This window comes from Chrysemys picta, chromosome 1 (genome assembly GCF_011386835.1).
Source record: "Chrysemys picta bellii isolate R12L10 chromosome 1, ASM1138683v2, whole genome shotgun sequence".
Classification (NCBI taxonomy): domain Eukaryota; kingdom Metazoa; phylum Chordata; order Testudines; family Emydidae; genus Chrysemys; species Chrysemys picta.
The window spans coordinates 179,454,985-179,527,073 of NC_088791.1; the positions used below are offsets into that span (position 1 = coordinate 179,454,985).

Sequence of the window (72,089 nt, forward strand, 5' to 3'; positions counted from 1 at the left end):
CATGCAAAAAAACATAAGCCTCACACCTGGGCATTGACGGCTGTCTTAGATGGGAGGGAGGAGACTCCACAGATAGGAATCAAAAAAGGGATGATTAGGGTGTGGATTAAAAGTAGTTGCAGGCACAGAGAGGAAAAGACTTTTAGAACACTAGAGATGTTATGAAAAAAGAATGGACAGGATTCAGTGATGGAGGTGTTTCCTTTCATGATGTGCAATGAAGGTAGAAAAAGAGAGTTTAGGAGGAAAGCTTAGTAGCTCAGTTTTAGTTGTGTTGAGTTTGATATGAGACATCCAGGAGAAGCCATCCAGGAGATGACATCAGAGGGGCAAGGAGACATGCAAAACTGAACAGAAAGAAATAGACCAGGTATGGAGAGGAAAAGTTGAGACTCCTTGGTATATGCATGTGAGAATAAGAGATTTTCAAGGGATGAGGTGCAGAGGAAGGAAAACATCATGCATATGCTAGTCATAGTAGTATGCAGCTGCCTAGCATGATTGAGACCCAGGAATTTTTATAAGGAATTCAGCAAAAAATAAATATCTTCTATTCACATGAGCAGCTCAGGAAATGGTTGATCATAGAACACAGCTGGAGAATTGGCTATTCACAATCCATCCTGTATTGCCGCTGCTGCTGTTTCTCAACCCTTTAAATCTGCTGCCTTCATGTCCTCTCCTGTTGGGACCACAGCTCCCTATTTCATCAGGCCAAGGCAAATAGGTCAGCCATTTGTATGCCAGTATAAAAAGGAATCAGTTTTAATCCACCAAATAAGACCTTACCACTACCAGAGATCATTAAATCTTGCCAGACTCCTATCCTTCTTCATGTATTCCCCTGTCCTTAGTTACTGATACTTGTCTATTTAAAACAAACACATAGTAAGGAGAGAGAGAGAGAGAAAGACAATGTGAAAATTAAAAAAAGTTTCTGTGTAATGCACTGAAGAAGTTGTTCAAGTACAGATCAATCATAAGTAAACTAGGCAGTTAGGGTCAGGGAAATTTTAGATCAGAAAATTTTAATTTTGGTTTTATTCACATTTTTAGTTTTTTCAGTTTTCTAAATTTTGCCTATATGTAAATTAGTATAATTTCCTCCTTTGGGAAAGATCATCTTTATTTTCAACAGTTCTTTTTGGACTTACCCATATAGAAGCCTACTCTTTTTTGCATTTTATTAAATGGCCTCAAAATATTTGTGGCAGAATATGGATTTCAGAGAAACCATGCTTCAACTGGAAAAAAAAATATGCCTCAATTTTTTTTTTAAACTTACCTACTTTTCAACTGGCAACAATGAGAAGTGGGTGTATGAAATAACTAGCTACACCCGCTCAATTCAAGATCTGCATTTAAGCTAAAGCAGCCAAGAATTCTTGTTTGTACTTAGCCTGTTAATAATGGGCCATATCTATACCTGGTGTATAACTCCGCTGAAGTCAACAGGGTACTCTAGCGATGAATTTGGCCCATTTTTACAGATAGGTAACCTGCTTCTCCTTCTTCAAATAAAATATCTTCTAGTAATAGCATTCACTTTGAGAGTTCACACACTTCATATGGTTTGTAAGTATCTCTTGTTATTTAGATCATAAACAATGACAAAGAAAGAAATCTGACAATTATGTTCAGTTTCATGTAGGATTTACATTCTGACTCAATAACAAAGGAAAAAGGTAATGATATTGGAATGCTCTCTCTATACAAGCAACCTTTAAAGAAGGATTCAGATTTAATTTTTAGGAAAGTACATTAGGTATAAGCATAAGATATGTAAAAAAAAAAAAGTGCAAAAGGTAAATAAAAAAAATCAAAGCTGACCTAAAAAGAATCACATCACTTTATATTTTGTTCCACTTTATGTGGCAGTTTTTCCCTATCTTTTCCCCCACACCATCATTAGCCACCTATCTGGATATCCTTGTTGAAGCTATTGTCATTTGTAAAGATCTGATTTAATAGCAAAATTATAGTTTGAGATCTTTCAGCAAACACACAACTATTGGCTCCCACGAAATCACAAACAAAATATTCATTTTTGTTTCTTTACTACACACATAAATGGTCCCATTACAGACATAGAGGAGCATTGCAAACCAACTTGTAATAAGTTTGCCCCATTTGGTGGCTAGTCAGAAATGCTAGGAATCCCTCCCTTGCATTCTCTTTTGTTCTTACCTTCCACCTTCTCCTTCCCCTCCCACCCTTATTATTTTTTGTAACTTTATTTACTGCTTCTCTGTTTGCCTCTTCACCTTGTTGACCTATCTTTCTCCAGGTCTCCACAGGTTAGACACTTCCCTTCTCAAACCTTTCCCTCCTAGCTTTCCTCTTCCCTTTATCCAACTCTCTTGTTTTCTCTCACCTTGTTCTTTGCTACTTAGCCTCCTCTTGCCCTCACTGGTTTTCTCTTCTCTGGGTAGCTCCCTCCACCCTTCACTTTTCTTCTGCTCCTCTCTTTGCTTTCCTCCCTGCTATCTATTACTTTTCAGAGCTGCCCCATCATTTGAAGTTCATGCACAGCACATTTGTATTTATTTTTTTTTCAGCCACCAGGACAGTCTCCAAATCAGTATCCTCCTGGAGCCAGGACTGTTACAGTGCTTAAAGCCACCTGTGACCTGACATATTAGTTCCCACCCGCCCCCTGGGAACAAAAGGACATGCAGCATGAATGTGGCAGGAAAACCTTCTTAGCCCTACACATCTAGTATTTGTCAAAAGGGTTTTTTATTCCTTCCATTTTTCAAAAGGTTCCCTTGCAGAATACTGTCAATTTCAGACTTCTGATTCCTCCTTGCTATTAAGCATCTCTCGGCAATGGTCTAGATCTATATTATTGTGTCAAGGGAAAGGGGGTGATTTTCAAATGATAAATAAGAACAGCAGCAGGCATTGTGTAAATCTGAGTGTGCTGCATTTCTCCAACTGTACTGAGCACTTTAATGCCAGCTTGCCAGTGAAGAGATGACTTTTGTTATTTTTCACGCAGGCTTTTTAAGAAAAAAACAAGGATTCAAAGGTCTTCTGAACTCTTCCCCTAATAATACCTTGATGGAGGCAATCAGCTCTGTTTCTTTCTCTTCAGTGCCAACGAAATTGAAAATCATACAAAAATGTCACAACTTAAATTTGTACGATTTTCTTCCTTTTAGAGCTCGACATATTCAAAGAAAAGGAAACCTATTTCACAAATTGTTAGAAGAAATACTGAATACAAAGTTTCAGCATCATTACAGCAAATATTAAGTGTTGTTCTTTAGTTCTTCCAAACAGACTTAGCGCTTGACCTCAAATGTGAGCACACTCACTCACTCACTCTCTCTCTCTGACACACACACACACACACACACACACACACACACACACACACACACACACACACGACAGCTGGAAAAATACTTTCTTCCCTAAGGATGCTGAAATTTATCATCCTGTAAACATTACATTCAGCTTTCATCCTTTTATATACATAACAATATTCCTACAGCCCTGTAAAGGTGTGGCCTGCCCCTTTAAGGGCCAGAGGCTTAAAGCTGGCCAGCCCTGTCTAATTAGTCCTGCCTGCCACACCTCAGAGGAGTGTGGATAATTAGTTGGCTGAGGAGGGGCTGACTCATAAAAACAGCAGCAGGAAGCTAAAAGGGAAGGGAGGAAATACAAAGGTTTCTAGGCAGAAAGACCTAGGATAGACCCTGAACAAGCAAACATTGCCACTAGACAGTGAAGAAGCGTGGGGCCTTACAGGAGAAGAAGCTGCTGGCAGAGGAAACTGAGAGCTAGTAAGATAGCCAGGGTGGGCTAGCAAAAAGCTGTGGAAATTAACTTCTAAAGAAGCTGCATAGCTGGTAACTAAGTGATCCTGGCTCCAGCTCCTTCAGGACCAGACTCCTGAGAGAACTTGTTTTGAACTTCCAAATTTTGCTTGGGCTCTCAGGTAAGAGCCATTGGTCCAAGGGCTCCTTTCAGAGTCTTTACTAAGTGTCCATAGAGTGAAGTTGGAGAGTTTAGCTTGTCCGTGACTGGGCTATTAAAATAACCTCATTGTTATCTCACTAAAGGGGAAACTGAGGCAGACTGCAGCAGAGCCTTATTTGGTCAAAAGGGAATAATGCAGAATAGGCGTTGCCATTTACATGCCCCAAATCTTGCAAAGCTGCTTCCATTGGACAGACCACTGGCATAGAGCCCCAATGACTTTAGTGTGGCTATGCCCAGGCTTAGGGGGTCAACCCGTATGGAGCAGCTTACAGGTTGTGGGCCATGAATGCTAATGTGTGTGGGTGGAGGGATTTGTGCTGAAGTGTCTGAATTCTAGTGCTACATGGTCAATAGGCCATTAAATGACCTCTGTCATCCACATATTACATGCTAGCACCCAGCTATTCAATTGAATTCCTGTCAACCCCTGATAATTTTGCATCTTGCTTAGAGACAAGCTGTATCTTACCTTGGGGAAATAGGCAGAGAAGCTGAAGTACAGACCACTGCTCTCTGGTGAAATAATACATATACTAGTTTTGCCCAGGAATAAAGTATCTTGAGCCCTACATTTGGCAGAAAACTGAGTAAACACTCTGGCATTTTATGAATGCAGGCACAATGTACCATCTATCATACATAGCCTGAAGTTAGGCAGCATACAGATTTTTATGTGTTGACCCAAAGGAGCATCCTCATTAAGGGGTTAAGTTAAAACCCACTGAAATAAATGAAAACCTTTCCATTGATTCTGCTGATTTTGGACTTGAGCGAAAGCACACCTTTGTGTCCATTTATGTTATTTCCAAGGTACCTATCATCAGAGACAGAGGGGAAAGGATACATACTGCAGCAGGTTACACCTGAGAGCATGTAAGACACATAACTACATTCCTGTATGTCACATCCTTCTTTGGCTGCTACTAGCAAGACCTATTGTCTACATGAAAATATTACAATGCAAAAAATATTACCGTACTTCATCTATAGTCCTAGATTTCAAAAATCTTTAGTTTCCATTAACTGAAAAGGAAACATAAAAGAATGCAAGAAAGTGGTTAAGAGAAGTTTAGAAAATATAAAAAGAAACTAAAATTAAAAATCAAAAACTCATTTCAGAAACCTGACCCAGGAGTGTAGTTAACCAAGGAAGTGTCCTGAGGAATCAAATTCAAGTGGATAAAGCTTAAGACAGATTACTGTGGAGCATTGCTTGAGACATTGCAGATATGAAAGGCCTGATTCTGATCTCACTAAAACTAGTTTTACACAATGAAGTAACTCTTGATTTACACTGAGGTGAGATCAGGCCCCAGATTTCCACCTGCAGGGAAGAGCTTGAAGTCTGAGGAGAGGCAGAATTGTTCTGATGTTTCCTGGCGCTGTGCTTCTAACTGGCTTATAAATTTGTGCCTTTTGCTTCATTTGTATGCTGCTATTGGATCATCAGTAGGGTGTTAAATGCAAGTTATTATTATTTAAACTTTGGTCCGGTGTATCTAAAGACTGTCTTCATCCTAGAGTTTTAGACTATGGTTGAAAACTGCGCTCCTCTGACACAATGGTACTCTTAATGGTAAGAGTAAAGCTTGTCTCTGTGGGAGTCAGAACTTTCTCTGGGCTGGTCTGAACCAATCGACTGAACTCCCACAGGAACTAAGGACCATCACCAACCCCACCACTTTCTGCTCCAAGTACAAGGTGCAAACAAGGGCGGCCCTATGTTTTTTGCCACCCCAAGCACAACATTCAGGCAGCCTTCGGTGGCATGCCTGCGGGCGGTCCACTGGTCCCGCCGATTCGGCAGCGTTTCTGTGGGTTACCTGCCGCTGAATTGCTGCCGAAGCTGCAGGACTGGCGGACCTCCCGCAGGCAGGCCACCGAAGGCTGCCTGAATGCCGCCCTCACGGCGACCAGCGCGCCGTGCCCCGCGGCTTGCCGCCCCAGGCATGCGCTTGCTGCGCTGGTGCCTGAAGCCACCCCTGGGTGCAAAGTCTTTGAACTTGCCTTTTCTTACATAGCAACAAATATATTTATATTAAAACATCCTCACATGCATCCTATCAAAGCAAGACACTCCACTGCACATGCTTTTCCTTCTAGGGAGAGGATGAGAGAACTAACAATAAGTGACAGATGTGTAGCCATGTTGCTTAATGAACTACTGGAATTTCTGGAAAGCTCTCAGATACTATGGGAATGAGTGCAGTATAAAACTTCTATAGAATAGAATATAACAGCTGGCCTTTGGAACAAACACTGTGGCTCCTGCTTCATATATGAAAGGTTTGGTACGTAGGGAAGCTAATGATGATAATGAGCTGTTTTTACTAGAAAACAGTGACCATAGAAAAGAAAAATTGTAAGATACTGTGATCTGTCTCCTAGCTGGGCATCCACAGGAAATGGGCTAAAAGACAGATAAGGTATCCTTTAAGTCATGTGTAACAGTGAGAATTTTAAAGGAATGTCAATAGGAAATATCTCTGCTAATAGCATGTTTATTTCAGAACTTGCAAGGGGTGGTTCAGTTTCAGGGTCTAAAGTCAAAGAGCTGCTATGGGTCTAGCATACTTCTCTTTCTTGACTAGAATAGTTGACTATCAATCTCTGCCCCATGTAGTTAAACTCTTAGATACAATCTTGAGATGTTCTAGCCCTAACTAATGCTTGTTTCTGAGTGTCCTACAAAAAGAGAGGGATTACTTGGTAGACTAATCAGACATGGTTTACTCTTCTATAGCTCATGGAGGAAAAGATTAAGGCCAAGATTTAAGTGGGCGCCTACATCTGTATTTAAGCAGCTAAATAAATGACCTGATATCCAAAAGTGCTGAGCTTCCATGCACTTCAGTGGAGTGACACCAGAGGATAATCTGGCCCTTTATGTCTCAGAATAAAAGCAATTCTGAAAATTAAAGGTGTATTATTTTTGTAAGCACATTATCACAAAGAAGAATTAGAAGCTTGGAAACAGTTAAGATTATATAAAAATACTTCCAAGGAACCAGCTGAATCAACCCTTCAAGCAAAGGGAAAGAGGAAGAACAGTAAAAAATTAAATGCAAATTTCTCTCCTATTTGCAGATTAATAATTCAAGAACTATATTTATTTATTCATACTAATTGACTGACAAAGTTATGTAGTGGAATAATTGAAGAGAAACTAATTGTTGTCTCATTTTATTTTAATAGTATATCCAAACCTTGGCTATACTGGAGACCTCTTCTTTAACGTGTCCTGATGGCAATTTGCACTGAGACATCATCAGGCTTTCAGGGACTTCAGCAGTTTGCTTCAGGTCAGTGGGTGAGCCTTCCTTCAGCTGTAGTGGGCCATAAAGTGTGGAGCTCCATCCCCTTGTATCAGTCACTTCTCTTCCTGCTAGCTTCTTCTGTTAAGCACCAGATTGTCATCTATACAAAGGCCCCTTTATACTACTCTGGCAGTATACAAGGTCCTTAATGTAACTTACATATCTGCTGAAGGATGCTTGAGCAAACTCAGGGCAAACTCTGTAATGCAATTGCAGCTTGGGTAGACAAATCTAGCCCAGATATAATCTAGCTAGCTCAGGTCCTGGAGCAGCAGCACATTCTGTAGTGTGGGTGGTGTAGAGCTAGGTAATTTCTCACCCGGTTAGTTCATGCAGAAGCAGGAGCTGCCCTGACTTCACTGCTCCAATATAGTTTAAAGCTAGCTTGGGTATATCTACACAAGCTGCAGTCACACCCTGAGATTGCAGTATAGACATATCCCGTGTGTCAATGACAACAAGGCCCTCAGTCTTTATTAAAGATTTTGTCAGCAAAAAATATACAACTGTGCTGCTGTAGCATTTTAAGTGTATACAAGCCCCTAGTCTTGAGACTGATAAGCACACCTCACTATATCCTGTCTTCCCCAGGAAATGCTAAAAGGTGTAACACCGACTCCGTGGGTGCTCCAGCCCCACTGGCAGCCAGCTCCTTCCCCTCCCAACCCAGCACCTCCTGCCTGCCAGCGGCCCCACCAATCAACTCCACCCCATCCCTTCCAGCACCTCCCGCCTGCCATGATCAGCTGTTCCACAGCATGCAGGAGGCACTGGGGGGAGGGGTGGAGATGGGATGCACTTGGAGGAGGGGGCAGAACTGGGCAGGAAGAGGTAGGGTGGGGGCAGGAAGAGGCAGGACAGAGGTAGGGGCTTGGGTGAAGTGGGGGCAGGGCCTGGGGCAGAGCGGAGGTTGAGCACCCCCAGGGCAAGGAGAAAGCTGGCACCTGTGCCTGATTCCCTGTACGCCTGCCCCATGTGTCATCATATACACCTGTGCAAAATTTGTTTAAAAAGCTACTGCATCAGAACTCTGCCATTTTATATGCACTTTGCACAGATGTAAATGACATTTCAAAATTCTGGGCGACAGACAATCGTGCAGAGCCTATTAGGGGGAGGGATAGCTCAGTGGTTTGAGCATTGGCCTGCTAAACCCAGGGTTATGAGTTCAATCCTTGAGGAGGCCATTTAGGTATCTGGGGAAAAATCAGTACTTGGTCCTGCTAGTGAAGGCAGGGGGCTGGACTCGATGACCTTTCAAGGTCCCTTCCAGTTCTAGGAGATGGGATATCTCCATTAATTTCTTTCATCCTCTATGCTGTTCAGTACTGAGACCTATGGGATCCAGGCAGTGTCTATTCCTCCTGAGAAGCAATACCTTTCGCTCAGCCCAAACTCTTCCTTTTAAAAGCCTTGTTCTTTAGTAAGGCAAACCCTCCCTCCAGGACTGAAAGCTAGTTCAGTCCCTTTGGGGAGTAGCAGCCACTTGCCCTCCCTTTCAAGAAATCTTATTAACCCTTTCCTCCCCTTGCTCATGGGGGTACAAACATGCTGTGATATGGCCTAATACTCATAATTTTCCTCTAATAATTTTAAATTATACTTTAATAGGCATCGCCCCATTCAACAGAACTCTGCTGATTTACAACAGTTGTGGGCTTAGTCCTTCCTTTTAATGGATACTGTTAAATGGGAAATATGTTAGTACATTTTGTCAATTGAGGGTAGAATAATTTTGGGGAAGTATTTATTGGTTTTGACACTAATACTTTAAATGCAATTTAAGAGGAAAAATGTATAACATTATTAGTTTATGATAATGTCACTTCTCAACTTGAACTCTGTCTTGAAACAGGGGCATTTGGGTCTCATGGAACAATAGGTACAGGATGTTGGATGCAGGGATGAGTGGTAGCTATTCAAAACTGACATTGCAAAAAACACCAAGATCAGAGGAAGTGGTAAAATACTACCCAGAGGGATCTGGGGCCTGATGCTGTGAATCTTACTTATGTAAGTAGCCCTTCCTCATTGGAATAATCCCACTGAAGGAAGTGGCGCTGTTCACATGAGTAAGGGTTTGGCTCACAGTTAATTGGTTTTCCAAAAGTCCTAGCACTGCTGTGGTTCACTGTAATGCACACGGCTCTAAAAGGTGAATGGAAAAATTTAAATAATACAGGCCAGATTTGCATCCCATTTACAATTCCAACCCAGAGGAACACCACAGGCTTCAGTGGTATTGCCCCAAAGATGCCAGCAGTATAAATGTGGGTAGAATGTGGCCTTGTACATGTTGACAAACATTAATAAAACACTTTAATACAAAGTATTATGTCCCCTGAGATGACAAGAACCAGTTCCTGCTTTTGCTGTGAATTAAATTAATACTTATCTGGTTTATGAGCAGGACTCTTTCTTCTCTCCCTTTCTCCCCCCCCCCCCCCCCCCCCCCCAGTGTAATTCTCCTGTCAGAAAATAAGGGAAATCATGCTGAACAGACAGTTCAAGGAAAAGTTTGTGGCAGTTGGTTGGTAATGGTGAAGGAGAACTAACCATGATAAAAAAAAAATTAAGTTGATAAGATAATACAACCCCAGACTCCAACATCTGAAACTTATTTGAACTTTATGAAAAATTTAGGGGCAAAGCAGCCAGCTGTGAAATTGGAATCCTGATACAGGTTTTACCATCTCTCTTGATGTAGGAATGGAGAATAATAAGGAACTGGTTCTTACATCAGTAGATAGTTCTTTTTTCTATGGGCTCATCCACAAGGGGACATTCAGAAAAGTGGAGGCAAATCAACCAATGGTATCAAGTAAATGCACATAAATTAAAGCACATTGAACCTCCATGTGGGTGCTTTCACTCTGGAATAAAATGGCATTAGGCCTTGTCTACACTACCATTTCGGTATAACTTATGTCAATCAGGGTGTGAATAAGCCACCCTCCTGAGCAATGTAAGTTACACTGATGTAAGTGCCGGTGTGCACAGTACTGCACAGACATTGTGTCATGGTAACTACATTGACCTAATCACTATGCCTCTCTTGGAGGTGGAGTTATTAGGTCAGTGTTGTGGGAGACTTACATTGGTGGGAGCAATGTTGTAGCATAGACACTTACAAGGTTAGGTTGATGCAGGGCCGGTGCTACCATTAAGGCAAACTAGGCAGTTGCCTAGGGCACCAAGATTTGGGGGCGCCAAAAAGCAGTGCCCCCAATTTTTTTTTACAGCGTTCCTGGGCTGGGCTGCCGGCGGCATGCTGACACATGCGGCTCAGACTCCCTCTTCCAGCACAGCGGCTGCTCCATTTCGCAAGCCTGGGAGGCGGGAGGCACCAATCAGCTGTTTGGCGCGCAAGCCTGGGAGGGGAGGAGAATTAGAGTGGGGGCGGCGTGCTCGGGGAAGAGGTGGAGCAGAGGTGAGCTGGGGTGGGGAGCTGCCGCACGGCTTCCCAGGCCAGGGGGGTGGGGAGTTGCTGCAGGGGTGTGTGCCTCAGGGCGGGGGGGGGGGGAGCTGCCACAAGGGGGGGTGCCTCAGGGCAGAGGGGAGGCGGGGAGCTGCTGCGGGGGGTGCAAGGTGGAAGTTTCGCCTAGGGCGCGAAACTTCCTTGCACTGGCCCTGGGTTGATGTAAGCTACCTTACGTTGACTTAACTCTGTAATGTAGACCAAGCCTTAGTTTGCTGTAACTGAATCCTCAGGATTAATGCAGGCCAAATCCTGAGGATTAAATTACAGCAAAATGAATCCATTTTTCTCCTGAATGAGAGCATCAATATGAGGGTTTAACATGCTTCAATTTATGTGCCTTGACTTGACATCTTTAGTTGATTTGCCTTAATTTTCCTGAAGGTCCCCATGTAGATATGGTCTAAGTGTACAGTTCCAAAGATCATCTGTGTAGGAGGGTCACTCACACATTCCTGAAATACCAGACATTCAAGTGCTTCTGGGAATGGCATGACCCTGCCCCCCTCAGTGTGACCCCACATGCACTGTGAGCATGAGGTCACGCCAGCAGGGGCAGAGCAGCACGCTTTTCATTAAGGTGTCCCCAGTCTCCTACCAGACAAAACAGGCAAAACCATGTCTGGTTTTGTCTCAGTACTGGATGGGGGACAAACATTAGTAAAGCAGGCCAGTCCAGTTTAAAACCAGATGAATGGCCTGCCTATCTATGTGCAAAATTCCCCCCGAAGTCCATGTGCGTCCCATGTACAGAACAAATGCAGAAGTTGGGCATAGATTAGGAAGCAATACCTGAAGTTTACTTTCATGAAACCCCATAGGGGTAAACGTTAAATTTTACAAGACAGAAATTTGAGCTGAAGGCATGATCTACCAGAGACAGATAGAAGGCACAATAGGAGGCATATTAAATGTATATCTACTCTGCAGTCAGAGGTAGGACTGCAGCTTGTGCAGACAAGCCTGAGCTAGTCTACATAGCATGAGTACCAATAGCAGTGAAGCCACGGCAGCAGTAGATTTTAGCACAGGCGAGTCACCCAAGTAAATAGCCAGAATCCCTGGAGGCATTGAACAAGTCCATACTCAAATCTATGATGCTGGGGCTGCACTGCACTTGTTAGATTAAAGCTAGTATGGAGAGCCATCTCCAGCAGCTGTCTATCAATCAACATCTGTTATGTTGTTTTATGGTAGCCTTCCCCACGTAACCTACCACCCACTCGAGAACACAGAAAGTCCATCCAGTCCTAAAGAAACCATTCCTTGATGGCAGCAGCCTCACCAGCTACTGCTCATTTTCCAATCTCCCTTTGTAAAGTGAGCTAATAGAGAAGCTAACTAAAAATAACTGCTGCCAGCTTCATGGATTCCCTTCCAGCTAGGTTTCAGACTGAAGGGAGATAATGATACCGCTCTTCCCTTGTGAGATGTTTTGAGATCTATGCATAGAAAGTGCTATATTAACGCCTGACTATTATTCCTCACAGTTACCTACATTCAAGAAGGCTTTGTGCTGAATGCCCATGTTACCTGCAGCTATTTGAAGCATTCAGCACATAACTGTGGGGTTATTTCATTTCAAACAGAACAAACAGACATCAACTTTAAATTCTATGGGAATGTGGTTAAGATGCCTCAGACATGTTATAAGATGTATGAAATAGAAGACAAATCTCCATGAGTGTCATATTTCATTATGGATTTATTCCTGGTGTTTTGTATTAAACTTGTTTTTTATCACTGCTTTCTTGTTTTCACCGGTGGCATCATTTGTCAGAGACTGCAATGGTTGCTGCTTTATTATAGAACTGTGTTACAGGAGAATGCTAATAAGGAGTTAAAAGCAGAACAAGAAGAATGACTCCTGAGGTCAAGAAATACTGAATTTGTTTAAAAATGTTAAACTCCACTCACGTTCAAAATTTTGAGCTGAGTACTAGTTGCACGACTTGTTTAGCAATTGTTTCTGGGTATTCTTTAAATATACCATGTAATAAAATGACCATTGCCACATTAACAGTTCCTTTTTTAAAATTTAATGACAAAATTTGTTTTCTACATTTCAGATGTTAGTATATATTTTACAGGACCATTACATTACTTATCTATCTTCCTGCCATACTCTGCATGCAGCTGTGAAAATTTGTCACTATTGATGGCTGGTAACTCAGAACTGTTCAGGAATTTTCTGACAGAAAATATCAAAACTGAAACTGTTCATGGGAAAAGGTTGTTTTAGACAAATCTCCTGATTAGAAATTTTTTTGGAAAAAAGTTTTGAAATTGTCACAGTGCCCCATTTTGACACTTCTAGGCTAAACCAACTTTACATTGACCTGATTCACTCCTCCCCTCCTTTCCTCATGATTGGTTAAAATTTGAGAGTGACTTTTCATCCCAATTCAGGACAGGGAAAAAAATTGAAATTCTCAGAGAATGAGAACCATTTCTTGCCCAGCACTATTATTAAAACGTTAGAAAAGTAAAGATACAAGAACCATAAAAACAACTGCCAGTGCCTTCAGTGTTTCCGTTTGATCAATGAGAACTCTCATTTTCTTGGTTTCATTATAGTGTCGATGTGGCTTGTTTAATAATTTTGAATAATCCTTAATTAGATATTTGTCAAATACTACCCCATGTAGTATTATGGAGGTGCCACATTGTCTCCCTGGTTCAATTTGTTTTGAGAAACTGCTTTTTTGTGCATCATCTGGTGATTGCTCTCCAAATTCATAGTGCTTACTCTCTTGAATACACAATGAATTTTCTAAGACAGAACAGTTAATCCTTTGAGTAGTTTATGGGTTCTTAAATAATGCTAAATTGGCTCTTTTTGGAACTATATGAGACTTGTCAGGGCAGAGCTCCTCTCTGCTTCACTTCTTTAATTCCAGTTCCATTGCTTGATCCATACTTTTCTCCAATAGTAGTCATGTGACATGTACTACACCTGTCCCCTCATATGTCAGGGGCTGACCTCACAGCTGCAGCTCACTAGAGATCAGACATGCAGTGGCCCTGCCATCTTTTCTCTGGTAACACCCTTATGTCAGCATTCAGGTACAGGGCTGACATAGGTGGTTATGCAAGTCTACTCCACCCCTGGAAAATTCACAGATAAGAAGATCAGTTTGAATTTCCAGCTGTTTGTTTTACAAGCAGTACAAAACAAGTGGAATGGGGCCAAGGAGCTGCCCCAACCTGTGTATCATCTAATCCAATTTTGCATGTACTATGTAGGACTCTTTTGACAATATATAACTTAGCCATATACCTAATAAACAGTGTGTGTTTCAGAGATGTCAGTATCTTGGCATAACTACGGCTCTGAAAAGGGACTGGTGCTATTAGACACCCGGGGTATACTACATGGCAGCTGGGAACAAGTCTCCCAGCCTAAGTAAACCATCACAGGCTAGCTGTTCTGGAGTTAACATGCTAAAAATGACAGTATGGACACTGCAGCATAGGCAACAGCTCAGACTAGCTACACCAATACAAATCTGTCTGATCCCCTGGGTCCAAGCTCAGGTGGCTAGCCTGTGCCACCACCTGTGCTGCAACATCCACATTGCTATTTTTAGCACTCCCGGTTGAGTGGTGCCAGCATGTGCCTGCACCTGTCTATCTGGGCTGGGAGGCATGTTCCCAACTGCAGTGTAGACATACCCTCATATATCCAGTGTTTCACATTAGTGCTCCAGATATGTGGATCTGAGATCAGAAGCGAGACCTTACTGCTGAATCTGGAAAGGGAGGTGAAGGAGAAGCAGCCCTCCCAGCTGTATGCTGAGTTCCATATCAGGAGGTCCAGTCATGGCTCTTGTGGTAAGCCTGTCTCCCATTGGACCATTATGCTGTGTTACAAAGCTGGCTCCTCACACACTTCAGAGAAAGCCAGAGTCATCTTGGAATAATGACACCTCCTTCTGAGATGCATTAATTCTATCCTTGAAGTGGGATTATCCTGCAAAAATTAGACTATCTAGCATGCCTGTTACTGAAAAATTCAGCAGAGTTTAACCTCCAGCAAAGGAACCGTTTTGATATTTTTAAACTTATTTTGTTCATGCCACAATTTATAAATCTAGTTTAAAACAAAAAAAAATCTACTATAAAGAATATTTTTCAAGCTATCCACTGAACTGATAATGTGAGACTATTCGCCACTGTTTAATATTTATATCTTTCCATCACATAGACAAAGCCAAAATAGAAATTTTGGAAAAGTAAGGGAAGTTTCTGTCCTGTGGAGAGAATCTTCTCTCCTTAATGTTGGTTGGTACCTTCATTCCTCTGCAGACAATAAAAGCATGTTTACAAAGAAATACCCACCATAAAACATGTTACCTTTTGGGGGAGGACAATGCATATTTTAGAACTTTGTTTTGTAGAATTTTCAACCCAGGTATCAGAGTGTCTTAAAGGCTTGTTAATAGTATTTCAGTTCCTACCTGAAATAGTGAAAGTATTTTTGACATATTTCTGGGAGTAGCCGACCCCGTTAACTTCCACTTAAGGTGCAATTATTCAAGAATATTATAGATCATTATGTGGCTTTGGAGAAAAATCAGTATGATATAAGTGGCCATTAATGAAAGTGAAAATGGTAGTAGAACCTCTACAAAAGCACATGCGATATTCCCATGAATACCAAATTAATTCATTATGATAGCAGTGTTAAACTATTTCCTACCTTATGACAAGAAATGTATTTTTCATTGATGAAATATAAATACTTGCTTGTCATAGTTTACAGAAGGGTTATTTTAGAGATGGGCTTGGGTGACAACGTTACAACAAATGAGCCATTGTCACAATTGTATCTCATCTTTCCAGAGAGAAAACCTCCCTTCCTTTTCTGTTGGACTGATACCTTGTAGTAACAGAAAACTTTACCCTTTCCCAGTTCCTGTTGTGACAGACCCAAGCTACACTAGCAATACAAATCTTGCTCTGATTCTAAGAGTGAGAGGTGAATACACTAAGAATATGCCAACCTCAGGTTGTATATTGCTTAGGAGGCAAGAAACCAGCTCCCTCTGTTGCAAAGATACACAAAGGAGCAGGCAACAGATCAGCCCCCACCTATACAAAAGCCTGGTAAACCAGCTCTCAGCCTTAGCAAAATAGTGCAGTCGGTGCTGATGTCTGTGCACTTACACTGCAAAATTGCAGAATGTGCAGGTAACTGGCCCCAGCATAATAATAAATAAAAATACCTAGCTCTTATGTAGTGCCTGTACTTTTCATCAGTAGATCTCAACATGCCTTATGAAGTATCATTAACCTCAGTTGAGATGGGGAAAAATGAGGCACTGAGAGATGAAGTGACTTACCCAGGGTCTTCCAGCAGGCCAATGGCTAAGCCAGCCATAGAACCCAGGTCTCCTGTGGCCCACTCAGATGTGCTATCCACTAGGCTACACTCCATATAATTTCTAGTGACAAAGGAACTTTAAAAGCGTTGGAATCCTTTGCTGGGGCTGTTATCAGCATTTACTGGGCCAAAGCATTGTTGCCAACTTTTGTGAGCTTGTCACAAGTCTTACAGTATTTGTAACTGCTCTTCAGTAGGCTTGGCAGAATTCAATTTTTATTTTTTTTTATAATTTTGACAAGTAATATTGATATTTATTTTTAAACATTTTTACCTATTTAAATTTTCACAGTTGTGCAAAATTAAGGGTTTTAAGAATTTTTCTATTTTTATTTAAATTTCACAGGAAATTATTGGGGGAATCAGACAATGGCGGGGCCAATTATTTAATGACAGTAGACAGATGGAAAAAGTTAAAGCTTTATAGCCACTAAAACACAAATTGTCAACTTCCCATGTCAAAATATAGAAAATAAATATCATTAAGTCAAACTCTACAGTTATCAAGCAGCACTTTTCTTGCTTTACCTATCTGTAAATTTCTATCAATAGAAAGTTTTCTTGTTTCTGTGTATATGGCAAAATTAACATTTACCAACACTTACCAATAAAAACCTAATCCTTCGAAGCCTATCTTAAATCATGCTATTACATCAGAGCTTCACTTTTCATTAAAAAAAACAACACATTACGTTTCAAGTTTCTCATAGCTGCAGAGAAAAGCTTGAAAATGCAAACACTCAAGGGTCAAAAAATCAGAAGGTTTGGTTTCAAAAGAAACCAAATACTTATGTTTAAATTTGATATATTTAATCCAATTTCATGGATTTAGAGGGCCTGTTTAATGATATTTTGAACACTTAATGTTGGTAGTATTGCAGAATGTAAGATTGATTTCCACCACCTTTCACTACCTGTTTCACTGGCTCTTCCTTCCATCCCCTTGCACGCGCGTGCGCGCACACAGCTGTTTCCCACTAACTATTATTCCACCCCTCTGAGTGGGCACGTTGCAATGACAAGGCCATAGCAGGTCTCACTTCTCCAATGTTATCTCACTCCCTTGCCTACTGTCAAGGCTTCTCTCAGCTTCTAGTTCAGGGGTTGGCAACGTTCGGCACATGGCTCGCCAGGGTAAGCACCCTGGCGGGCCGGGCCAGTTTATTTACCTGCTGACGCGGCAGGTTCGGCCGATCGCGGCCCCCACTGGCCGCGGTTCGCCGTCCCGGGCCAATGGGGGCGGCAAGAAGCTGCGGCCAGCACATCGCTCGCCCGCGCTGCTTCGCGCCGCCCCCATTGGCCCGGGACGGCGAACCGCGGCCAGTGGGGGCCGCGATCGGCCGAACCTGCCGCGTCAGCAGGTAAATAAACTGGCCCGGCCCGCCAGGGTGCTTACCCTGGCGAGCCGCGTGCCGAACGTTGCCGACCCCTGTTCTAGTTCCTGAGTGAGCCAGGAGTGCTCTAAGCAGTTGCCTTGTCAGTCCCTTCACCAGCTGCTCTCAGTGCCTGTTAGCCACCTGCCACATCAAGGCAATTGAAGGAAGTTGGTTTTACTGCTTTCCTTCTGGTTTCCTACCTAGCCGCAATGCCTGGAAGACTATAGGGCAGCAGGAGAAGCCCTCTGCGGCCTGTGACTAAGCCCAGGTGGAAAGCATGTAGCCCAGGATTGCTCCCCTTCCTTCACAAAGTAATTGAGTGTAACCACAATGTGGGTAAGGAATAAGGGAGCTGCTGGGACCATCATCTTCCCCTACAGTTTGAAAAGAAGCCTGCGATAAACTGGAGACACCAAAGGATCAACAAGGTAGGATAAGATAGGCCTGGTGCGGGGAGCAGGAGAGCATCATGGAGCAGGGGAGAGGATGGGGGGGAAAAGGAGAGGAACACTTGTCTGGGTTTCTGGGTGTGCACCACATGGAGCAGTGTGAAGGATTTTACAGTGTCTGATTCCTCTGCACTGCCACTTGCTTCCAGACAAGTGCAATGGACACTTCCAGTTCTCTCCACGGTCCTCTTCCAGACTGAAGGGTGGGGTTCATTTTGGTTACTTCCACTACTATCTGATACAGACATGACATACAGGAGTGCTGGTTTAAAAAGGCTATTTATTTCCTGGCCTCTGTCAAATGATTTTGGATAGCATTACGGATGGTTACACATCATCAGGTGGCAGAGGTAAGTATCCACACTGACTCCACTTGCTTCTGTTACAGGTAGAGGTGGTCAAAAAACAATTAAATGATTTTGTAAAAAATTTTAAAATTTCAAAGTTGTTTGCATTACACACGGCTCAAAATGAACCCCTTTTATAATCTTTTCTCCATATTTTTAACCCAAGTTTTCACCAAAATCTTTAAAGTTTTTCATTTCTCAGAAACCCCAAAAAATGGTTTTCAGTGAACAAAATTATCAATGGTGATTTTGAAAATGATTTTGGTAAAAATCATGATTACAGACTTTACAGAAAATTTCTCAAAAAAGGGAAAATGATTATAATGTAGACAGTTTTTTCCTGCAAAAAGCTCATTTTTAAAAAAAAAGGACATTTTTCAGCAAATAGCCTTTGTGCAGAATTTCAACCAGCTCTCATTATATGCAAATGAGCGACTGAGTCAGTTGCAGCAGCCCTCAGGGGTACAATACGCTTAAGACTAATTCTAGCGATGACATTGTCATAGCTTGTGTCTGATTTTAAGAAAATGGTATGCAGCACATTCTTTACTCTCTGTTACCCATGCAATCATAAGCAAGACAACCCCCAGCTCAGTCATCACTTCTGTTGTTTCCCCACCCACTTCTCCACCCCTTGTTGTTGCCCCACCTGACTGACTCAATCACTGGACAGTCCCCACCTGACATCCCCCAAATCACATCTTCCATTCTTCTGTTAGTGAAAGAGACAAGCTTTCAAGCTTACACAGTGTTAAGGATTGGACCTTGGGCGATCTTATCTAACAATCACGGCAGGAAACTGGCCTAATAGTTGGAGCAGAAGTGACCAGGCCTAGTGGCCACAGCTCAAATCAGGAGCCAAGTTACCAATTATAGGGAATGAGCTGGAGCTGAGAACCAGGAATCAGGAGACGAGGGTCAAAGACATGGTCAGAAGCTCCACATCCACAGAATGAGCCAGAAGCAGGGAGAAGGACCAGAAACACAGTTGTAGGCATGGAACACTACTGAGCAGCCTGAGACCTAGCCTGCTACAGAGTTAAGAATCTGCCTGCTGACGTCTTCAGCCAGTCGGGGGGTCAGGTTCATTAGATGAATCAGCTGAGGGCAACAAGCTGCATCCGGGTTCCACTGTGGGTCCCTGAAACACACAGCTCTTCCTCAGGTCCAACCCCTTTCCCCCCCAACCCCCAAAAAAAAAACACGGAGTGCCACCCCTTGGAAAGTGCTGCCCTCAAAGGGCCGGAATGCCTAGAGCCGGCCCTGAGTCCAAAGCTTCACTAACAGAAGTTGGTCCAATAAAAGTTATTACCTTACCTACCTCGTCTCTCTAATATCCTAGGACCAACATAGTTACAACACTGCAAACAATCCTCCATTCTGTCACTGAAATGGGTTCAGCAGAATTCACCCTACAGAACTGCTAGGCTTTCAAATGACAATGGTCTGTAAGTCTGATCTCTTTCCAGTGGAGATCATTCTGTACTGTGAGAATAAATGTCAGAAACATGATGTTTTTTTTTTAATTTGGGATTTTTCCACTGGGAAAAATTAGGAAGTAAAACTCACTAGAATTATCATGGAATATGCTTAAGAATGCCTCCTTACAGTCACAGTATATCCAAGTCCAAAAGAAAGAAAGAGGCAAGAAGGTGAGGGGAAACTAGCTCTAGCTTAATAGCAAGGAGCAAGAAGTAAGGTACCCACAGGAGAGTCTTTGGTTTTATTAGTTTACCAGGGTAAGAAGAGTCCAATCAAAGAGGAGAAAGAAATTGCATACATGCTAAATAATTTTAAAGAGGATATTGCAGAAATACCCATACTACAGTTGTGAAGGTAAACTGTTGTCAGAGGGTATAAAAAGTGCTGAAGCATCTTGACAAATTAAATTGCAGTAAATCCCTGTGATTGGATGCTTTTGATCTGAAAGTTCTGAAGAAACTAAACAAAATAACTGAGCTATTAAACATATGTAATTTTTCATTCAAAACAGCTACTACATGAGAGATTTGGAGGGGAGCCAACAGTATATTGTATCTATAATTTAAATAAGTATTGGGGTGATCCTGAGAATTATAGACTGATAAACCTGACTGCAGTACCCAGAAAATTTGCTGAGAAAATTATTACATTATTAATTATTATTGTTTAATATATGTATTTCCAAAAGGCTTATCACTATTGGTGTTTCATATGAGCTAAGACATAAAGCAAAAAAGTGTTTCTATCCAGTCAGTGTCTTTGTTAATATAAAGTTGAACAAGTGTATTTCCTCGCAACGCAAAAACTAAAAAGGAAAGAAATCACACCCATGTGAACAGCTACCTCCAAGTGTTAACCCATGCCACATCATGTTATTCAACACCAACAGTCTAAGGCCACAATTTTGTAAAGATTTGATGTGTTAACTTCTCTCATTGACTTCAATTAGCCTAGTCACTGTGCATAAGATTAAGCACGTGCATTATTATTTATATTACTGTAACTCCTAGGAGGGCTAGTCATGAACCAGGACCCCATTATGCTAAACGCTGTTACAAACACAAAACAACACTATGGTCTCTGCTCTAAAGAGCTTAAAATCTAAGTGTAAGACAAGAGACAGACAATCAGATAGTGGAATACAAGCGTGGTCAGCATGACAGGCAGTGGTCTCAGCACAACAGTGGCTTAACTGGTATCAAGTTTTGTAGGCATCACGGCAAAGGAGCATTTTAAGGAAGAATTAGAAAGAGGATAATGAGGTAGCTTTTTTGATGTTTATGGGGAGCTCATCCCAAGCATGAGGGGCAACATGGGAAAAAGCATGCAGGTGCTTGTTTGAAAATTTAACAAGTGAGTGATGGAGACTGGCAATGTGATGATTGAAGGCAGAAGTTTTTGCAGGAGAAGAGCCTAATACTCTCACACAATCACTCTCAGTTCAGTAGTATTATCATCCTAAACACACACATCAAAGGACTGCAAAAAATTCACACGGTAACAGATAACCTTAACTCTGACCTGTTAATATATTATAAAACATGTTATGCATATACCCATGAAAATACGGTCAACTAATATTAGGACCAGATTATGAACCCCTTATATGCACTTGGGAATTTACTTACACAAAAGTAGTCCCACTGACTTCAGTCCATGTTTTATATCTTAATTCTTTTATTCTGGTCAACCTCACTTCTGTAGATGGTATTCAGAACAATTCTAATGCTATGAGGTTAGACCTCATGGGTAGCTTTAAATAATATTGTACAGAGCTTTAGAGAGTAGCATATAGTGCACTGTGGAATGTTTATTTTAAAGTCATAATTAAATATATTTTAGAAGTTTGTGCTTTTGATAAGGTAAGAACTCTTGAATAATTTTTCTTTTTTTTTCTGACTGACATGGCATGTAAAGCTGCTAAAACTATAATGTTAAGCTTGTAGTTGTCATTAAGTTATTAATGAATGTCACATTGGAAAGCTGATGTTAATGTTGTGCATTGCAAGGTGATTTCTGTATTTGACTGCTTAAGTTTGCTTCCCTTGTAAATCCACTGAAGCCCAAATCATTTGATTTTTAGGAAGGCCCATCTGATCGCTTATATTTTCGAAAGAGATAAGGATGAGTAGATGTATTGGATTGGGGGCGGGAAAGGGAAAGCTTTATTTTTCAGTATTGGCCCTTTTTTTATAAAGATTAAGGATCTGATTGTGATCTTCCTTATATTGGTATCATACTGGTGTACTTCCATATGTATATCATGACATTGTGTTTATAATTAAAGACTACTCACTTTGGTGGAGTTACTCCAACTTGACTGGTGTGATGGAGATTAGAATTAGGTCCTATAACCCAGTATATCGAATGAATCCATTTTTATTAACTCCAGCAGTATCATAGGGCTATAGTACAGGATGTACAATAATCAGTTTAAGATCTGAAAAAGCTAGAAAGGATGCTTCATATCATCAGAAAGAGGAGTTTCCCAGCTTTCTGGCAAAACAAATGCTTATGACCATGGAAGATCTTGAACTACTGGACCTTAAAATTGAAAAAAATATAGATTTATATAGTTATTTTGGATTATTCTTACAGATTTCCAAAATATTAGCAGTTATACTTATTTGCCTACCAGGCTAATACAGTTGGATTCATGATATTAGGCAGCCTGGCTTAACCACAAAGATATATGAAAAATAGCACCAATGAACATATTAAGGTTCTAAAACCCTTCTGAAATATTTTGATATTTTGGCATATATAGTACACAGTGCTGTGGTACAGTATAAAAGTTAATATTGGCAATCATTTTAGATAGACAAGATGGGTAACGTAATATCTTTTATTGGATCAGCTTCTGTTAGTGAAAGAGACAAGCTTTGAAGTTTACACAGAGCTCTTCTTGACCAGCATAACTCATTAATAGAACTCCACAACATTTGTAGGGCACAATAGCAACGGAGACACTGCAAGGTTTAGTGGTTAGGACATTGAGCTAGAAGTCAGGAGCTCCATTCCTGCTGTATGACTGTGGATAAATCACTTCATTTCTCTGTGCCTTTGTTTCCATTTTCACCCAGTCTGTCTTATTTATATAGACTGAAACCTCTTTGGATCAGGAATTGCCTTCTGCTATATGTTTTTATGGCATTTAGCACAATGGGGTGTCTCTGAGGGCCTCCAGGCATACATGTAATATAAATAACTAATGAGAAATCTAAAAGAAGGAAAAAACTGTTACTATGCACATGCAGTTTCTCATTTTCAAATAGGATTAACTCAGTTACACCTCATTTTGTAATATTTTAAATATCAAAAAAGGCACCAAGCGAAAATAAGGAATAAGGGCTACATTTTCAGCTTGGTGGGCAGTGGATCAGATGTACCAACCTATTTAACTCTAGCAGGATAGTACACCTAATTTTGTGTACATTGTGCTGAAAATGTAGTATCACTTTATGCCAGCACAATGTCAAAAGAAAAATATATTTTATTACAATTAAAGAAATCCAAACAAACAATCTAGAAACCTAAAGCATGATAGTTTCGATATAATATAACGAAGTATAATGCAATACTACAGTGATTTTAATTAAGTTTTACTTGGAAAATAATACACTCCCAGACTGTAGCTCTGTTGCAATTGTAGCATAGATAGCTCCTGATTTGTGAGATTAACTGACCTATTTAAATGCATTTCCCTATTAAGAGACTTGATTATCCAGGACTGGCTAATCTTATCCAACTCAGTATCTAAGGATCACATCTTAACTGAGATGATAACATCCAGTTTGGGAGGGGTGATTATTGCAACATGATAAGGATGCCAGGAAGCAGCAAACATACAAACAGGGTTGGGGGAGGAGCGGGTGAAGGAAGGAAGGAAGGAAGGAAGGAAAGAAAGCAAGCAAGCAGGTGTGAAACAGTGTTTGGAAATATGGCATTCAAAACCTTGTTTGGGGAAGGTCTCGCGTATGTTAGTGAACAGTAAATTTAGACCATTTCCTGCATATCCTAATAAGGAAAGAGCTTAATTGGGAATTACTGTAGCTTAAAACCAAAACACTTCCAAGGTTTTTAGAATTGCTCAGGAACATACCTAAGATCCCAGCTACCCTAAAAGATAAAGAAACGTTTTGTAACCAGGTCAAGAGACAACTCTGTAACTGACTCAGTTATAATTATAGTATAGCTCAGGCCCTGACTCCATTCTAATTGTACAGTCTGACGGGTTCTTGCATGAACTAAGTGTAGAAGTGCTTGGCTAGAGCAAGACCAATTCTAATATTATAAACATAACATTAAGACCTGGGAATGTAACCGGCACAGGCTGATTTCTGATGACCTAGGAGTAATTGACTCAGCTCTAGGGTGTTTAATGAAGCAGCTGGACTATGATTTTTGTGTTTTGCAAAAACCAAAAATGTAGCTAATGGGTTGTGTGTTCCTTGTAGATGGTGGACAGATTTTTTCAGGATTAAGGAAATAAAGAATAGTACAGAAGAGAGCTTCACAGAATGGTAAACAGGCTAAGTTTGGAATCTCAGCCAGAGTGCACCTTTCGGGTTTCTGCGGTTTATATCCCTCTGAAATAGGCATCTGCTCACTGCATCAAAAGGAACAGTGTTTCTTCATATCCAAAACAGCTGTTTTTTTTAAAATCTGTTTGCCAATACAATAGATTATCTTTAGTTAAACACTTACTTCAAAGAGCCAAGTAGTCCAATTATCACCCCAATTATAGCCCCCTACCCCCCATTTCCTCTGTTTATCCTTCCCCTATGTAACTTACAACTATGACCAGAGTTACTAATAATGCTGGGGCATTTACTACATGCCTACAGCAGAACTTTGTCACTGTAGGCTTTTAATTCAGTGTCTACTGAGGATTAATTTAGTAGTTCAATTATTCTTTCCATTTGATTTCCCTTTCTATTTGTGGTTAGAATGCAATCCTTACCTGAAGCTTTGAAATACAGACATCCTTTTCCTGGTTACTGTAGCTGTGTACTTGCTCGCACTTGCCCAGTAGTACTATTTAATGATAGATGTGATTCCCTTTGGCTACCTGTAATATGTTTGCATACGAGAAATAATTACATGAAATCTCTAACTAATGTTATAATATTCTGAGATTGTGAAACTAGCAGCTTTATTTTTCATCAGTCCCTGCCCCCAAAGAAACTTAATTACGAACCTAATTCAGTCCTGTTTTATAATGAAGGTTAAATGAATAATTTTTGTCTTTAAATTTCCTTAAACTTATTTATTACTTGAATTTATTAGGAAAAAAAACATTTTGTTTAGGTCTTTAGCTCATTCACAAATATTTTAAATTTTAGCTTTGGGCTTAATCAGGATTGGTCAGACAAGCACAAAGCTGTGTTTCTATTCCTTGTCTGGATGAGTGAACAAGCACATCCCCACATAAATACGTGTGAGAATTTAAAATTCAGTTTCCAAGAACACTTGTGCATGTGTCTTTGAAATTTGTTTTCTCTGAACATTTATACCAGTAAAACTTGGTCACTCAAATATTCACAGACGATAACCTTAAAGGGTTGTGAGAATGGCCAAAGTAGGATTCATTTTAAAATTCAAATTTGTGCAATTGTTTTGCATTAGTTACCCATCTCTAGCTATGACAAATTTACTGCTACTTAAACCCTCTCCCCATCTCCTGTTGTGGTATTGGGGACAGTGCCTTTAATGGGCAAAGCATGGTGAAGGTCTTGTTATAAACAGCCAGTGGAAGCAGAGCTCTTGCAAGCAATTTAAGCACTAAGACCCTGATCCTCAGTGCTGTTTAGATGCCTAATTCCCATTGATTTCAGTGGGAGTTAGTGGTCTTTGAGGATCACTGAACACTACCCCTGTCATTTCCCTGTATCTTTAAAAAGAAAATTGATACAAGCTCATGTGAGCATTTATTTTAATCTTCCCATTTATTTCCCCCAAGAGCCCTCTTTTCTTTCTTCAGAGTCAGAGAGTGGGGCATATTTCTCCCAATGTTATCCACTAACTCCTCTGTCCTCTCCTCTCCCAACTCCTAATTTCTCTTAGAACTTGTTTACATGGAAGAAATTGATCTCAATAGCTATTCCAAGTAGGCTAGTCTGCAACAGCTGTTCTGGAAGAGCTCCCCATGTGGGCACTCCATTCTAGAATAAGTCACTTTTACTTCAGAATAATTAGTGCACTTCCAAGGCAAAGTATTTATTCTGGAATAAAGTGACTTTCATTTGAGAATAAGGTGTCCAGATAGAAAGCTAATCTGGTCAATTTCCCTGTGTAAACAAGCCCTGAGGCCCAAATACTCAAGAGATATTTAAGTTCCTAACTCCCATTGAAATATACCTTACAACCTCCCCCTCCATCATCTTCAACTACTCTCTCTCTCTCTCTCTCTCTCTCTCGTCAGGGCCAGATTAACCTTTTGTGGGCCCAGCGCCAAACATATGTGTGGGCCCCCATGTAGGCAATGGAGCATAGCACAGGAAGTCAGTCCCCGGAGCGAAGAGCCAGCCAGAGGCAATGGGGCTTGGCATGGCAGGGGCAGCCCTGCTCCACCCAGTGCAAGGGCACTATTTACAAACTGGCAGTTGCCAGATGCACAGTGGCCTGCCTGGCCCTGTGCTGCCAGCGTGCCCCTTCCCCTCAGGGGGTGGACCTATGCCACCCCACACAGCCCCCCCAGCCAATCCCCCCCCTGACTCCTTATGGCCAGAGGCCCCCCAGACCCACTATTCCCAGTGCCCCCCAAGACCCACCCACAAATGCACAGCACCCTGCACACCACCCCTGCCCACAGCTGCCCAGCACCCCCTGCACAGAACTCCGACTCTCTAGTGCCCCAATACACAGAGATCTTCCCTGCCCTTTCACAGCCCAGCACCCTCCACAGACCCACTCCCCCAAGCCCTGCCTCCCAGCTGCACTCACCAGTCCTGCTGGGAAGCAACTGTGCCTGCTGGGCTGATTTGGCAGTGCAGCCAGGACTGGTCCCAGGGCCAGGAATCACTTCAGCCCCTCGGGAGTGGCGTGATCAGCCAGGCCAGGACCTGCCCCGGCTGGGGTCCCTCAAGACGCACTTGCCTGGAGGGGCCCAGCCAAGCCCTCCACACTGTTTCCCCCCCCACACACACAGCTGGCTGAGACTGGCCAGGCTTCTGCACCAGTCCCAGGCAGCTCAGCTCTGGGGAGACAGGCAGGGCCCCACAGGTGGTGGGAAGCAACTGCCCAGAGCCGGAGGTGCACTGAGGTCTGGCCAGGGGGCTGAGAGGAGCATGAGGTGGAGCCAGGGGGTGGAGAGGAGTCCTTGGCCAGCCGGCAGGCAGGCCAAGAGGAACAAGTGGTGGGTGGGGGAGTCAGCGGGGTCTCGGGGAGCACTGCAAGCGGAGCAGGCCGGGCCCCTTCTGAGCATGGGCCCTGCTCCATGGAGCCACTGGAGCCATTGTAAACCTGGCACTGCTCTCTCCACTGCTTTAGAAACACACTATCATTTACCCTATCATCCAAAAACTCTCATTTGACCCCAACTCTGTCTTCAGTTGCCAACTCATATGTTTCCTTCTCCTTGCCACCAAATGTATTGAATATAAAATCTGCTCCCACTTTTCCAACTCTCTCCTTGATTCCCTTACATTCTACTTTCTGCCCCCTCCATTGCACTGATGGCTCATTCCAAAGTCAACAATGATGTCACCTTGGCCAATTCTGAAAGCTTCCTTTCCATCTTTCTCAGTCTGACAGCACACTTTTTCCTCCTGCAAGCCTTTTCTTCTCTAGTCTTCAGAAAGTCTGTACTTTTCTGGTATTTATTCATGTCCATTCCTCTGGGGACTCCTCCTGCTCCTCACTCTCCATAAGTATCTCTCTGAGCGTCTTCTTTTTGGCCTTCTCCTTTTCGCTGTCTATACTGAGGCCAGGGCCGGCTCCAGGCACCAGCTTCTCAAGCAGGTGCTTGGGGCGGCCGTTCGGGACAGGGGCGGCAGTTCCAGGTATTCGGCGGCAATTCGGCAGATGGTCCCTCACTCCACCTGGGAGTGAAGGACCTCCCGCCGAATTGCTGCCACAGATCGCGATCGCGATCGCGGCTTTTTTTAGATCGCGATCGCGGCTTTTTTTTTTTTGGTTTTGGTTTTGGCTGCTTGGGGCGGCCAAAACCCTGGAGCCGGCCCTGACTGAGGCAACCTCATCTTGTTTCAGAGCTTTAACTGCAACTTCTAAAGTGATGACTTATGAGTGTACTTCTCCATCTTCACTTCTCCCCTCCTGTTCAGACTAACAACTTGGATCTCCAACTGCCTCTCTGACATAGCTTCCTGAATGGCCTTCTGCCAGTACTAACTTAACCTAACAAATAGTGAAAATCTTCTCTTCAACCCCCTTCCCTTCTCCTTTTCCCATTACATTGATACTACCACTAAGTCTTGACAGTTCTTCCTCTACAACGTCTGTCTGCCCTTCTCCATTGTCCCTGTCTAACAACTGTTGAGATCCTAATCACTTTTACCTCAGTCCACCCAAAGTATCACCTATTTCACCTGCTGCTTGGGTCATACCCAGTCCCTCTTCAAGTCTCTTCTCTGACCCTTTGTATCAAATTTAAGTTCTTCATCATTGCCTTCAAGGCCTGGACTACTTAGTTCTTGCCTATACTGTCACCTATTTTATTTCATCTCCCCATTGCTGTGCCCAAACCACTTGACTAACCATCCCCTTTGCGACAGGGTTCAGAGGGGTAGCCGTGTTAGTCTGTACCAGTAAAAACAACGAGGAGTCCTTGTGGCACCTTAGAGACTAAAAAATTTATTTGGGAATAAGCTATAACCCACTTCATTAGATGCATGGAGTGAAAAATACAGTAAGCAGGTATAAATATACAGCACATGAAAAGATGGGAGTTGCCTTACCAAGTGAGGGGAGGGGATCAGTGTTAATGAGGCCAATTAAATTAGGTGAAAGGGTGAATAGCAACAGAGGGAAAATTATTTTTTGTAATTCAATTGGGGTGGATGTGGCCCATTCCCAACAGTTGACAAGAAGGAGCGAGTATCAACAGAAAATATATTTTGTAGTGACCCAGCCACTCCCAGTCTTTATTCAGGCCTAATTGGATGGTGTCAAGTTTGCAAATTAATTCCAGTTCTGCAGTTTTTGAAGGTTTTTTGTTGAAGAATGGCCACTTGTAAGTCTGCTTTTGAGTATCCAGGGAGATTGAAGTGCTCTCCAACTGGTTTTTGAATGTTAGAATGTCTGATTTGTGTCCATTTATTCTTTTGTATAGAGACCGTCCAGTTTGGCCAATGTACATGGCAGAGGGGCATTGCTGGCACATGATGGCATATGTCACATTGGTAGATCTGCAGGAGAACGAACCCCTAATGGTGTGGCTGATGTGGTTAGGTCCTATGATGGTGTCCCTTGACTAGATATGCGGACAGAGTTGGCAACGGGGTTTGTTGGAGGGATTGGTTCCTGTTTCTGTTGTGTGGTATGTAGTTGCTGGTGAGTATTTGCTTCAGGCTGGGGGGCTGTCTGTAAGCGAGGACTGGCCTATCTCCCAAGGTCTGTGAGAGTGAGGGATCATCCTTTGGGATAGGTTGTAGATCTTTGATGATGTGCTGGAGAGGTTTTGTGTCCTTTTGTGTCTTTCTCCCACTTTCATCTCCTTATATTCTATGAGGTGCTATAAACCTAGAACTTCTTCCTTGGCCAAGTCAAGCAAGCTTTCACTTACGCCTCCTTGAAACAATACTTTGAAGTGACCTACGTAATCTAATTCCCACTCTTTTAACGTTAGAAATTAACTTGTGGCACTAACCACATTTAAGCTAAACTTATTCACTTGTCTTTTTGTTGCATTACTTCTTCCATTGCTTATTTATCTGTTTAATTTTTGATTAGAAGCTCCTGGGATAAGGCCCTTGTCTCTTCTGTGTGTCTGTAAAGCACCTAGCATACTTTGGGATATATATAAATAACCATCAAAATGTCATGAAATTGAACTAATATTTAAAGCTTTGTGAAATTCACTTCCTCTGACTTCAATGTTCCAAATGAAATCTGGCATGCAATATAGTTACAGGGAAAGCTGAAATAAATAAGACCATTCCACATATCTGCTTTTGACTATCTGTTTATAGCTCTGACAAAATGGTACAGACTGCCTCTCTTTGTAGAGGAGGTCTTTGACTTGATAGGGAAGTAGAATAGCATTTTTTATTGCAGTGCTACAGAATTACTTTTGATTCTGCTTTTATTTCTTAGGAAGTATGGTATAAAACAAACATTCTTTTAGATGGATTTATATGATACCAGTGAAATAATGTAGATGCAGGGTAGATGAGGTGCTGCCAAACTCAAGCATCCAAAAATCAGGAGTCAATCCTCCTCTCTCGCTCAATAATTATGAATGACTTAAAAATAATGAATTTAAAAATAATAAGTTTGGGATTTATTTTATTTGCTTCTGGTTTTCAAGCCTTTATGGTTCACATTTTCAAGCTTATCTCTCTGAATCCATGAGGGCTAGAAACTTACTTTAAAAAAACAAAACAAAACTGAGATTCTCACATAATCAGGAGTTGGGGCTTTAAGAAAAACACTAAACATTGAGAGATTTGTGATTTCGCAAAAACATGGGCGGCAAGGAGACCCGGGTCTTTTAAATCACTCAATGGCTCCCTTGCCCAAGTATCATATGAAATTGTGCTTCATGATGGAATATTTTCTTTCAACTTAAAATGTGCATCTCATATTCATACTTTTCTCAACATGAAAGTGTAAAATGGCTTCAATTTTAATATTCTATTTTGTTTTTAAAATGCTGTTATATTTGTTATGTCGCCTGCATTCTTGTTTCAAACTTTCACCTGGAAGTGATTGTGTGACTTATGAGCCAAAATTGAAGGGAAAAGATATGTTGCTACTTACAATGTAGACAGTTTGCTGCTTTCTGTTCAGCACTGGCCTCCGAATAAACATACACAGTAGTGCTGTAAGCACCTTAAAGAGTGGCATAAAAAGGGTTAACTTTAGACCCAGACAGTCCCCTGCTGATCTGGTAATGAGTAAGCAATGCAGCTGAATGTCAATAGCTTGTTGTGAACTTGGGTAACCCAGCTGAGCTCTGAGCTTGCCAAAGCTAGAGGCGGTAATCAGCTTGACCTCTGTGACCTTCCTGAGGCTGTTCTGTGTCCAGCATCTACAAGCCTGTTTACATAGACTACTACGTGCTGCTTTCTGGAACGTGAAACCCTTTTATAACAACTATGTCTGAGTCAGTTGTAGGAAGTAATCTAATATATTTTAGTCAATAGATATATGTTGTACAATATAGTATATGGAAGTTTCTTTTGAACTTGTAGAACCATCCCCTGGAAATCTTTTTAGGATTTCCAGGAACGGCTATGGTATCTGACCTTCAAATGTTATTAAAAGAAATCAAAGGCAGTCTGTCAGAGCTTTGCATTTCTTAGTGGAGTTATATTTCATGAAGTGCATACATATTTCTGAGCTTCACAGGTTCTTTATTCCTTTACTTGTTTATCCTCTGGTAAGTCTCTATTAAGAGGGACTTATTCCTTTTACCGTTACTTGTTTATCCTCAAGGTTGTTTTTTTCCCTTCAGTTTAGAAGCACAGAGTATCCCACTTACTTCATATGTGTAGCTTCTTGGAGCTACAGAATATATTGTTTGGATAACAATCTTCCAGTTGTTCATTTTCAGTTCCTTAGCTGATTTTGTGCCTTATTGCCATAGTTTTTGACTAGGTCTAAAAATCTACTTTGTCCCTCTATGAAATATCTAAATTGGTTCATGCAAAAAACGCAAAGGATGGTGTGAATGGTGAATCTGTTATTAATCCTATTACTAAAGGATTAAACTGAAGTTCTGCATGGGCAGGAAAGGCTGATTTGACTGTTTAGAACTATAACTTGCCGCTTCCTTATGATTGCAACGTTTATTGCAGATCTCATTTGGTGATTTACATATTGGGTCTCTGAGGAAATCAAGGTTAAATATAGAGAGAAGATCCTGCTGGCTTGAACTGGTAACATTATTATACTAATTCAGCTCTGCTGTAACTTATACACGATAATGACTGATTTTCGTTTTTTGCCCAGCAATAACTACTACCTGTAATACCTATACTGTTAGCATGTGCTTTATACATGATCTTTACATGAACTGCACTGGTGAACCAAATAGATAAACATACCTTGTTTTTGTAGGCTAAAAAGACAATGGAGGAACAATAGCAATGTTAGCCATTTGCATTGCTTTTTCAGTGAAGGCTTTAAAAAAAACAACAAAACCACTTATTATTACCCTTTCCTAGGCTATCCCATATGGTTGTATAAGCTTCTTCTTTTTTTTAAACTCTTCTTGTCTCTATATTAGGGTTTAGCATTCTGCTTCCTCTGTGATATTAAGAGAAGACCTATACATTATTAATATTAACATTAGTGTGAGACAACAGATGGCAAAGATTACTTGGAAAAAGTCTTCACATTAACATATTATGGCCCTAATCCCATAGCAGGTTGGGGTGGTTTTATGCTGCTCACAACTGATCAGACCTCCCTGCATAGGGGAACCCTTAGGTAGCATAAAGCTACTATAGTGGTTCCAATGCTGCCTTTTCCTCCCCCGCCCCCCCCCAGCACTGCTGTAGGGGGTGTATTGGGATAAAGAGGGAATGGCCAGTGTCCTATTCTCACAGCAATCCCTCATTACTGGAATGGCTCTTGAGGGGCTTGGCAGTTGTTTCAGATTAGACCAGCTAACTTGCACCAGAGACAAATCAAACACCAGAATGGCCTGGGGTTTGCGTGAGCATATAGATGGCTTAAATCCACCATTCCACCACCTCCTGAGATGCACTGAACATTCCTTAGCCAAAGCTGAGGATCAGGGGCAGTATTCACAGCATCGTGTGTACACACACTCACAGACTCACACTCAAATACATAGAAATATCAATTTTGCACTCTCCTTGAGCCTACGTTAAACTAATAAAACCAAAAATACTTACTGACCGTTGAGTAATGGCACATACTGTATGTTTCCTACTTATTTTGATAAAATCTAGAACTAATGAATTCAGGATCTTAAAGTTTATAAGTCCATTAAAATTTGTATTAAGCAAGTAAACAGAACATTTCTATTTAAGAGTGTAAGTGTGGCATACTGCTGTAGCTAGGTAACATCTATAACAGCAGCATATGACTTTTACTCTTGGTTTGGAGTTCTCTCTCTTTGTTTATCCTACACACCACTATACCCAGGGCCGGCTCCAGGCACCAGCTTCTCAAGCAGGTGCTTGGGGCGCGGCTGTTCCGGACAGGGGCGGCAGTTACAGGTATTCGGCAGCAATTCGGCGGATGGTCCCTCACTCCGCCTGGGAGTGAAGGACCTCCCGCCGAATTGCCGCCGCAGATCGCGATCGCGGCTTTTTTTTTTTTTTTTTTTTTGGTTTTGGCTGCTTGGGGCGGCCAAAACCCTGGAGCCGGCCCTGACTATACCCACATGTTTCTTGAAGGGAAAGAACTTTGTGTCAAAACCTCTGACTCGGAAAAAATGTATGTAGTCCTTCAGAGATTTATACTGAGGGCATTTTCACATGTACTGTTATTTCTGACAATGGGTGCCACTGGTGCACTTCAAGGAAATATGTCATGGTGACTAAATATTATGACCTGTAACATGATTAGTTCTCCAGTGATCCTAAAATCTCCCCCTACAATTAAGTAGTGAAAATTTAAGCACACAATAGCATTGTCAAAATTTCTACAGCTTTGGTTCCAAGCTTGGCCAGACTGAAGTCTTTTGTAAAACTCTTGTTGGTTAACCAAAGAGCACAGTCCTGCTCATATTATTGAAACTCTGTATTTACTGAAAAAAGAACCTTAATTTTAGTTGCATTGTTTTCAGAATTGAAACCTGTATTCCTACAACCTCACAGTACATGCAGGCTCATATGCAAACAACCATGGTCAAGTTAAAGCCTGTGTTCTTAAATGAAGGAGGCTAGGTCTGATGGTAGTAAAGTGAACAGGTAAATGACTGCATAATTGTCATAATTAATATTGTTACGCTGGATCAGCTATCAGAAATCAGTCTATGGGTACCAACTGCTGCCTCCTAATAGCAGGATTTGATTGGATGCCCCAATATATTACACTCATAAACCAAGCTCAAAAGCTTGTCTCCTATTTGTTGGTCCTATTTATTACCTCAGTCACCTTGTCATTCATAAACCAGTAAAATCTATTTTTATTGGCTGATGGACTAATCTATCCCTGATATCATTATATTGCCTGGCACAGCTTTGGTCTCTTCCCCATCCCAGCCTACACTTCTTCCTAGGAGAATTGTTAATCCCTTTGTATGTTGGTAACCTAAAAAAGCCCAAATGGTTAAAAATTTTGTCCAGAAACAAAATTTCACAGAGTACTAGTGCAATGAGATCTGTGAAGATTTTTGGGTTCAGATTCAGGTTTCCAGTAGCTCATGAGTTGAAATAAATTTAGTGATATTGTCGTAGTCCCTAGAGAACATCTGATCACATAAAAGAATCATCACACAATTCAACAGAGCCCTAAAATTCTGCCCACGAGTCAATCAGTACCAGGCTGGAAATGTACCAGGCTGGGAATGAGTGTGTTGTCAGGACTGCATTGGGAAGCCTGACACTACCAACTCACAATATGTCCGCCTTTTAGCCATTGTTTTAACCCTTCCGTTTCATAGGCATCAAATTTTCACACCAGAATAGGTGCCTAAAACAGAATTTAAAAACAAAAAAAAAACAAAAAACAAATTACTTTCTGAAATATAAAGCCTGCCTAAGATTCCAGTTAGCCCTTGTACTTGCCAACCCAGTTTATAAAAGTATTATTTGAGGGGTCAATCTTTTTCTGATTGAAAATAAAAACCAGACTCCTGTCAACATGAGCAGGACCAGGCCTGGAGGAAACAGAAACAGCAGCACAGAGGGATTCAGATGCCAACTGTTGACAATTTTGTAGCATGTTAGGCCAAAATAAAAGAGATGTACTCTGACACGTTTATATTTGCCTGTGGACTACAAACAAGAGCTCACAGGCTGTGGATTACGATAGCTGTAATCTGCAATGTCACAAATAATCTTGTATCCAAGTGCTGAATGTGGACAGTTCGTAATCTGCGTTCTGTAGACAAATGTCTCCATAATTAAGCTTTTGTTGGCTGGTTTTATGGGGACTCAACACACAGGTATCAAGGTCCGGTTTGGCAGTTATGGCTCTGGAGTGCACAGCACAGCTCAGACAGGGAAATACAAAGGCAGTCTTTGTAGTCCCCTGACCTGGGCCAGCTTTGCACGGGGCATAATTTAGTTGCGCACACTGCCAGTAGTCCCAAATGGCCAGTATGGTAGATAAGAATCAGTGGTACAAAGGGATGGCCTGCAAATGTCCCCTTTCTTCCCCACAGCTATTACCCCTACACCAACAGCAGGGAGCTGGGTATCAGAGAAGCCCCTTTGGCCCCCAGCTGGGCCCACCAGCAGGGGCTGGAAAGATGACATGAAGCCACCTTGGCCTTCCCATCTCGATGCAGAGAGTGTAACTCAAGCATCCCCAATGGAGAAGCCCATTAACATCAGTGGAGTTACATAGGTGTAAAATTGGTTGAGTTTAGTCAGGCCCTCTGTCAAACACCACACTCTGTGTGTGTAACTCTACAGGTTACTATCCATGTAAAGGTGCATGGGGGGAGTCTGAAACTCAAGCATAACTGAATTATGTAATTTTGTGTGAAGGGTATTTTATCCCAGCAGAAGTTCTGGCCCAAAATATTTAGATATAGCCCAAGGTCCAGTGTGCTTTAAAAGCAGCCCTGGGAACTACAAGTTGTGGACTACAAACATGCTGCATATTGGGAGAACTTCCTGGTTCCTGCCAGGATGTACCCTCTACCCCTCCACCCCGTCCCCCAGCAGGAGATCTCAGTACTAACTGAGCTGGGAGCACGTAGTGGGCAAGCAGAGAGGAAGCTGATAGATTGTAATTCTGTTCTATGTTCTTTACAGAATAAAGCCTTGTTCCTGGTGGTTTGTCTGAGTGGGTCTGGTCTGAGTTGCACAAACATTGACACACAATGCAGAACACACAAAGGTGCCTCAGGCCAAGTTTCCCAAAGTTGTGTACACAGTCACAAGGCAGGCTTCCTCTATCTTTAACAACCTCATACTGGGGCAGTGAACAGGAGAGGGGGTTAAATTTTTTTAGTTATTGGTGCCATGATTCAGATAGGGGAAGTTTAATTTTTTTGCACACAGTAGGGAAACTGCCACACAAGAGAACCAGGACAGCATGGATTCACAGTTTGGAGCTCAGGGGGGTTGGCCTGACTCTGGTTTGGTGTCAGTTAAAGTAGAGACCCTGAATGGGTGTTGTAGCCAGGAGACTCCTGCTACTTGAGGTGAAGGTATTGGGGGCGGGGAATCTTGGGTAGGAACATGATAATGCCATACCTCCCTGTACAGCACCAAATCCATGGGGTTCCTGTGTTCAGTGGTGGTACGGATTGCAGGGTAGACATTGAGGACTGGATAAAAGATATACAGTATCTGCTAGCAGCCACGGATGAGGATTTTGTGGAGGAGGAGGAGGAGGAGAATGCACAGCAGGCAAGGAAAGCATTCAGTGAGCATGATTGGAAGACGCAGGAGGAGATGCTGAGGCTAATGGGGGAGCAAACGGACATGATGAGGCATCTGGTGGAGCTGCAGGAAAGGCAACTAGAGTACAGACCCCCATTGCAGCCATTGTGTAACTGCCTGCCCTCCTCGCCATGTTCCATATCCTCCTTACCCAGATGTCCAAGAACGCGCGTGGGGCGGGGGGGGGGGGAGGATAGGGGGAAGGCTCCAGGCACCCTGCCACTCAACTCCAGGGGATGGCCCAAGCAAAAGAAGGCTGTCATTCAAACAGCTTTGATTTGTAGTGTGGCTACAATAAGCAATGTGGCCTTGTCCTTCCCTCCTCCCTCACCCCACCCCATTATCAAACCCTTTGTACACCCAGGCTTCCTTTTACTAGTCAGCATTGTCAGTGATCTCAAGTTTTTTTTAATAAATAAAGAATGAATGGATTCAGAACAATAGGGACTTTATTTCCTGTGCCAGCTGTGATCGAAGGGGGGAGGGGGATTGGCTTACAGGGAAGTACATTCATCAAGGGGGGTGGCTTTGCATCAAGGACAAACACACACAACTGTCACACCGTAGCCTGGTCCGTCATGAAACTGTTTTTCAAAGCCTCTCTCATGTGCAGCATGCCTCGGTGTGCTCTTCTAATTGGCCTGGTGTCTGGCTGCTCAAAATTGGCCGCCAGGCGATCGGCCTCAACCTCCCACCCCACCATAAACATCTCCCCCCTACTCTCACAGATATTGTGGAGCACACAGCAAGCAGCAATAACAATGGGAATATTGCTTTCACTGAGGTCTAACCTACTCAGCAAACTGTGCCAGCGCTCCTTTAAACATCCAAGGGCACAGTGAAATGGCCCTTATGATCCATCAGTTCTTGCAACACCATTGAGAAGTATCCCTTGCAGTTTATGTACTCTTTGGCAAGGTGGCCCGGTGCCAAGATAGCGATATGCATTCTGTCTATCTCCCCACCACAGTTAGGGAACCCCACTGGAGCAAAGCCATCCACTATGCCCTGTACATTTCCCAGAGTCACTACCATTCTTAGCAGAAGGGTATTGATTACCCTGGCTACTTGGATCACAGCAGACCCCATGGTAGATTTGCCCACACTGAACTGATTCCCGACTGACAGTCAGGTGTTGCAAGCTTCCACAGGGCTATTACCACTCGCTTCTCAACTATCAGGGCAGGTCTCATCTTGGTATTCCTGTGCTTCAGGGCGGGGGAAAGCAACTCACAAAGTTCCATGAAAGTGACATTACACATGCAAAAGTTTTGCAGCCACTGGGAATCATCCCATACCTGCAACACTATGCGGTCCCACTATGTCAGGCCCAGAATTGGCGTTTCACTGTATCAACATGCCCCAATTGCCACATCCCGTGCTTTCAGGAATGTCTGTGTCCATGTCCTCCTCACAATCTTCTTCATGCTGGTGGCTCCTAGCTAGGCTCTGCACATACTTCAGGATAATGCACGAGGTGTTTGCAATGCTCACAAAAGCAATGTGCAGCTAAGTGGGCTCCATGCTTGCTATGCTATGGAATCTGCACGGTCCTTGTAGACCGCAGGATGACTATGAGTCGACAATGTGACGTGGTGGTGAAAAAAGCCAATGCGGTCTTGGGATGCATTAGGCGAGGTATATCTAGTAGGGATAAGGAGGTGCTGCTTCCGTTGTATAAGGCGCTGGTGAGACCTCATTTGGAGTACTGTGTGCAGTTCTGGTCTCCCATGTTTAAAAAAGATGAACTCAAACTGGAACGGGTGCAGAGAAGGGCGACTAGGATGATTAGAGGAATGGAAAACCTGTCGTATGAAAGGAGACTAGAGGAGCTTGGGTTGTTTAGTCTGACAAAACGAAGGCTGAGGGGGGGTATGATTGCTATCTTTAAATATATCAGAGGGGTAAATACAAGGGAGGGAGAGGAATTATTCCAGCTTAGTACTAATGTGGACACGAGAATGAATGGATATAAACTGGCCGTGGGGAAGATCAGGCTTGAAATTAGACGAAGGTTTCTGACCGTCAGAGGGGTGAAATATTGGAACGGCCTTCCGAGGGAAACGGTGGGGGCGACGGACCTCTCTGGTTTTAAGATTAAGTTAGATAAGTTTATGGAGGGAATGGTTTAATGGTAAAACATAGTAGCCAAGGAATACCAAGCAATGGTGGGTAAATAATATAATGGCTAACAGAGGTCAGGCTAGTGACTCTTGCCTAAATGCTCGGGGTCTTACTGATCGCCATATTTGGGGTCGGGAAGGAATTTTCCTCCAGGGTAGATTGGCTGAGCCTCTGGAGGTTTTTCGCCTTCCTCCGCAGCATGGGGCAGGGATCACTAGCAGGAGGGTCTCTGCCAATTGAAGTCACTAAAACACAGGATTGGGGACTTCAACAGCAGAGTCCAGGGAAGGGGTAGGGACGGTTTTGTGGCCTGCAGCATGCAGGGGGTCAGACCAGATGATCATAATGGTCCCTTCTGACCTTGAAGTCTATGAGTCTATGAGTCTATGGATAACCTAGGAAAAAAGGTGCAAAATGATTGTTTGCCATTGCTTTCAAGGAGGGAGGGAGGGAGGGATGGGAGACTGATGACATGTACCCAAAACCATCTGTGACAATGTTTTTGCCCAATCAGGCATTGGGAGTTTAACCCAGAATTCCAATGGGCAGCGGGGACTGTGGGATAGCTACCCACAGTGCACCACTCCGTGAGTCGATGCTAGCCACGGTATTGAGAATGCACTCTGCCAACCTAATGCACTTAGTGAGGACACGCATGATCAACTGTATAAAATCGGTTGCTAAAGATCGACTTCTATAAAATCAACCTAATTTCATAGAGTAGACATGCCCTTGGATTCACTGGCTATTACAGGAGATATATCAAGGCTACTCCAAACTGGCAGCCCCATTATTCAGATTAACTTCAGGTGAAGCCCAGACCAGAAGGAGAGATCAGAGGGGTTCCACTAAGAAACCCAGTTTTGTTTGGACAGAAGAATGTGATCAGGCTTTCACAGGGCTGAAGACAAAGCTGACTACTGCACCAATACTGGGATATGCTGATTACAGTTTACCATTCATACTCCAGACAGACGCATCCACAGAGGGGCTAGGAGCTGTACTGGCTCAGGTTCAGTCAGGGAAGGAAAGAGCCATAGCTTATGCTAGCTGGGGCTTAACTCCCTCAGAAAAAAAATATCCCGCCCATAAACTGGTGTTATTGGCGTTAAAATGGGCAGATAAATTTAGAGACTATCTACTAGGACACCAATTTACAGTGCTGACTGACAACAATCCACTGACCTACGTTACTACTACTGCTAAATTGGACGCAACCAGTTTAAAGGTGGATGGCAAAGCTGGCAGAGTTCAACTTTGACATAAAGTACTGGCCAGGGAGAAGTAATGTCAATGCTGATGGTCTGTCTTGGTTACCCCGGGAGGAGGTGGCTACAGTTATGAATGCTGGATGCAATATGACCTCCATAACAACCCAGGGTGAATGCCAAAAGAATGCAACGGAGAGAGCTGAGCTACTCCACAGGCCAGGCATAGAATTAATCCCAGGCCTGCCCAAAGAAGAATTGAGGAGGGTGCAGGAAAAGGATGCAGTAATCTCCTGAGTAAGGACCTACCTGCCCAGGCAATTGCCACCCAGTGCCCAGGAGAGGCAGAAGGAAGAAACACCAGTGCAGCCTTTACTGAATCAATGGAAGCGATTGCAGCTGGTAGAGGGGATCCTTTACAGGAGGACAACAATCCCAGGAGAGGGACAGATCCAACAGGTGGTGCTGCCAGAGAAACTCCAGAGAGAAGTGTTAGAAGCTCTGCACATGGACATGGGACATGTGGGCATTGACCGTACCATCGATCTCATCTGCACTCACTGTTATTGGCCAGGCATGCAGTCCACCAATCAGGGGTGGTGCCTCTTTTGCGAAAGGTGCTGCCTAAGAAAGAGACATCTCTGAAGGCCAAGCTCCACTTACCTCAATCCATACCAACAGGCCCCTGGAGCTAGTGTGCCTCGACTTTCTCACCCTGGAACCATCTCGTGGGGGCATTGAGAATGTCCTTGTAGTCACTGACCACTTCACTCACTATGCTCAGGCATACCCTACTCAGGACCAGTGGGTATCTACTGTGGCCAAGGAGATGTGAAGACAGTTCATCTGCCACTATGGCATCCCTGAAAGGATGCATACGGACCGGGGAGAGATTTTGAAAGTAATCTCTTGGTCCAGCTTTGGAAACTGTTGGGGATTTCAAAGAGCATAACCACGTCCTATCATCTTCAAGGGAATGGAACTACTGAGCGGTTCAACCGAACACTCATGAATATACTGGGAATCCTGCGTCCGGACCAAAGTGCGGACTGGAAGGACTATGTTGAGCCCATGACTCATGCCTATAACTGCACCTGGCATGAGTCCACTGGGTTTTCCCCATTCTTCTTAATGTTTGGCCAGTACCCAAGGCTGAAGGTAGATCTGGCCCTGGGTTTCCCCCACTGGGGAGATGAGGGAGTGGAGGAGTACGTCTCCCGGCTAAGGGAATGCCTAGAGAGAGCATATCATCAGGCATCTGGCACTGTCAAACTTCACCAGAAACAGTACTATGACCACCAGACGTGAGAAGCCCCACTGGCTCCTGGAGACAGGGTGCTAGTAGCCAGGGAGAAGAAAGGGAGACAGAAATTGGGAGACAGATGGTAACCAATTCCCTATATCATGATCAGAAGACAAGGGGACTTGCCTGTCTATGCTGTGCAACCGGAGTCAAGAGGAGGGGAATGGATGATACCATGCATGTTTCTACCTATGGGTGGAGTCAATCAACCAGCAGGCAGGGAGGTACAAATGGAGGGAGCCAAGCCGGGACTTGAGGGAAACTTCCCATTGGAGGCAGGGGCAGAGAAGGAACTTACTGGGGGCTCTGTAGATAGAACAGGCTGTTACAAGGGAAAGAAAATCAGTAGGGGGAAGGCGTACACAGGGGACACCTGGGACATGGGAGATGGGCAGTGCAATGAAGGGGAGCCAGGGCTGCACTGTACTGAGTCACAAGACCCAGACCCAGACCATTTTGAGTCAGACCCACAGTACTCTGACCTGGAGGAGTCTGACCAGACCATGGGGACCCCGGAGGAGACCGACCAAACTGAGGAGAATCTGAATGAACCTAATTGGATTGGAGAAGGGCAGACAGAGTGGGACCAGATTGGACAGGTGCCCAGAGATAGTTCACCAGCTTCTCAGCGCTCAACAAGACAGTGAAGGGCACCTATCTGGCTTGATTTGGAACAGTGGACTGCCTGATGAAAGAAGAGCAGAGATGGGGAGTTTGGCCAGTGCTGCTGTGGGGCGATGTGCAGCAGAAAGCTCTTGGAAAATTTGAAAAAAGGGGTTGCACGCGATATTTGACCTGAGAGGTTTTGACTAAGGAAAGGGATGAGGTTGCCCTTTCAATAAGTGGGGGAAGGGTGTAGCCCAAAGTCCAGTGTGCTTTAACAGCAGTCCTGGGAACTACAAGTTGTAGACTACAAACTGCGGCATGTTGGGAGAATTCCTGGTTCCTGCCAGGATGTACCCTCTACCCCCCAGCAGGAGGTCTCAGCACTGACTGAGCTGGGAGCACGTAGCAGGCAAGCAGAGAGGAGGCTGCTTGTAATCCTGTTCTATGTTCTTTACAGAATAAAGCCTTGTTCCTGGTGGTTTGTCTGCGTGGGTCTGGTCTGAGGTGAACACACACTGACAAACAACTCAGAGCACACAAAGGAGCCTCAGGCCCAGTTTCCCAGAGTTGTGTACAAAGTCACAAGGCAGGCTTCCCCTATCTTTAACAACCTCATACTGGGCCAGTGAACAGGAGAGGGGGTTACATAGATACCAAACTTCAGATAAAAATAATACTTAATGAATATAATCCATCTGAGTTAGAATAAGATTTTTGTTGTTGATAAGTATAATGTTTGTTTATTATGATGTGGGTAGCATAAAATGGTGTTCTTAATTGGTTATTGTCTTGCGTTGAAGTTTTGAGTTTAAAATATGTAATAAGTATACTTGTGCCAATTAGCAACCTTCGTGAAGCTTAACTGTTTTTTTGAAGTTAAGGATCAATTTCTTCAGACTGTGTGAAGAACACTTGGCTCAAGTTCAGATGGGGAGTAAAGGTGGCTTTAAACCATCATTGTTCTCTCCAAATCCTGGAGCTGCTGGCCTCTGACCTGACCGCTGGTGCCAGTAAAGCAACCTAAAGGGTGCTCTAACTTGCTGTCTCTTAAAATAGGAAAAAGAAGTCTGCATAGGTGCCCTGGTCACATCCCATTTCCCTTGGACAAGGCCCCTTTGCTAATATTTGGTAAGGAGTATTGTGTAGGAACTGCCTTTGTGGCTCTACTGTACCCCAAAATTGTCGTAGGCGAGAGAATGCTCAAGTTTTTAGGGTAATTAGATCACTCTAGGGATTTGGGATGAGTTTTTTGGGGTGGGAATAATAATGAAAAGTTGCTTTTCAGCTGGATATTTCCATCTATTTTACACCTACTTCTGGAGTGAGAGCCAGATTAGTAGAGAGGACTGAATGGAATATGAGCTGAAGGCATTAAGTCAATTGCAGGAGTGACAACCCCTAGGTCAAGACATAACTGATGATACATATTGCATGTTCCTTCATCCCGGTGCTAAAATAGAGTTAGTGAAAATAGTTGTTGGTTCCAAGCCCAGTAAGCAAGGCTACCACATTATCCATTTCTAGAAATTTTATAAATATAGGACTTGCTTAATGTAGATTGCTTGGACAGTTTTAGACATGCTCATAGGAAGGGAATTCAAGGTCAGCAGTCCCTGAAGGCCATCCAAGTATTAAGTTGGGTATTTATAATGACTAGTCTGAGAGTTATAGTAGTCATAAGTTCTTAGAGAGGTGGTTAATTTCTGCAAGGCAAGGGTACACTGAAGAGGCACTGGTTCTGTAGCAGCATCTATAGAGCAACACTATTCACTTGCTTTACATTTTATTTTATTGGCACTATTGTAGTTGCAGGCTTAACTAATGACTCCATACGCTTCAAAGAAAGAAAAGAACAATGAATTTCAATGCAAGACCAGTTTTTGGAAACTTCAAACATTAATACAGTAATTTAATATTTAATAAAAGTTACTAATCAATTGACCCTTGAAGGGGTAGCGTGTTTGAAAAAGAGCAGTGTGGTGGATTTAATTGCATTGCCAGGAGCGCTACCTGAAGAATAAATTCTTTATGCTGATACAACAAAGCTAGCTTCACACTGGTTTTCGTGCATCTGTTCTTATATCTGAACATGAAAACATACAAATGTACCTGGGAAGCTTATCGAAACTATAAGTACCACGGATCTTTTGAGAGAATTATAACTATTTGAAAAGTGCGGATGTGTTGAATTCAGACAAACTTCCCACAGGTAGAGGAAGAGAGTACATGCTGCTCTCTTCCTCAGTAATTTTATCTATTAGTGTGTTAAGTTCTGTACTTCTTGCACTGTGCTTTAAGTGGATGATATATCCAAGGATGAAGCCACTCACTCTGTGGAACAAACTCTAAGGATCAAAGGGGTAGCCGTGTTAGTCTGGATCTGTAAAAGCAGCAAAGAGTCCTGTGTCACCTTATAGACTAACAGATGTATTGGAGCATGAGCTTTCGTGGGTGAAAGTTCCATGAAAGTGGCCTACACATGCAAAAGTTTCGCAGCCACTGGGAATCATCCCATACCTGCAACACTATGCGGTTCCACCAGTCTGTGCATGTATACGTCATTCGTATTCACCCACGAAAGCTCATGCTCCAATACGTCTGTTAGTCTATAAGGTGACACAGGACTCTTTGCTGCTTTTACAAACTCTAAGGACAATTTAATCTAGATTTAGTATTGAAAAGTAAGCTGTTTGGTGAACAGAGACTCTTGGTCATGTGTGGGGAGAATTGGTTTTCTAGAGGGGAAGTATCAAAAGGGGACATTTTCCTAAGTTCCTTTTTAGGTGCCTTTCATTTCAAGAGTTCAAGACAAAAATTCTGAAGAGAGAAAATAATATGGAGATGAACAATAGCTGAATGTGTTACAAACAGTGGCAAAAATCAAACAGTACAAGACAGGAGTAATACAGCTCGAGCTGTCAATCCACTGAGCAAGTCTCCTGAAGAAGCTGCAGTTGATGGCAAATCCCTTCTAATAGGAAATCACAACAAATGAGCCTTGAAGTCAGATATTGCTAGGGTGTCCTAAGATAAAGTTGCAGCCTCTGTAGAATTTTACAATGAAAAAGAACACCCTTGAACCAAATCTGAGTCATTATGTTTACATGGCTTGGGCATGGTGGACAGTACGACCAAGTTTCTTATCCTGACTCTCTACCTTCAAAGGAATCTCCTCAGTGCTTCTCTAAGAGACAGCCTCTTGGCTGAAAAGGGTTAAATCAAACACACTGACCCTTTATACTGTTCTTCATGGGCACGCTCCTGGGGCTCAGTGAGTGCAGTGGGACTCTAAACAGCCATCTGTCTGTGCAGAACAGCTTATGTGTTCTGGACCTTAGTTAGTATATGACAGTATGATGCTGGCAGACCAGGTGCCAGCTCTTACCAAGTTTGTAGGTGTCAGCTGACCACTGACACCTTCATGGCTGGAAAGCAGCCCAGCCCACCTGTACTTTAGTATTGTTTGAGTCAGGTGTTAGATTTGTAAGGATTTGTTTAGTGATTAAACTCTCTAAAATGCTTGTAAGTTGTGACATGCATTAACCTTACTTATGATGTCTGTATCCCATGCTATAAGGTAATGTGAAAGTTTGTTTTATAATTTTAAAAATGCCTGCTCTGAACTCAGACAGGAAGAGTGCTTCCCGCCACCCATCAAGAAAGACTATCAAAACTAAATGGACCATTGTGGGACAAAATCTTTGTTGATTGCCCCATCTACCCATGAAGAAGTTACATGCAGGGGCACTCATTCCATCGGTTTGAACTCAGGGGGAAGGGCATATAAAGATGCTCACAAGAAGAAATAATTATCTCTTGGCTATTACAAGGGCTGAAGCTAAGAAACAAAAGCAGAGATCTCCAGGGTCAACCTGGATTAGTCCTAAAAGACATTCAGTGGACAGATTACTACATCTCTGTCACCTTTTGAAATCATAGACTATAACTAATTTTTTTTGCCTATGTTGCCTGCTTTGACCTGTAAATAACTCTTTCATTTCTTTTTGCTAGTTAATAAATCCTTAGTTAGTTTAATATAGGATTGGATACCAACATTGTCTTTGGTGTGAGAGCTAAGAGACAAATTGACTGGGGTAAGTGACTGGTCTCTTGAGAGTGGGAGCAACCTGAATATTTTGTGATCTTTGGTGTAAGTGACCATTTATCACTAAGTCCAGGTTGCCTGGGTGGCAAGATAGGCTGGAGAGTCTAAGGGGACTGTCTGTGAGTTCATGGTAAGACTGTTATAGTGATCCAGGCGTTCATATTTGTTACCGGGGTTGGCAAAATCTAATGATAGAACATACATGATGTCTGCTCTGCTTTTTGACTGTCTGCCTTGAGGTTGGCACTCTCAGTTGTGAGCCTCTCCAGACAACATGACAGAGAGAATGGCAAAACCTGTTTGAATCTATGGGCAAGTCCCTGGCCAGTTGAGGTTAGGCATATTACAGGAGTGGTAGTGTTTAGCCAGGTAAAAGGCATTCTGCTTATTTTAAGATCATATTGGCTCATGCACTCAGACACTACTATCTGTCACTATGAGTGTTGTATAGAATCTTGGTCTGAATTATAAAGGCATTTGTGGATGTATGTGCTTAGGAGAAATTATGAAGCAGACTCACTGTCTATAGTGGAGCTCAATAATGAGAATTCTGACCAATGTAATGGATTAGACAGAAAGTAGAAGAGATGCAGTGAGATAGTGATTTAGCAGAATCCCTCTTAACATCCAAGAACACTAACATGCCTGAAAACAGGGAATACATTATTAATTAGTTAATGTTTGTAAAGCACTTGGAAGATGGAAAGCACCAAGTATTCTTCATCAATTTTCAGTAAATATGTGCCTTGACAGTCTGTGTAATAAGGAGTCAAAACGTGGCAAGTAGACAAAATGCTTAGAAATGCACAGTATTTTAAAAGTTGAGATATTAACACGCAAAGAAGTGTTCATATTGCTGGAGTAAATAGATTGGTTATGTAGTTGGGTATCATTTGTTATCTATACAGGAACATAAAAATTGTCCATTCCACTTTTACAGGTATGGATGAGCCAATGGGCCAATACTGAGCTGTCATTAAGCAGCACTAGGGAAAGCTCAGTGTGTAGGAGGACTGCAAAGGTGGCCTTGAGCACCCCTTCTATCCCCTCCAATTTGCGTTAGGCAGGCCCTCTAGTACCATTCAGAGCAGCCTAAGGGCTACTTTAAGTTTTGGGGGGTGTCTTTGTGGTTGTAGTGAGGCTTGGGCCATACCTTCTAGATCCCAATCACACACTCTGCACCACCTGCAGAAAGGCAGGTTGGTACAGGAGCTATTACAGCTGCTGCACACCACCAGAGAATCCCCATAGGCAGGAGAAATTCTTCTATGACCAGGGTAAGGCAGCAGTAGGTTTGCGGAGCAAAACTGCCTTTATGTAGCTGAGGTTCTGACTCAATGTCTCTGCCCATAAAAAATTGTAATTTAAAGGCCCCATGCAGGGAAACTAAAACTGTAATTTAAAATGGCAAGCTTTTGCTCTTGTACTTACACTGCAAGAGGAGAAGAAAGGGGGGTCCTGATCACTGCTTGCCAAGAATTGTGTGTGTGTAGCGGGGTAGCTTTGAAGGAAAAACAGCACAAGCTGCTGTAGACTCTTGTCCTCCCTACTCAGCCTCACATCCCCATCTGTTCTTTCCAAGTTTCTCAAGAGGACACCCAACTGAGTTAAAGTCAAACTGTCAAATCCATGGTGCTTGAGTGGGTTCAAAGTCACGCCAAGAGAGTTCACCAATTCCATATTTCACTCAATGAATGTTTATAAAATATGAAGTTTTGCACAGATCGTTAAAGATCCACATATGGTTTAGGGAAGACTTGGAGACACACTGTTTAGGGTGCGTCTACATTTTTGTAAAATTATTTCTCTTCCTTTTAAATTATTTTTACTGTGAGGGATTTCTTCATGATAACAAGATCATAGCTATTCAGAAGCCCAGGCTGTTTTGCTCCTGACCATCACTTGAAGTGATGTTCCCTCCGTTTACAATATCATATTTGGATGTTTATGAGGTCACAAACAGAGAATTGTCACTCTTGGTGAGGGTTAGCCAATAGGAGCAAATGAGCTAAACAAGAAGTCAAGTCCATGCCAATGTCTTTATAATCCTTAGCCCTAGAAAAAGAAAAAACACATCTATGTTTACACAACCTAGTAAAATTATTTTTAAGGGAAAGGGGCAAACAATTTCATAAGGCGTTTAGTGGGGCTAAGGCTTGTCATAAGCCATTCTAAAGAAAAGACCATCTTCTACTTTCCTAAAACATCTACATTTTCAAAACATAATCTCTGCTTCTGTGGCTACCTTTTTCCACATGCAGTCATTTGTATGCACAATTTATTGTGCACTAACCTCTGTGATCAAATAATAAAATATACACATAAGGCCAGATACTTGGCTGGTGTAAATTAGCTCCCTTGACTTCATTAGAGCTAAGCCATGCCAGTTAACAGCAGCTCAGGATATGGCCCATACGCTCCATTTTATCTGCAAATTGAGCACAAATGAATATTGTGTCTAAATTTTATAATGTGTGTAAGGGATATTGAAGTCAGTGGGAGAACATCTATTGACTTCACCGGGCTTTGGAGCAGCCCTTTGTGTGCGAATGGGAGAATGTGTGGGAAGTTGCACTCATACACATGAACACTAGTTAGATGAGGCTCCTTTGAAAATGTGGGGACATATCCTCAGCTGGAAGAAGTCAATGGAGTGATATTGATTTACACCCAGTGAGGATCTGGGCTCTAATATAGACCCTGATGCTTAAAGTTTCTCCAGCCAAGCAGACCCCTAGACCTGCATTGACACCAACGGGACTCTGTACAGATGTAGGGAGTATACCTGAATGGAGCTGCTTGCAGAATATTCAGTACTGGAATGCAATCATAAAGTTAGTCCAGTGTAGAGGACAAGCTCAGGAATAGACTGAAACCACAGAAGTTGGAAAGTTTGAGGTTTACTGAGTCTCTTTTTAGTGAAGTTATGATGTCCTTCATCACTTATTAGATCTGTTTTTAAACCAGCCTTTTGCCACTATCAACACATTTTGCTGTAAAGAGGTAGATATAAATATCATCATGACTTACTATCCTAACCCTCTGGGTCAAGAGCAAGAAATTATAGGCAAGGGAGCATTTGTCTTTATCCTTTCCAGAGTGAATTAGTCCACTTTACTACTCTTTGGAAACACAATTATTCATTTTATAAAAGAAAAAATTCTCTTCAGAATAGACTTAATTGCCAAAATATCTTTATAGGAAATGGAAATAACAGCCTTTAATTATGATCCCTGCTTTTAAAAGAAAGCAGTCGTGCTTTGTTTTAGGAAGGAACTTTCATCATATTTTTTGGTAACTTAGAAATAACATTTTATTTTTGATCAGAAGAAAAAATATTCATTCAAACAAAATTTAATGAGACAAACCCTTTGGCCATTTCTAGCACAAACAGGTTTGCTTTTATGGAAAAATGCAAACTGATGCTAAATGATAGGTCACTGGTCCTTATGTCATTCTGAAGTTTTGTTTGATTGCTTCAATGCAAAGTCAAGCTGCAGTACTTGGACTAGAGTTCAGAGAGAGAGAGAGGGCTTTTTATTTATAAGTTTAACTTTGGCTACAGTTAAATTAAAACACAAATCACTTGTTTTTTTCTTTGTAAGCTAAGGCTGCACTGCACTGTATTTCTTTTAGGTCCCAATCCTGCTATTGGTAACTTGTGAGCACTCTGCTGTGATAACCTGGGGTCCCAATATTGCCAATCTTTCATTGACTATCAATGGCAAGATCGAGGATTTATGTGACAATGTCCCTTAAAACTAAGGGGTAAAATTTTCAGACATGCCTAAATGACCCTAGTAGCCTAAGTCCTATTTTCAAAAGGCACTTAGGCCCAGTTTTTTTAAAGGTATTTAGGCATTGCTGTGCTCAACGTTGCAACACCTACGTTTCATTTTCAAAAAGGAAAGTCAAAATCCCAGCCTCCTAAGTGCCCTTTTGGATATGAAATGACGGCTCCTTTGCAGCAATGCCTAAGTAGCTTTATAAATCTGGGCCTCAGGCGCCCAAGCCCATTGACTGTCAATAAGACTAAACCCTCTGAAGAGCCACAAATCACTTTTGAAATTGAAGCTCAGGCTCCTAAATCACTTGACATTTGACCTGAGGTGCTTTTTCCCTTTGTATACATTGCTCTTCACCATCAAGTTGAATTTACACACTCCACTTGTGCTAAAAATAAGCATTGAATCTTTTATCAAATTGTGGATTTTATTTGATTTTTTTCTTAAAACAAAACAAAACAAAACAACAACAAATGTGGTAACCAACAGATTCTGAAAAATAACATAGCCAGCAGGAGTTCATTGTACAATGGGGATGTGGAGTGGAGCACAGAATGTAAGGTTCTTGGGGCAGAGACTGACTTTGTTCTCCATTTGTACAGCACCTAGCACAATGGGGCACTGCTCCATGATGGGCTTGTAGGTGGTTTCACCATACCAGCTCTAGTAATGATAAGGTAATTATCACAGAATGATAGAATATCAGGGTTGGAAGGGACCTCAGGAGGTCATCTAGTCCAACCCCCTGCTCAAATTAGTAATGGTAAGCCTTTAAAATAACACTAGTATGTTCCCCACCATCACCAAAGACACACACCCTTCTTCCTAATCGGTCGACATTGAAAGAAAAGAAGAGTGGGAAGAAGGTGAGGGGAGGAATGGATGGTTCTTAAGCACTTTTTATCCACGACAAGCCACACAGAGAATGTGTTTGTTTAGTTGGTTATTTCTTTTGCATTATATCCGACATATCAGAAACAACATGAGACATTTGTGAGCCTAAGACAAAAGTAAAATGGCACTTGAAAATGATTCCTTGTGAAGGTTTATTTTGATTTTGTTACACGTGAGACTAGTCAACCAGACAGGCTTATTGTGACTTTGTAACAAAGTTCAGTGACTTGAGACAAACAATTGTCTGTCATCATCATTCGTGCTGCCAAAATTCATTAGGCTCAGGAACATCAACTAAAACATATCCTAGAAGGGGGCACTACCTACACTATTGCTGAGGAAATGTTAGCAGAATGGGCTTCATGATCAACCATTTATATCTGGTCACACAAGCAACTGAAAGGCAAAGTATGTTGAACTGCAATCTTTCTACATAGTCTCTTCCTAAGGCTGTATACAGTATCTGCAGTAAAACATTGTGATAAGACTTTAATCCAACTCAGCACATTAAATTCCTGGCTCCTTCAAGGAACAGTGCATTCACTGATATGTTGGTGGTTGGTTGCCAGCCTGAGAGAAGCAGCAAGATTTCTATTGAACAGCACATGCAGCTGAATGTGCCCTTTTAATGGGAGCTAAAACAGTTTCCTCCCCCAGTGCTCAGCTTTGGAGAATGGTAGAGAGTCTGTTAGTTGGGGGAAGTGAGTCTAGCCTTCCTCACATAAGCTGCTTCAGAAAGATAGATTGTGATTCTGTCCAAGCTCCACACAGGATTTGAGGGTGAAGTCAAATAATTTGTACCCTCCTGATCCTAGAGGCTGCCAGAGAATGGTTTAGCTGCTAACATCAATTCAACAGCCTCAAGCTTGCTCTGATTTATATTGGGAGGCTGTGTGCCCTGTCCACACCTGCTGGTATGCTCCCCATCTGTCCTCTGTCAGGTGGATCAGGAGAGGGCTGTGAAGAGCTGCTGTTGCCTTTGTACCAACTAGGGATTCCCTTGTGGGAAATCTTCAGCTGCCCTATAAAGACAGCTTTCCATCCCCTTTCCATTAGAGAGACACAAAGGGGCAGTAGCACATCTAGGATCTTCAATCAAAGGCAATAGTCACAATTCTAGGGGTATTTACTGTAGTAAGAGCAAAGTGGGTAGGATGGGCCCCCCAAGATGCAACCTGGAACTGGGGTACTACTGAACCCTCTGTCTCATCAGCCTGGGCTCCCTCTCACAGTGTGCTGCTGTGGCAAGCTGCAGACGGCTCCTGGTCCTGCACTCATGCAAACCTTTACACAGGCAGGGACACACCCAGCTGCAGTTACATGAAGGCTTCTCCTCTACCACTCATGAACTGACAATAGAGAGGCTCCAGCCAACTCCCCCACAGCTCCACAGCCTAGGACCCCAGAGCTATACTGTCTTGCCCGGGTCAAAAGCCTGACCAGAGTAAGTTTATTACCCCGTCCGCCCCTTCCGCAAAGTGGCAAGGACAATGCACCAGTTTTTGTTCCTGAGCAGATTCCCCAAGCACTTATAGCAAAACACAGTTTTAGATTTTTAAAAAACAAACACATGTATTAACTACAGATAGATTTGAAGTGATTATAAGTAGTGCGTGTACAGATCCAAGCAGATTACCTGAGATATAAAACAAAAATGCAATCTAAGCTTTATAAACTAGATCGGATTTGAATCAAGCAGTGTCTCCCCTGTTAGCTAGTACAAGCAGGTTATAGCTTTTGCATACACAGGCTGAACTTCTATCCTGCCTGAGACACACTTCCCCAGTTCAGTCTTTGTTCCTTAATTGTTTTCAGGTGTTGTGTTGTAGGTGGAGTGAGGCCCAGTGACGATGTCACTTCCCCATTTTATAGCTTCTTCCATGTGGAGGGAACTTCATTGTCCCAAACAAAGCCCCCAGCACAGTTTGTGGAAAAACACAGACACCAAAAAGGAGTCCAGTATCACATGATTTAGTCACATGCCCTTGTATGCTTTGATGAGTCATGGCAGCCATTACTCATATCTTGGCTGAAGCGTCCATAGGAAAGCTTATTAGGTGAGGCTAAGCTTTTCCCATGGCCCATTGTTTTCACTGATTGGCCATTGCCCTTGGGCAGTCCCTTCACAATGTGATGGTTAGACTGGTTGTAAACTACTTTGTGGGTGTTACCCAGGAGCAAACACATTTGAAATATAGATGCATAGTCAATATTCATAACTCCAGATACAAAGATGATACATGCATACAAATAGGATAATGATATTCAGCAAACCATAACTTTTCCATTGACAGCTCACATGACATTTTGTATAAGATGCATCATAATTATGCTATAACCATATCACTATGGTGAATATGGGGTGCAGAGTGTCACAGTGGGCATACACCCTTGTGATAAATATGCAGTGCTGCCCTTTGTGTCTAACTGTTGAGCTATCACTAGAGGTTGCCACCTGCTTGTAGTACACATAATGCTAGTTTCTGTGAAGCAATCTGATTTACTGAGCTGAAATCCATTAGAAAGGGGATTCTGATTCTTTGTAGTACACCTTGTAGTACACCTTTGTAGTACACCTTGCACCTTGTGTAGTCATTTACAGCTGTGCAAAGTGAGTGTGTAAAACCAGCAAATCAGGATGCACTCACTTTGCTCAGGTATAAATGACTGAATAAAGTGAAAGGCAGTGGAGAATGTGGCTAAGAGCAGTGGTTCTCAAACTTGGGCCACCGCTTGTTCAGGGAAAGCCCCTGGTGGGCCGGGACGGTTTGTTTACCTGCCGCATCCGCAGGTTCGGCCGATCGCAGCTCCCACTGGCCGCGATTTGCTGCTCCAGGCCAATGAGGGCTGCAGGAAGAGCAGCCAGCACGTCCCTCAGCCCACGCTGCTTCCCACAGGCCCCATTGGCCTGGGACGGCGAACCACGGCCAGTGGGAGTCGCGATTGGCCGAACCTGCGGATATGGCGGGTAAACAAACCGGCCCGGCCCGCCAGGGGCTTTCCCTGAACAAGCGGCAGCCCAAGTTTGAGAACCACTGGTTTAGAGGCTACTCTCTCTGTGACTCCCCCTTCATCAAACTCCACAGGTTGAGGATAATGCCCACATTTTCAAATGCAAATTATAAATAAAGGGCCAATCCAATGGCCCCAGTACAGTACACATCTGGTGGTGCAACTACACTATTCAACAGCCCTAATCAGGCATCTGGGAATTACCCCAGGTCATGGCTGTAACACACTGTGCTTCAGTAATCCCAGTCAGGATAACAACTCCAAGGAGACTTTAACTGTTGATCAGCTGTGAGATTGCTCTGTCCTGTGCCGCTGGTCCCAGTGATCAGGGGCGGGAAAGAAGGTGGCATAGTGTTTCACTTAAGTGCTATGCAGAGATCAAGTCACCACGTGTAAGGCATCCACTTGTGCCAGTCTAGCTATTGAATGGGTTTCTCACCCCTTCATAGGGAGCATAGGCTTCACTTTACATTCTCAAATTGAATCTCACTTGGGTGAGGTAGACATTAGAGAAAAAAGGCTTTGCAAACTCCAGATGATCTGGCAACCTCAGAAAACACCATGGTTTGTGAGGTTCACAAAACATCAAATTCCATGATGTTCAGCTACACCCAGGGACACCCAGTTGCTACATGATTGGTGCTTTACGCCTAAGGCAGAGATGGATGCATTGTTCGCAGATTTGAAAAGATTGCTTCATGTGCCATGCTAACCAGTAAAAAGTTAACATTTGCCAGCAACCACTGCTGTGGAACAACTATTGCCAAATGCTGACTTTTTAAGTGTCCACTGTATGTAAATGGATGTTTATTCAAGGGACATTTTCAGCAAGCAGCTTGCTTTTGGGAACGGAGTCTGAAACAAGATATGAAAGTGTTACTTCTCAAGATTTTAAAATCTTGCTGGCTTGGCTTCTGCCATTTTACGGTAAAGGAAATGTTAATGTGTAAAACAATTAACATTTAGGAGAGGCCTAGGATAGTGTTCCTTATAGCCCAAAGGTTGCTATTCAAGATAGGTAATTTTTGAGGCTTAAATTGCACAATGAAAACACCTATCATTACACCTAATTTAACATTCTGAAGCTAATCATACAACAACCTACCCTTTCACAAGAGCTACAAAATCTTACTTCAGCTTTAAGTTCTAATTACAAGATGAGGCTCCAACTGAAAATTTCAGCTGTAAACCAAATGACCTTCAATGACCATAGACTGAGTAATCTAAATAGATTTCCAGGCTAGAAACAGGAGGGGGAACAAACCCAAAAAACAACAACACCCAGCTCTTGTTTCTGGTCCCCTGAATTATCAGAGTAATACTAAAGACAAGCAGAATGTGAAAAAAAAAATCATGAGAGTAGTGACTTTCATCCCTTTATTCCAGAAGGAGCAACAATAATCAGCAAAATGTTACTTATAGTTCAAGTTCAGCTTTGTTCTCCGTTGATACTGGTAAAGATAAGTATTCGGTACTTGTGCTATGTAAACAACTTATTCCACTTCTGTCATGTTTTTCAGTTTCAAAAAAGTATTGCCTAGAGCTGCAATTCATAGCAAGACAGTATTTCATATGGTTTGCAAGAGTCAGTTCTTGAGTACCATCCGTATCTTATGGCTAGATTCTGATCTTGGTTTATAGTGGTAAAAATTCACAGGAACTTTGGTTCAAGCAGGATCATCTAGCCACAATATGTTGCTTTAGACATTATAAAATCCATCATCTGTCAAGTTTGCAGTCCAAGGCAAAACATACAATTTATGAACCTGAAGAGATTCATATGGGGCCCTAAAACAATAAACTGGCAACAATGCTGGAGGAACAAACCCAAAGACAGGAAAATCCAATAGCAACAAAGGATAGACTCTTGGTTAGAGTTTTTGTGCCCTCCCCTCTTCATTGCTTTACCACAAACATTGTTTGCCATGTGTATGAGCCAGTTTTGATTAAGAAACTCTACTAGATCAGCCCAATGGTCTATCTGATCCAGTATTATGTCACAAACAGTGGCCAGCAACAGATGCTTAGAGAAGATGAAAGAACCCCTGGAGTAGATAATTACCTGTCCTAGGGAAAGTTTTTTCCAAACCCTCAATAATTAGTGGCAGTCTTATACCTTAAAGTAGAAATTCCTGATTTACCGTCTCTATATACCTCTTCTCTAAGATAATCAATCCCATTCCTTTCAATATCTTTTCATGAGAGTTTTTTCATGCTAATCATGTTCTAATCATTTTCACCACGCATCTCTGAGCCCCTTCTATTCTGCCATACACTTTTTGAGAGGGGGTGACCAGAACTGGACACATCTGAAGGCATATTATTGATTTATAAAATGATTGATTTATATAATGCCATTATAATATTTTCCATATTATTCTTGTATTTTATTGGAAACATTAGAAGTGACAAACAAGGTTTTGTTTTTTAAATTAAGTAAAACACCATTAGACTCTCCTGCTCCCCCAGCATTCTAAAAAAAACCTGACACTTACCTTGAACTTTGAAAGTCTCCTTCCTTCTTTTGCATTCAAATACTGAGCTCCATTTCCTATGTCTCGAAACATAATAAGACTGGACATCCTGTGCTGCACAGCATCAGTAAAATAGCAGCTGTCAATGAGGGACATGTGCAACATGTACAGTAAAGGAAATATTGAAGCAGTGACAAATGTTTTAGAAGACTGCTTGGAATTTATTTTAAAATTGGTCTTTATTTGGGCCCAGATTCACAGTGTCCAGCTCTTTACTCCTACTGGCTTCAATGAGATCACCTGCGGAGTAAGGTGCCATGCAATATAAGGGTGCAATGATGTGTTCCTGGTCTTTGCAGCTGCCTACAGGAGGCCCTGCAGTCCTATCCATCCAGATCCAGTAAGCAATGATGTGGAAGGAAAGAGCAGTGAAGCTGTGTCCTCCAGACCTGCCTAGAGAGGCCTCTCTGGAGACCTGTTCCTCCAAGGGCCAAAGGGGCTAGCATGAGCCAATCAGAGCCCTGCTGGCCCAGATAAAAGGAGTTGCCTGGGCTGAGCTGGTTAGTGCCTGGCTTGGAGCAGAGGAGGAAAGATGGGGGCTCCCCTCTGGTCAAAGGAGCCTGGCAGTCAGAGTTTATGGCTGGCTGAACTTTCGTAGCTGGGATTGAAGGGAAAGAAGAACCTGATGATGTTCGCCCTGACATAGGACCAGAGATAAAAGGGCCTATTAGGAAGAGCTCCAGGGACAATGCAGCAGAGGATTGAAGTTGAGCAATATGTGGCTGCTGTGTATAGGGTCCGGGGTTGGAACCTGGATTAGTGGGCAGGCCTGGGTTCCCCACTGGCCACAGGTAAAGTGGTGTAAATCCCAAAAAGGGACACTGTTTAGTTAGAAGTTTGAACAAAGGTCTGAATTTACAGAGGGCAGAGCTGGGCTGGAGACTGTAGGGAGGGCAAATAGTCTGTTTATTTGCTGGACTCTTTAATACCCCAGTAGGGTTCATTTGGACTTTGTGACCTGCCAACATCAGTCGGTAGCTGGGAGGGGCCACTGGGGATGAGAAAAGGACTGTGATAGGAGCCAGTACACGCCATTAACCCATTCCAACCCACATACAATGTGGTATTTGACCACGCCATTGCATCTACCAAGAGCTAAATATGGAAACACAGTAAACAACTACATAATCAGATGAGGATAAGATCAGAGACAATTCACCACATCGGGCAGGGCAGGCAAAGGAATAGCAGTACCCCATATTACCTATGCTAAAGCAATCATAAATACAAAGCACCCAAACAGAAAAAGCCGTGGGTGTTATGGAGTCAGGCATTATAACAGCAAATGTCCATCATTTGAAACCACATGCAGAAACTGAAAAAGGAGGAATCACTTTGCAAATGCCTGCAGCTGGAGAAATTCTACCTGACCCGGCCAAAGCAAATTGATTCTCAGCACTGGCTGCCAACTATGGATATCGGCAAGGGATCTTGGAGGAACATTGAAGTTATCTCCCCTTGTTTTGTACATCAACAGGCAGAACAACTGGCAAATGGCTATTTAGGATCAAAACTACAGCTGAAGAATATCAGTGCTGCCAGCAAAATACTAGCAGGGATCCACGGGCTTAAGGATATTTTGTACAAAGGATATTTTAGTACCTGGCTGTAGAGACAAAGAGACCAAAGTGGTAACAGACCATGACTGCAATGTACTGCTCGGCTCATGTGAACCAGAAATGTGAATGCAGAACTGTACAAAAAGATCAAACTGTGACTTACCACAACACCAATTTTAGAACACCTGTAAACGTCTCAAAGACAATTTTGATCTCGAGAAGATAAAAGCTATTGTTTCCATGTAACTGGGTGTACAAACGCCACACTGGGCTGGAAAGGGTTAAAGGACACTAGTAGGCCCGGTAGCCATGGCCCTCGAGCCCTGTAGAGCATGCTCCAATTAGAGAAGGAGTTGAAAGAGGAACGCAGAACGGGGATGCTGGGGAGGAGGACAGACCTACCCTGAAGGGTGCCAGAGAAGTCTCCCTGAGAGAGTAAGACTGTATGCTGAGCCCAGCTGAGGCTGATGGTTTGGTTCTCTTTTCTTTTTCTTTTCACCTTATGTGGGACTGAAAGCTAAGAGAGGAAAGCAGTGGTAGGAAATGAGCAGGGAGGGTAACTCAGAGGGCACCTTTGGGGGGCCAGGCACTGTTGACCTTTCTAGGGCCCTGGATTGGAGCCTAGTGGAGTGGGTGGGCCTGGGCTCCCCTATCACTGCTCCCAGTACAGGAGGGTCTTGAAACACCTGTATTGCTCACCACACCTCTGAGTGAAGGAGGACCAGGACTGTAAGACTGACACACGGGGAGGGGGCACTAAGTGCACTAACCATTAGGCCACATCATCCATCGAGGACTCTGTTACATACCACTTTTGATCTGAACAGTTACCCACAAATTTGGTGTCTTGCAGGTTGTTCCAGTTAGGTTAAATCTGGCTTTCTGTTCCTTCTCTGAGTCTTTCTCTGCTATCTTACTTTTCGTTGCCCCATCTTACCCAAAACAATACTCAGCAAAACTCTCCACCCACATACTTCTAATTCCCAGGCTGACTCATGTATGCCTCTGTTTTAGCTGGGGACTTCTAAAAATGAGTTTAACTGTTTCCTATATGTATCTTGAATGAAGCTACACCCAACTTCTGCAATGACATTTTGCCCAGCCCACAATGCTATGAAACAAGTGCCTGATGCAAAGCCCACTGAAAGACTTCCATTGATTTCACAGATGTCAAAGCAGTCAGCAAGTATGGACTCATGAACTATCTAACAGAATGCCTCCCAAGTCTCTTTTGGTGTATGCAAACCTCTGAGACGTTTAGCAAGCAAATGTGCAATTTTGACATGGCTATCACAACATGAAGAAGCCCTTGCAACCAACCACTTAGCTTGAAATAGTATTATAGGAAAAAATGGTATTTTACAATATGTGCATGAGTCAAGGCTTGGAGAAACACTTCTACAAACGGGGCAGCCAATAGTGTTTGTATCAGGACTCTTTCCCCAAGTGAACAGGAGATGTATAGTTACACCAAGAAAGGAGGTCTTGTGATTGCATTTGCATGTGAAAAAAAGTGATCTAATTAAGTAAAGCAGAGAATACATTTAAGTAGAATGGAAACACAAACCACACCCTCTCTCCCTACACCAGTCAGTTCAATGGCTAAGTCAAAGTGGCTGTCAAAATAACCCCAAAATATTTTAAAACGAACCAGAACTATTTTGTATTTCCTGAGTCATATATTTTAAAATTAGCTATATAGTAGATGATAAAAACTCTGTACTGCAGGAATACAAAATTTGTGTGGCATTATTTATATTATAGGACAATGAATTTTCCCCTCTGCACCAAGTTGTATACTTTGTTGACTTCAATCAGAAGTAGAAGATTGTAACAACTTCTATTTGAAGGGAAAATATAAACCAACTTTTCTAAATAAGTTACATATAGTCTGATAATTATTAGTGGAGATATTTTTGTTTCATAAGAAATATTGTGTTTTTGAATATATAGTTTTGTTAGCATTCTGCAATAGTAAGAAAAAGAATATTTGCTATTATAATATCAGTAGGCAGATACTTAATGTCTTTCTTACAAAATAAAATGGACTGAGATAAAAACCTGCACATTTACATAAGAATGAGATCACAAAGTATGTAAATGTACCATCCAGTGTAGTACATTTACCAAATAAAGTATTGTAAACAGATTCCAGTTTCAAATCAGGCATTTTTTGTTATAGGAAAAGATGAAGATATGTCATCTGAAACAGAGTAAGCAAAAGAGGAGGGACAGAATTAGCATCAAAACATAATAATTCATTCACAAAGATATAAAAGTTGCTCATATCCATTACAGTGAAGGATCCAACTCTAGAAAGATTTATGCATGTAATTCTTATTGGTATTAATAGGAGGCATCCATGCAAAACATCTCTTTATGATTGGAGATCAAGCCTTTTAGAATTACCTAGAAAAAGAGGGGACAGTGATGATTGTAATCTCCCTGGATTGAAGTAAATTTAATACCAAGTGAAATATGTATATTATACAATTAAATCGCTTAAAAAAAACCCCTCTAGAATAGAAAATTCTAATGTTGGAGAATAGCTTAATCCTGGCACTTCATCCTAGTCCATCCTAAAAGGAACCTTATTGATTGTTCAGCAGTTGCAAAAACAAGAAACCATTACAACAAGAGAAAGATCAATGTTAAAAAGTTATTAGAAAGGCCATAAGCATATCTATGTTATGTTTTTAAAAACAAGTGATCCATTCATTAATTCAAAAGTACAACCCGATTACTGATATAACAAACTTAGTTTGGACAAATGTCCTTGCGAACATTATTAACAGCTCAGATTAGATTTTGTTTGGAAAAGGGATGAATAAAGCTGACCATAATGACAACCTATTAGACTATGCAGGCCTTATTTGAGAGAGTGTGCAGTGAGAATGATATAAACATAGAGACAGAAAGCAGGAACAGAAGGTGAAGGACAATGGAGATTTGTATTTGGAATCATACCTGAGAGAGCGCGAGCAAAAAAGAGGAGTAGGCATCTAAGTATAAGACAGAGGAAATAATCATATTAATGAATGTTTCCCTACATAATCTCTCTCTTGATTCCTGTTTGTTTCTTTATTCTATTTTTGCTAAAACTCATTTCTATTCAGGTTCAATTAATAATAATGAGCCTTGAATTAATGTACGTATTGATTTACAAGGAGTGCTTTGATCATGTAGGTAGTTGGAGCATTATTGTATATATTACAATATTAAGTAAAATAAAAGTTTAGCATCAGTAATATCTGTGTATTATTGCTCTATGCCACTGTTTTGTCAGTTCTATACATTAGTTATTAGTGTACAGTTGTGTATGTTCCACTTTTTTTTTAAGCTGCAGCAGAGTTTTGAATTCTGATGTGCTAACACAACCTGCCCCTTAGAGTCTTGTTTCTCACTTTTGGGGACTCCCCACAAAATGGCCTGCCTTGCATACCCAGTGGTCCTGAGTCTTCTCTCATTTACATTCATTTTACACCAGGGTAGCGCCATTCTCTTCCATGGGGATCCTTCTCATTTTTATAAGCATATGGCAGAGGAGTATCTGGCCTGGAAAGCAGAGAAAGTATAAACGTTCAGTGGCTGGGGTATGTCTTCACAGCATTTTGGAGCGAGTGGGAGTGAGTGTGCCAATCTGGGTCGATAGATTTTGGCCAGCGGGGCTCATGCTAGCTCTCTAAAAATAGCTCTCCAGACCACACTTAAGTTGTGGCTTGGACAGGAGCTCAGGCTCTGAAGCCTAAGGAGTGTGGTGGGCATGGCGTATGACAAGGTCGTAATTTCTACTTCCTCTACCTGTACTCCTATCCTGATTACTAGCTCCTGAATGTGGCCAGCTGTATGTGTTGAGCCTGAAACCAGCTGTGACAGACCTATGTTTGTTATGGTAGCTATCAAAAATCAGTGTGGGCCTGTGGCCAGGCTACTGGACTGGGAGTCAGAATACCTGGTTTCTTTTCCTGGCTCAGTCACTGACCTACTGTGCAACCTTGGGTAAGTCACATCACCTGTCCACCACCACCAATGTAGGGAATGGCAATAAGAGATGCCTGCCCTACTGCAGAGTCCTGAACTATGGAACTCTATTGACCTTTCATTAAACAGAGTCTGAAACTAAGAGCTGGTCTTTCAACATCACCCATGTTCCTTAGCATCATTATATGGCAAAAGCAATGTCAGTGATATTAAAGATCTCAGTCTTGGATCTATCTAGTGAATCACCAGCACTAGACCCCGATGGACATCCTTTAAATGTCTCCCATCCAAATACTAATTTAGGTTGACAGTGCTTAGCTCTCATATGCTAACAGAATGACAGCGTAAGGTGATATTAATATTGTTGCCCCTCTTGAGCTGAGTGGCTAGCCAAAAATTCAGGCTCTACTAGCTTGTTCTAGTTGGAAATAGAAATTGATTGAGTCTGCTATTTTCTTTCTACATTCTTTGTAAATGCATCAAAGTCCTGCATCTCTAGATGCAGAAGGAATCAAGTAGCAGGAAACAAGAACTTCTTTTGTTCACACCAACAAGAGCACTCTTTTCAGCCTGCAAACCTGACTGCAAACTCTTCCCAGGTTTTTCCAGAGTCAGCCACCATGCTTCCATTTTTCTATCCATCTGTTCTTGTCTGACCTTGGTATCAGGGTGGGAAGAGAGATGACACACCCACCTATCCAAAATCCTACTCCGAAAAAGCTCCTGCATAGGTTCAGATACCTTTTGTCTTAGGTGGAGGTGATTGTTTTTAGTTATGGTAACTGAAGGGTGAGTTCATATCTACCAGTCTCAATGGAGTTTTAACTCAATGCATAACAAGGTTTTATCCAGCTCATAACAATATTATCAACAAAATGCAGCATAACAGCAACCCATTCCCTTCATTCTTATTCAAACTCAAATGTCAGATATTCATTACTGAACATGCAATTAAAGGTGATCAGACCAAAATTTAAGTAGAAATTGACTAAAAATGTGGTGATGAACCTTTATTTTATCCTATGCATATATGCAGATGCTCATAATGATAAAAGTGGAAAAAAAAGTTTCTATCTGCATAGATAAAGAGATTGCTCTTGGCAGACTAGATTAATGCACCTGTCTAGACTAGCATAGAGGGAGAAGTGAGGAAAGGAAAAAGATTTGGATTCTGCTGCATTTGAGATAGTGGGGTATGATTTCTGGGTTGGCAGATGGGCTAAGAATAATAACCACTGTAACAAACCATAAGCTGTTACTGTGTGATGTACCATACTAACTAAAAGATAGTTGCTTATTAGATATAATGAACCTAAATTTTCATTGCTGTGAACCCTGTGTAATTAATTACTTTCGTGCGAAGTGAGTGTATTATGCTACCAAATCAGAATGTTTAACAGACACTTTGCATTTACTTTGCACTGGTGTAAACAAGTTGTAGGGCAATGAAGAATTAAACTCAGTGTATTTATTCTCTGAATTATGGTGTGATATCCTGGGTGGCTGGTCCCTTTGAAGGGGAGATAGATGCAGTAACACAATTAGCTTGCCTCCCAGGTGGAGAGAATGGGCAAAGTCACATTCCAAGCAGATCCTGTGGCTAAATCAGGCCTCTGGGGTGTAAATAAGAGAAGCCTGTAGAGAGTTAAAGGGATACTAAAGGTAGGAAGTCCTGGGAGGTGCTAGTTGGTATGCAGCAGGAGGGCCGTGTGAGCAACTCTACTCAAAGAGCAGGTTTAAAGACACTGCATGCCCAGCTAGAACAGGTATACATAGCAGTATAGATGGTGAGGCACTGCTTAGGCAAGCAGAGTACAGACACGCAGAATTCTGGGGCATATACTCCACACAGCTCTGCATGCTCAGGCAGCACCTCCCATATCTACGCTGCTATTGTTAGTAGTGCAATGTCCCATTGCCTCCCCCCGGAGGAGCCTTTCCCCCCGAAGTGAAAAACTCTGGCAGCAGAGAAAGGCTCTGGCAGAGGCGAGGCAGTGGTGGAAGGCGCCGGCAGTGGGAAACTGTTGAACGAAGTCTTTCCCCACTGCCTCCCTATGTCAGTCATTCACTAAGATGTGTAGCTACATGTGCCCTGCATGTTACTGCAAGTGTAGACTAGGCAAAAGACTCTTCTTAGCTCCCAACCACAGCCTGGGGAATGCAGAAAGCCAATGCTAACTAGAAAGGCTGAAGCATAGGGAACAAGTTGGTGAAGGAAATCTGGACATGTCAAAGCCTTTGTGAGTTATTGAGGAGCCCACAAGGGGAAACTGAGACTGCAGTGAGCGCAGTAGGTGGTGCTTGACATGTAGAATATCCTCATGGGCTAAATGGACAAGCACAAAAACTTTGGCACAGCTTGTCATTGGCAGGGTCATCTTTTTAATGTTGCTGTAGCTAAGACTGTGGCCATCATTCAACTGAAGAAAGAAATGGGAATCGACAAATACAAACAAAATTAGATTAATTCATAAAAGCGTTAGTATATTTGGTATAGTACATTAAAATACTAAATTATTTTTATTAGTAGTATTCCTTTTTAAATTGAAAACACCTCATCAAGTTTTGCCTGAAAATTGTCCCCTCACCATCCCCAGCCTCCCACCCCCACAAAAAAGCATTGGAAAACTTGTTTTAATTTTAAAAGTTTTGTTTTGTTTCTGTTTTAATATCCTGGGACTCCTCATAGCTCAACTGAGGATAATCAAGGTGAAATTATGAAGGGAATCTAATTATCTGATAAAGGTCAATGGCAAGTTGTGTTAAGGCCTGGTTCTGACGAAGAATCTCGCTCTGTATTGTCAACACGGATTAACATAACACAAACTAACCTGTCACTTAAAAGGAAAATAGAAGATAACACAAAAATACTTGTTAAAATAAAAATGAGGTTCTGATTTAAACTATGAAGTCAAGGGAATGTAACATGTTTAGCTCTGTTCCTCTTTTATATTTTTATGGCAGGGGTCACCAGGTGGTGCTGATCCACACAGATTTACAAGTTTTTCTTAGTGTATGAGCAAGTTTTTAGTCTTGGAACAAATTACTGTGTTATTATTAGTTCTGTGATGTAGCTTCTCTGAGGGAGACATGGCTAGCAGCTAAGGAGCTTAATCTCTATCTTAATCACTCTAACTAGAGTCAATTCTTGGGCAAAGTTGCTCCCTCTGAATAGGGCATTCATGTAGGATGGGGATTCTTGGATGAAAGGATTGCCTGCATGCCATATGTAATCGCCTCTATTCCAGGACTGGTGCATATATGTAAATAAAACAAGTTACAGTAAGAATATATCCAGATTCCACATCATTGATTTCTCCTACAACTGGAAGCCAACCTGCAAGGCCTTGGACATCTCCTGCCACTCAGCAGAGGGGTGACAATATGGTGAGTGGGTTATTGCACATACTGTATCATGTGTTGTACATGCAATACCCAGGCAAAGAAGGACTGTGGCAGTACTAACACAAAATTTCCTGGTTTCTTTAGAAGCATAATATTACTATGTCATCCTTAATATTAACAAAACTATCGTTGAGCTGACAATTTTACAAATCACAATCAACATGCTTATGTAGTCAAGCTCCAGCAGTTTGCAGGGTTACTTATGGGGAAAGTGATAAACATGCTCCTATAAGGCCAAAACCTACATGTTTAACCATACCCATCAGCTAAAAGCTGAGGTTACAGGGACAATGAAAACTAAGGGAAAGATCCAATTTAGTGTTAAAATGGAGTCTATAGCTATTGTGCAATTGTTTCTGAGTGACCTTAATGTAATCATGCTGTTTGGGGCATTTGTTCTAGTGATTTGAATCCCTGAAAATACATATCTGCACCTGAAGTGATTTGAGACATCCTCTGGTGAGACAAAATATGGCATATATTGTGATCTTTGATCTCTAATACATAAATTTGAAACTTGAAGATATCTGAACCATCAAGTTTAAAATACTTCCCATGCATTTTCAGCTGTTGCTACTTATACATGGTTTGCTTTTGGAAATATGTAGTATAATACTTTTCTACTGTCTAGTTTCTTTATTCTGTATGCCTAGTTGTAATTATAATTCTCACTAATACCCTAAATGTGGCTTCATAAAACACCACGAGGTTGACAAAAAAATCAACTCTTTTCATGACTTTTAACCATGAAATGGTTGTACATACTGTTATGATGGTGCATAGGACAGCGAGAGAGTCAACTAATGTGTCAGGCTGCATTTTAGTGCTGATATGGATTGGCAAAATGCACAGCCCCTGTTTATTGACCATTTAACTTGGTTAGTTGCAAGATCCCTTCACTTTCTGAATTGCAGGAACTAGTACGTCTGTAGCTTTCCAGTGACAGAAAAACATTTAGTACTAGTTGGAATTCCATAGCAGGTACAATAATTTGTATGCATAACCACTTCACATCAGTGATAAGGGTCAGATCCTCAGATGGTATAGAATAGTGGAGCTCCATCAAGAAAGCTATAGTCATAGAATGATTGGTTCCAAGGCCAGAAGGGACCACTGTGATCATCTAGTCTGACATCCTATATAACACAAGTCCATAGAATTTCCCCAAACTAAATCCTAGAGCATCTCTTTTAAAAAAAATCCAATCTTGATTTTAAAAATTGTCAATGATGGAGAACCCACCACAACCCTTGGTAAAATGTTCCAGTGATTAATTACTTTCACTGTTAAAAATTCACACCTTATTTCCAGTCTGAATTTGTCTATCTTCAACTTCCAGCCATTGGATTATGTTATACCTTTCTCTGTTAGACTGAAGAGACACGTAGGTACTTATAGACTGTAATAAAAGTCATCCCTTAACTTTCTCAGTCACAACAGTGCCAAATCAAGAGGTAAAATAGCCTCTCTATTCCTATTTGAGATTTCCCTGTTTATTCATCCAAAGATTGCATTAGCCCTTTTGGACACAGCATCACACTAGGAACTTATGTTCACCTGATTATCCATCCTCTCCCCCCCCCCCGATCTTTATATCAGAGTTGTTATTTCCCAGGATAGGGTCCCCCATCCTGTAAGTAAGGCCTATATTCTTTGTTCCTAAATGTACATATTTAAATGTAGTCATGTTAAAATGCATATTGTTTGCTTGCAACCAGTTTACCAAGAGATCCAGATGTCTCTGTGTAAGTGACCTGTCCTCCACTTTATTTACCATTCCTCCAATTTTTGTGTCCTCTGCAATCTTTATCGGTGATTTTTTTCCCCAGCAAATTGATAAAAATGTTAACTAGCATAAGGCCAAGAACTCATACCTGTGGGAGCCCACTAGAAAAAAACATGTTCAATGATGATTTCCTGTTAACAGTTACATTTTGAGATCTTTCAATTAGCCAGCTTTTTAATCCATTTAATGTGTACCATGTTAATTTTGTATTGTTCTAGTTTTTTAATCATAATTTCATCTGATACCATCTCAAATGCCTTATAGAATTCTTAGTTTATTAAATCAACAATATTATCTTTATCAACCAAACTTGCAATCTCATCAGAAAAAGATGTCAGGTTAGTTTGACAGGATCTATTTTCCATAAACTCATGTTGTTTGGCATTAATGATATTACCCTCCTTTAGTTCTTTATTAATCGAGTCCCATTATCTTGCTTGGGATAGATGTCAGACTGATATGCCTATAATTATGTGGGTCATCCCATTTACCCTTTTTAAATATAGGCACAACATTAGCTTTCTTCCAGTGTTCTGGAACTTCCCTAGTATTCCAAGACTTACTGAAAATCCACATTAAGGGTCCAGTGAGCTCCTCCACCACCTCTTTTAAAACTCTTTGATTTAAGTTATCCAGACCTGCTGATATAGTAGCTGCTGTTTAACATCCTCCTGAGATACTAGTGAAATGGAAAGAGTGTTATCATATGATATATCATCTGATTTTTTCCCCAAATACAGAACAGAAATATTTATTGAACATTTCCACTTTTACTGCATTATTTTTGGTCATTCTACCATTTCCATCTAGTAATGGATTAATACCATTGTTAGGATTCTTTTTGTTCCTAATATAATTTTAAAAACTCCTTTTTATTGTCCTTAACTCTGCTGGCCATACATTTCTCATTGTCTCCCTTTGCTTTCCATATAAATGTTCTCTAATTTATATTCACTTTGTTATATATATTTTATATATATTTTATAGCTGCCTTCACATCCCCTCTAAACCTGGTTCTTTTAAAGCACTAAGCATGTACATTGCTGGTCTGGACTTTATTTTATTTGCATGTGCTCAAGTCACGATTACTTGTAACTAAGTTATCATTAATTTTTGGTTCTGTGATCAGTTCCTCTTTATCTGTCAAGGTGAGGTCTAATATAGAATTCCTCCATGTTGGATGCCATACTTTTTGAGTTAGGAAATTGTCATCTGTACTATTTAGAAATTCCAAAGATGTTTTAGTACTGGCAGCATGAGACCTCCAGCCTATGTCACTCAAATTGAAGTCCCCCACGATCATGCAGCTTTTCTCCCTACACATTATCCATAGGGTGTAATGAGCCAGGCATCTTGTTCCGTAGTGTGATTTGGTAGTCTGTTGCAGACATCAAGTAATACCCCATGTTGTGCTCTATTTATTAAGATATTGATCTGTACATTCAAGATCATTTTCTTCTGAGTTTTCAGTGATTCAGAAACAGGTAATGGCATGTTTGACAGAGTGACATTCCCCCTCCCCTTTTGCCCACTCCATCCACCCTAAATAGGTTATAATTACTATTTTACACTATCCAAAGCTCTGGCCCTTATACTGACATGAAGTGGTTACGTATACCAATTATTGTGTTTTGTGTTGTATTTGATGTCAGTGGAGTTACATTGAGTTATACCAGCTGAGGATCTGTCCCCATTCATTTAGGATGTGATAAATAAAATTCCTCACAGGGTTTGCAATGCAGAATAAAGTAAGTAAGAAGTAAAGTAAAATAAGGCAGGTACGTGAACTCCATTATCTATCCAATCAATGTATCCAATCTAGCCAATAAAATGAAACCATAATACATAAAAACATTGCTTCAATTATTAAATCAAACATGTTTTAAATTATTTTCCCACTGTTCTGTAGATCTAACTGCACAATCAAACAGGAGATGGCAGAGTATAATTCTCATAGTTGCAGAAAAAAAGGTTAAAAACCCCACCCATCTCTGACTATCTAATCTTGGAACATTTGGTTGATAATGTGATATAAAACTTAATGCCCCAGAGGAGATACATCTGGAAGTCAGCTCATTCAGATACTGTGGAACTGCTCCAAGAAAGCAATCAAATATCTAACAAAAACCTATACAAAAATCACATATTTGGTGTACAGACAACCAGTCTAAACTAGATAAGGTTGGAAAAGTCTGATCCTATTTTTGTAGTTCTGACAGGGAACCTAACTGCTGAATTTTCCTCCTACAAACACTGAGTGCAGTTTTAACCGAAGCTTATTAAGACTGAATTTATTTAATCCATAATAAATTCATGTGTCAAGGTTACGGTTGATTTGTTCATCAGAAGACACTGAGACAAGATAATCCACTTTGCTGAAAATGTAATGGGTTAGGAATGTTACCAACTGTTCCAAATGTTTAACTCAGAATTTTTTGCTCACCATGCTTTATAGGATAGATAACGTAAGAGACATTAAGGATTTGATTCTTATCTCTCACTTGCAAAAGGTCTTGTCTAGACTTGGATTGGAAGGTGAGTTGTTAGAAAGTGTTAGCAGAATGTTCTAAAAGTTTGGTGTAAGACAAGTCAGCATAGACTTTCACAACTGGTTAAATTTAGGCTACCCAATCGCCTTTAACTGGACTAGTTTAGCATATTTTAATGGCAACGTGCCTTGTCTACACAAGGCTTTGAAAATTAGTTAGAACAAGTTAGTGAACACATCTTTAAACCCTACTCTAGGCAAAGTCTAAACATGGAGTAACTCCACTGAGATCAATGGGCCATATTCTTCTTTTACTGACATTAGTTTATTGTGGTTTAACTTCAGTGAAGTTATTCCTGAGTTACATCTTTGAAAGTGAAAGGAACATCAGGCCTAACAAAGCTAAGCTGGTAAAAATGAGATGAGAATCTGTTCCTGAATGTCTAACATGCCACACATTGGTCACCAGTTTATTTGAAAACTGGTTCCGGATGTGCTACATTCTATAGTTTAGCATGTTACATTTTAAAAGAAAAGAATTTGATCAAAAAAACATATTATTAACACAGGATCCCAGGCTAGATCCTTGGTTCTGGCAGAGTTCGGCTCAGCATAGAACCTGAGGGGCTGGGGAAGAAAGGTGGCTATATGCCATCTTTACATCCAGTCATGCCCCTCAAGGTTTGCCCCACCAAGTCAACATAAAGCAGCCATAGAGCTGCTCTATTTCCATCTGGCTGTGCTGACCCTCACGTAGCTGAGCAAGCAAACTGGGGATTGCCAAACAGCCAGGTCTTGAGCCATGGCCCCTTCCCCAGCCATGCCTCTAAACAATGGGTGCTTGAGACAGATTGAAGTTTGGTTTGTGCCACCAGAAGAGCAGAAAGAAGGCTTAGCAGGGACAAGCATCTACTCATCTATATTTAGATGACTAATCAATATGCTGGCATGGTGCCACCTATCATTAAACAGATGAAGAGACTGCCAAATTCTCCACTGCCTTTCAACTTTTTTAGCCATTTATATCTGTGCAAAATGGATATAAATGCTGTGGCCAGTGCCAATTAGTTGATAAATCTGATCTAGTAGCTGTTTACACCCACTTCACACAGGTGTGAAAGACACAAGGTGCAAAACTGTGAAGAATAAGAAGGCCTTCCATGCAAGGAACTGAATGGAAACCTATAATCTTCAGGTTCCAATGCAAATAACTCTGAAAACAATAAAATACCATCTCCTCACACACAAAATATATCAGCTACATAAATACCAAACACAGGGTTGGATCCATCTCCTTCCATAGTCAAAGGCATAGCAGTGAGCTCTGGGAGAGTCCCCCCTATAATTCTTTTGAGGGTTTGCCCACTCAGTAATAGGCTGTGAGGTCTGCCTTCCCATCTGCCAAATGTCAGGGATCCACAGGACAGTATCATCCATGTGGAGCCCCAATGCCTATCCAATGGCTCTGACCATGCCCCTCCTCTTGCATCCTCTTGTTTCCTTGGTCATGGCTGCTCCGGGACCTGTGGGAGAGAAGCCCCATGGAAAATATTATCTTTTCTACCTAATCAACATGGGGGCAATGGTTTTCCCTTACACCCCCTTCCAGCCAAGTTGACCCAGGCTCCATGCCCTTCCCCAGCACAGAACTCAACCTGTGGAACATGCTCTGTGGGACCCACAAAAGCAGGGAGACGGTGCCCCTTTCATGCAGGAGCGGGGAGATCCAGGCATGGAAAATCTTTACCACAGACAGCGGGGGTGGTGAGGAAATATCCCATCCATTTTCTTTTAAAGCATAGGCTTAAATCTACAGGGCCGTGTATCATGAACAGTAATGATACAAGACATCATTACAGAAGACAACACACACACAACTCTGCAGTTTGATCCTGCCCTCCAATGTAGTAAAATCAGCAACATTTTTATAATAGTTACTAGAATCAAATATTTAGATCCCTATGGTGCTCTAATTTATTTCAAAATTATTATTGTAGACTCTTTTGTTGTCCCTTTAGGTCCAACATGGATCTAAGAGTCTGTGGGCAAAAGGGAGTGATTAGCTTGTAAATATGCAGTATTTTTTATAATCACAGTTAAATTTTCATTTTTATAATACAAGAAATATATATATATATATATGGAAAATAAGTCTTTAGGAATAAAGACTAAACCATTTCCTAAGAGAAAATAGAGTAAACAGATAAAAAATACTGAGGAGAAACATGGGGTGAAATCCTGCCCCAGTGAAGTCAATGGGGTTTTGTCATTGACTTCAATGGAGCCAGAATTTCACCTACCATGTTTTTTTAAATTAAAAAAAAAAATTCTCCTGTAATGAAGGGAGAATTGTGGTAATATGGTAATTCTTTTTGTACTGGAAATATCAAAGCACCTTTCTTGAGGTACACACTTTTAAATCTCAGATAAGGGATGGTGCTTCTGAGTATGATTAGGAACAATAAGGGTAACATTTGAGTATTAAAGAGTAGTGTATTTAAGAATGCAGCGTTCTGTCCACTATCTATTGGTAGAAATAAAGAGATCTGGTTCAGAGTTTTTCATCCCAATATAAGCCCCTGTTCACCAAGATACTAATCGCATGTCTAATTCCGAGCACATGAGTATGCAATAGGACTGGTCTTGTGTTGAAATTTAAGCATTAAGCACTTTGCTGAATTGGGGCCAGAATGAAAACCTCTTTCGGTTAATATGGAAATGAATTTTGCTTTGAAACTCTGTCTCCAGATTTGTGA

General features: G+C 41.8%; 1 long non-coding RNA gene across 1 annotated transcript; it reads left to right on the plus strand.

Moving 5' to 3' along the window:
* The first annotated feature begins 3,617 nt into the window (after window positions 1–3,617).
* LOC135983900 (uncharacterized) lies at window positions 3,618–12,753 on the plus strand. The gene is made up of 3 exons (XR_010601726.1): window positions 3,618–3,946; window positions 7,186–7,292; window positions 12,276–12,753. It is a non-coding gene; the product is annotated as an uncharacterized LOC135983900 (long non-coding RNA).
* Window positions 12,754–72,089: the final 59,336 nt, after the last annotated feature.